The sequence below is a fragment of the Cavia porcellus genome, unplaced genomic scaffold (genome assembly GCF_034190915.1).
Source record: "Cavia porcellus strain 051 isolate PalLab524CR breed Dunkin Hartley unplaced genomic scaffold, mCavPor4.1 scaffold_28, whole genome shotgun sequence".
Classification (NCBI taxonomy): Eukaryota; Metazoa; Chordata; class Mammalia; order Rodentia; family Caviidae; genus Cavia; species Cavia porcellus.
In genome coordinates, this window is record NW_026947511.1 from 45709483 (window position 1) to 45765860 (window position 56378).

At 57.6% G+C, this 56378-nt stretch overlaps 4 protein-coding genes across 12 annotated transcripts; 1 reads left to right on the forward strand and 3 right to left on the reverse strand.

Moving 5' to 3' along the window:
- The first annotated feature begins 2133 nt into the window (after positions 1 to 2133).
- On the forward strand, positions 2134 to 29563 carry LOC100731215 (tubby-related protein 1). 3 transcript variants are annotated; one of them, XM_013156841.3, is made up of 27 exons: positions 2134 to 2229; positions 2344 to 2395; positions 2724 to 2793; positions 2868 to 3038; positions 3685 to 3831; positions 4694 to 4786; positions 4860 to 4976; positions 5413 to 5522; positions 7938 to 8108; positions 8185 to 8297; positions 9031 to 9142; positions 9217 to 9315; positions 11014 to 11185; positions 12570 to 12956; positions 21553 to 21804; positions 23139 to 23203; positions 24819 to 24881; positions 25049 to 25111; positions 25546 to 25557; positions 26784 to 26924; positions 27004 to 27053; positions 27294 to 27355; positions 27743 to 27888; positions 27971 to 28144; positions 28225 to 28365; positions 28452 to 28604; positions 28680 to 29563. In XM_013156841.3, the coding sequence occupies exons 1-27, from the start codon at positions 2183 to 2185 to the stop codon at positions 28791 to 28793; spliced, it is 3297 nt and encodes a 1098-aa protein (XP_013012295.2). In that variant the 5' UTR covers positions 2134 to 2182; the 3' UTR covers positions 28794 to 29563. The 3 variants fall into 3 exon arrangements, with proteins under 3 accessions (XP_013012295.2, XP_013012296.2, XP_063095072.1); XM_013156842.3 differs by lacking the exon at positions 25049 to 25111; XM_063239002.1 differs by lacking the exons at positions 21553 to 21804; positions 23139 to 23203; positions 24819 to 24881; ... (8 more) ...; positions 28452 to 28604; positions 28680 to 29563 and having other exon boundaries at positions 12487 to 12766.
- A 1006-nt stretch (positions 29564 to 30569) lies between these two features.
- On the reverse strand, positions 30570 to 33169 carry Rpl10a (ribosomal protein L10a). Of its 3 annotated transcripts, none has more exons than XM_003473899.5 (6): positions 33057 to 33169; positions 32731 to 32805; positions 32572 to 32652; positions 32144 to 32292; positions 30878 to 31050; positions 30570 to 30773 (listed from the first exon to the last, which is right to left on the reverse strand). In XM_003473899.5, exons 1-6 carry the CDS (start codon positions 33059 to 33061, stop codon positions 30603 to 30605), a joined length of 654 nt encoding a protein of 217 aa, XP_003473947.1. In that variant the 5' UTR covers positions 33062 to 33169; the 3' UTR covers positions 30570 to 30602. The 3 variants fall into 3 exon arrangements, with proteins under 3 accessions (XP_003473947.1, XP_005005477.1, XP_023422482.1); XM_005005420.4 differs by having other exon boundaries at positions 32731 to 32802; positions 33057 to 33118; XM_023566714.2 differs by lacking the exons at positions 32572 to 32652; positions 32731 to 32805; positions 33057 to 33169 and adding an exon at positions 32379 to 32565.
- A 1426-nt stretch (positions 33170 to 34595) lies between these two features.
- Positions 34596 to 43309, reverse strand: Fance (FA complementation group E). Of its 3 annotated transcripts, none has more exons than XM_003473693.5 (10): positions 43002 to 43309; positions 41565 to 42165; positions 40897 to 40941; positions 40607 to 40675; positions 40182 to 40316; positions 39303 to 39426; positions 39045 to 39123; positions 38691 to 38757; positions 37451 to 37576; positions 34596 to 34934 (listed from the first exon to the last, which is right to left on the reverse strand). In XM_003473693.5, exons 1-10 carry the CDS (start codon positions 43247 to 43249, stop codon positions 34833 to 34835), a joined length of 1596 nt encoding a protein of 531 aa, XP_003473741.2. In that variant the 5' UTR covers positions 43250 to 43309; the 3' UTR covers positions 34596 to 34832. The 3 variants fall into 3 exon arrangements, 2 of the variants coding, with proteins under 2 accessions (XP_003473741.2, XP_063095073.1); XM_063239003.1 differs by lacking the exon at positions 43002 to 43309 and adding an exon at positions 42925 to 42941; XR_010044113.1 differs by lacking the exon at positions 38691 to 38757 and having other exon boundaries at positions 34861 to 34934.
- A 1693-nt stretch (positions 43310 to 45002) lies between these two features.
- LOC134473716 (probable E3 ubiquitin-protein ligase makorin-1) lies at positions 45003 to 52648 on the reverse strand. Of its 3 annotated transcripts, none has more exons than XM_063239006.1 (8): positions 52498 to 52648; positions 49779 to 49886; positions 49451 to 49680; positions 47967 to 48064; positions 47646 to 47836; positions 47491 to 47545; positions 45570 to 45690; positions 45003 to 45483 (listed from the first exon to the last, which is right to left on the reverse strand). In XM_063239006.1, exons 1-7 carry the CDS (start codon positions 52566 to 52568, stop codon positions 45607 to 45609), a joined length of 837 nt encoding a protein of 278 aa, XP_063095076.1. In that variant the 5' UTR covers positions 52569 to 52648; the 3' UTR covers positions 45003 to 45483; positions 45570 to 45606. The 3 variants fall into 3 exon arrangements, with proteins under 3 accessions (XP_063095076.1, XP_063095075.1, XP_063095074.1); XM_063239005.1 differs by having other exon boundaries at positions 45005 to 45483; positions 47435 to 47545; positions 52498 to 52643; XM_063239004.1 differs by having other exon boundaries at positions 45006 to 45690; positions 47435 to 47545; positions 52498 to 52641.
- Between the last annotated feature and the right edge of the window lie 3730 nt (positions 52649 to 56378).

Consider the following 56378-nt stretch of genomic DNA (forward strand, 5'->3'; position numbering starts at 1 on the left):
CAGATCTCCGCGCCCAGCCCCGAGACCACCCGACCCCAGCCTGCACTTCACACGGCCTGTGTCAGCCCCTTCTTCTCCTGGCTGCACTCTGATCCCTTCTACACCTGTCAAGAGCTCAGCCCACGCTAATTCACAAAGGATTAAAGCAAACCCTTGCCTCCAGGTACTCGAGATGCAACCTCGCTGTCCTCGGAAGTCACTAGAGATATTTGAAGTTTTAAAAATTAAAATTGGAGCCAGGTGTGGTGGAGCACGGCCATAATCCCAGCCTGGGGGAGACTGAGGCAGGAGGATCACTGCAAATTCTGAGCTACAAAGTGATTGTAAAGTGAGACCCTGTCTCAAAAAGACAAAAAATAGGGACCAGAGACTTAGCTCAGTGGCACAAGCGCCTGCCTGGCAAAGTGCGAGGTCGTGAGTTCAATCCCCAGTACCAAGGGGGAAAAAAGATAATAAAAAAATAAGTAGATAGAATAAAATAAGATCGGAACTGCGGGTGGTGGTGCACGGCTGTACTCCCAACATTTGGGAGGCTGAGGCAGGAGGACTGTGAGTTCAAGGCCAGCCTGGGCTGCACAGTAAGGTCATCTCAAAAAATAAAAAACAACAATGGGAAGACAGAAAACATTAAAGTTGTTTTTCATGTGTTTTCAGAAGTGACATACTTAAAATTACATATTAAAATTAGAAGGTAAAATACTTGAAATAAATGCTCAAAACTCAATCAAATGTAGGCTGAGGGTGTAGGACCTGCTAAGCATCCCAACACTGCAAAGAAAAAACTCTAATGTAAATGCTTTTCTGAAATTTGAATTTTTGTTGTGCTGGCGTCACCATGCTCAGCTGTTATTAATATTCTTGGGGAAAAAAACCAAAAATATTTGCAAGCTGACCTCCAATGCCCGACTAGTTGCTGATATCAAGGATTATAAGGTAGGAGTCACATCTACCAGGAGGCTGAGACAGGAGGATCTCTTCAGCCCAAGACCATTCTGGGCAATTTATTGAGATGCAATCTCAAAATCAACAACAACAACAAAAAACAAATGACTACTACCGTGCTGCCCACAGCAAGGGAAGACCTGCACACCCAGAAATGTAACCGGCCCATGAGTTACTACCATAAGGTGTCGCTGGGGTGCTGTGTGCGCTGTTCAACACCGTGCCAATGTGTGACAGTTCTGCCCAGGGCCTGCTGCCCCAAACCCCATGACAGGAGTCTCAGGGGCGCCCGAACCGCAGGTGTGAAGGCTGAGTCCTGCCCACACTTGTGTACCTCTGTGATGGCTTACACACTCAGCACGGTAAGACACGGACGATAACTACAAAGGAAAGAGTTATAAAACACGACAGAGCAACAGCTACGTGAAGCCAGGTGTGGTGGCCCACGCCTGTGATCCTGCTACTCTGGGAGGCTGAGGCAGGAGGATCACCAGTTAAAGCCAAGCCTGGGCAACTTAATGACATAGCTGACCCTAAATAAATGAAAAAGTCCGGGAGCCGCAGCTCAGTGTGAAGGCCCTGGGTTCCTTCCCCAGTACTGGGGGTGGGGGAGACAAACATAGTTCTATGAATGTGGCCTCTCTCAAAAGCCTTGTGCTGCTCTCACAGAGAGGACTCGGCGGCCACATGAGGAGCCGGTGGGGACGCTTGCCGCTGTGACTCAGTGTGAGGTCCCCGTGTAAGGATCAGACTTAGCTCTCCCTCCCTCTCTCTCTCTCTCTCTCTCTCAATCCTTAAGTTGTGCAGACCAGGCTCCCACTTTGGATCCTCCTGCCTCAGCCTCCTGGAGTGCTGGGATTACAGGCCTGCGAGCCCTGGCACGGTGGGCTTAGTTCTTCTGCTGCTGCCTTTTAATAATTAGAAATTAAGATGATCACATGACCCAAATCAGTATTTTCCCACTGACCACAGCCAAGTTGCAAGGGGCACCTCCAACCCAAAACTCCTGGGCTGGGGGACCCCTGGCACCACCGTCCTGTGGGCTGCCAGGGTCTGGGAAGGTGGCGCCCCCAGACTGGCCTCCTGGCCCCTTGGGAGGGGGTCGCGGCGGGAGCCCCTCCCCCAGGGCCGCCGCCCAGCCCGGCTGAGCTGGGACGAGGCTGAGCCCAGATTAGCTGTGGGCCGCGAGGCGCAGGCGCCGCGGGGCTGCCGCGGGGCTGGACGGGGCAGAGGCAGCGCCATGCCGCTGCAGGACGAGACCCTGCGGGAGGTGTGGGCCTCCGACAGGTCGGTACCCACGCCTGTCCCCACCCCGCGCGCCCGCCTCGCGACCCCGCATCCCGGGGAGGGCTGGGGCGGGCCGGGGCGGCTGGACAGCCTGGTCCCTGTGCTCCCCCGCAGCGGGCATGAGGAGGGCGGACCCAGCCCGGAGACCCAGCGGCGCCCCAAACCGGTAGGGCCCCGGCTGCGAGCGGGTCGGAGAGGTCCCGAAGCGGGCGGGAGGCTGAGACAGGCGGGCCTCCCTCAGTGCCCGCGCGCCTGCAGTTCAAGCGCGGAGGTGTTTTCGGGGGTGCAGGAAAGGATGTTTCTAGGCGTGGGGTCCGGCGTGGGGGGTGGCTTTGCAGCTCAGAAGTGAGCACGGTGCGGGAAGGGGTCCTCCTGCCTCAGCCCTCCGGATAATCCGCTGCTATTTCTAGTGGCTCAAGGGATTAGAGGGTGCCGGGCAGCACTTGGACCCCCCTTTACTCTTCCCCTCCCGACCCTCGTTCCCCGCCCCCCAGAAGCTGAGGAAGAAGACGGAGACACCCGGGTCCCCAGACCCCGCGGGACCCAAGCCCCGCAAACCTGGAGGTGGGCAGGGGGGCGGGGTGGGCGGGGGGCTGGGGTGCCGGGCCTGAGCGCTCTGAACCCCGAGTCTCGCGCAGCTCGGAGAGCACGGCCGCGAGGGGACCCCAATCCGGACCCGGACCCGGACCCAGACCCGGACCCGGACCCCGGACCCGCCGTCTACGCCAGGTTCCTCAGGGACCCCAAGGCCAAGAAGCGCGACCCCCGCGATACCTTCTTGGTGGCCCGGGCCCCAGACGCCGAGGACGGTGAGAGCGAGCAGGGTGGGGGGGACCCCGAAAGGGAGCGCAGACCACCTGGTTCCCAGGTCGCTGCCCTGGTTCTTTTTCCCGTTTTACAGATGGGGAAACTGAGGCCCAGAGAGACTGAGGGTTTTGCCTTAAGCTACAGTTAGGAGTCCGAAGTAGCACACGCGGCTCTGCTCTGGTCGGGAACAGAGAGGGTCTAGGACAAGGAGACCGCAGGGGCCGCTGGAAGCGGGGAGTAGGGGAGCCCGGGAGCCTCTGGGCTGCAAGGAACAAAGGGGCGTGGCCTAAGGGTTGTGGGCGTGGCCCTGAGAGGGTGGAGCCTTATATGGGAGGAGGCTGGTTGGTGAGCATAGTTAGGGGCGGGGCCTAAATAAAGGGCGTGACTGATAGTGTGGCGTGGTGGGGCCTAATGGGCGGGACCTTGGAGGGTGGGTCCTACGAACGGGGCGGGGCCTGAGGGGGAGGGGCCTGAGGGGGAGGGGCCTGAGGGTGGGGCCCCCTAAAGTCCCGCACTGTAGGAGGGTCCGAGACCTCGCGGTCTCCGGCTTTTTTGACCTTCCAAGAGGACGAGTTTCTGCCCCTGCGGACCCCTGGGCTCCCAGAGAAGGGTCCGCGACCCCCTACTAGAAGGAGGTTGTGCTTGCAGAGGAGGAGGAGGAAGGTGGCGACCAAGAGGAAGAGGAAGAAGATGAAGAAAAGAAACAGAAAAGTCCCAAGCCTGCCAGAAAGCCCCCGAAGGACAAGGCTTCCGGGGACAAGAGGGACAGGAGGACCAAGGCCCAGGCCCCTCGGGGTGGGTGCTGAGCCGGAGGAGCACGGCCTGCAGTGGGTGGCCCAGGGCTGGGGTCGCAGACACGAGGGCCTAGCACGTGACTCTTGACCCGACCTGCCCCGAGGGCGCTTCCTTGGGGCTCCCACCCCGCGGTCCTCACGGCTCACCCCCTACCCCACCGCCAGGCCAGCCCGGCCCCAGGTGCTCTGGGAGCCCACGGAAGGCCGAGGACTTTTGTGATTTTTGGATTTAACTCGATGTGAAATCCTGTTACAATTTTTATAAAGATGTCAAATGACTCAATAAAGGCTTCGGCTTTCCGGCAGGGGCCAGGAGTCAGCCTGTGTCCCCACACCTAGAACCTGGGGTCCTGGAAGGAGAGAGCAGGGGTGGCCAGGGAGGCTTCCTGGGGCAGGGTGGTCTGGCAGGATCTGGAGGCTCAGGGAGAAGGCCGGATGGGCGTGCTCACCCCCTCATTCATCTGCTAATTGCTTCCTAGGCTCCTTCCTTGGCTGGCACTCTTAGGGGCAGCATTCTAAAGACTAAACCCTGGGCCTTCACACTGAGTACATCCCGAATCCTTGTTTTTTTTTTTTTTTTTTTTTTTTTGAGGCAGAGTCTAAATTGCTAACTCACCCAGGCTGACCTTGAAATCCACACCCTCCTGCCTCAGCCTCCCAGAGCGCTGGGATTAAAGACATGTGGCATCGCTCCTGGCTTGTCCACTATTTTTTTGGATTCACAAGGAAGAAACACAAGGGAGAGGCAGGCTGGGAGCCCCGTCAGGCCTTTGGCCTCACTGAGGACCAGAGTTAAGGCCAGGGGGACAGAAATCCCTATTGGACCCCGTCAGCCCTTTCTTTGTCCCTGACTCCATTTCCAGGGGACCTGGGAAGCCCCAAGCCTCCCCAGAAGCCTCTTCGCACTAAGAAGGAAGCTGGAGACGGGGCGAGGGTGAAAAAGACCAAAAAGAAAGGTGAGGACACCCCAGAAGGACAGGGGCTGCAGCTGCGGTGGGGGATGTGAACCTTTTGTACCCACCCGTGCAGGGCCTGGGGAGGCTGACAAGAATCCAGCGGGGAGCCCAGCAGGAGAGAAGAGCCCAGCTGCCCTGTTCCTGGTCAGGGAGGGCAGCCCTGCTACGAAGGCTGTGAAGAAGAAAGGAGGTGACAGGGCCTCGAGTGCCCACCGTTGGGGGAGCCCTCGGGTGGGAGCTGAGAACCTTTGTAATGGGTGGCTTGCCGGGGAGGCTGAGGCAGAAGGGTCACTGTGCGTCTGAGGCCATTCCGGGCTACATAGTGAGCTCAAAACCATCCTGCACTACATAATGAGACTGTCTCAAAGAAGAAGGCAGGAGCCAGGGATACAGCTCAGTAGCACAAGCACCTGCCTGGCAAGGGCGAGGTCCTGTGTTTGATTCCCCCCGGTATGGGAAAAAAAAAAGGAATGTGGGGTCCTCCTGACAGCTGGGTGCCCCAGGCAGATGTCTTGGTCTTTCAGAGACTCTGACCACACGGGGTGACCCTCCCACATTGCAGGTTGGGTCCCAGCGAGTCTCAGCCAGACAGCTGAGAAGCCGAGGACCTCTTCCTCTCCATGCAGGCCCACCGAGCGGAACGGAGGAGAGAACAGAGGAGGAGCAGGAGGAGGGGGCGGCTGTGGCGGCCAAGAACAGCAATCAGAAGGGCAAAACAAAAGGAAAAGGCAAAAAGGTCCGAGGTCCAGACTAGGGGACTGGGGATTGGGGCTCGGGTTGGGGCTGGGGTCACTTTGTGCCAGAGTCTGGTTCCCTGTGCTATGATTCAAGGACAGAGGGTGCCAGGGGTCACCAGGCTAGGACCTGCCCAGCCTGGACCCTCTGTCCTCTGGTGCCACCACCCTGCATCCTGTCAGCTCTAATGGGAGACGTCCCCATGGACCCCCCACTAAGAGAGACACATGGCATAGGCAAGGGGTGCCGCTGTCCTCAGTTTTGGGGACACCAAGGGACAGAATCAGCTGGCTGTATTTCTGTACGGCTCTCTGAGGTTCACCCAGGTCCTCTCAGCCTCCCAGCTATTAGACAGAGCGTGACCCCCTGGCCACTCCAGCCGCCGGTTCCCATCCACACCCGGCCGTGCTGGATGAGCAGAGGAGGCTGCTGAGAATTTGGAACACTGCCCCTGCCCTAGGCAGGACTTGGGCACCAACACACATGAGCAGGCATCAGCAAGACAGGTGTCCATCAGTGAGGACCCTGTGAGCGCAGGCCCTGCCTTAGCTCTGCCGCCATCAGTCTGCACGGGAGCGATCAGGCCTTGGATGGACTCCCACCCACCAAGCCCACCGCCCTCAATGTGTAAACCCGGAGGCCGCTGGAGGGCCACCGGGCCCTCCTTGCAGTGGGTCCTTGAAACTCACCACTGTGGAAGTGTTTGCATAGGCTCTGGCTTGCTGCACGGCACATTCCAGGCATAGTCCCGTGTTGCCCAAGTTTCTTCTGGGGCGGGCTGCTGTGGAGACGGGATGGCCCTTGCCCCTAGGTAAGGCCTGTGGCTGCACCTCACCTCCCTCATGGTGCAATCAGCCCTCAGCAAAGCACTGCACTCCAGGGCTCCTCAGTGCGCCCCGAGAGCTTTTAACCCCCCAGTGCCCACACCAGGCTGCCCACCCCCCCCCCTCCTCCAGGGACAGAACCTAAAGATAAAGCCCAGGCCCGTGAGAATAGGAGGGGCCAATGCCAGGGCCTTATGGGATTCTCGTGCTTGCTGCTAATAAATCCTCCCAAAGCCCAGGGTCTGCAAACTGCACTCAGTTTCCTAGTGGGAACTCAGGAGCAGCCATTGGGATGGGTCCGGCCAGGTCCTCAGTGGGGCTGGTCACCTAAAGTTGCCTGGAAATGTGCCACCCCCTTTCACTGCTGTCCGGACTGCCGGCAGGAGCCTCTGTGGCTCCTGAGGACCCTTGGTCGTGGTGGCTGCCAACTTCTCTCGGAAGCCAGCAGAGAGGCTGAGCGGGAGCCACAGAAGCTTGGATGGCCCACTCTGGGAAATTAAGGCAGCTCCCGCCATCTGACGGCCTAGTGTGCACCCCTGTGTGGAGTGCAGCAGTGCATCCAACAGCCCCAGCTCACCCCAAAACCATGAGCTTCCTGGGGGGGGAGTTTTCCTAAGGGCCTGAGGCAGACGGGACCAGGCAGGACTCAAACCCCAGCCCAATGCTTGCTGCCTATACAAACCCCAGAAGTCACTTAAGACTCTGACTTGTTATCTGTACAGTGGAACAGCTGTCCCCGAGGGTTTGTGTGAGGGCTAAGAGCTAATATTTAGAAAGCACTCAGAACACACTGGTGGAGTTTATATGAATATTTTTATTTTTTGAGACAAGGTCTCACCATGTAGTTCAGGTTGGCCTTGAACTCATCATAAAGCCCAGGATGACCTTGAATTGATGGGTCCCTCCTGCCTCAGCCTTCCCTGAGATCACGGACATGTGCCACCAATTCTCAGCACACAGGAGCCTTTTTAAGTATGTAAATTAAATCAGGACCCGGAACCGGGGATTTTGCTCAGAGGCACAAGTGCCTGCCTGGCAAGCACAAGGTCATGAGTTTGATCCCCAGTACCAAAAAACAAAACAAAAATCTTCCCGGAGACGCTTCTGTGGGCCCTAAGTGTGCCTGGGCACTCACCCCACTGGGAGATGTGCCCCCTCAAACTGTGTCACAAGGCTGGTGTGTTGATGTGTTGTGGGAAAGTAAAGACACAAACATGCAACAAACCTGATGGACCAGCCGGGGTGGCGCTGGGATTTGAACCCAGAGCCTGAGCTCTTGGTCACAAGGAAAACAAACATAACGAATCAGCAACACCCCAGATCCCCAGGGTAGGGCCTGCTGGGGTCAGAGGTGGCCCGCCCTGCGGGACCAGGGCCACTCAGCTGCTCTACCAGTCTCACAGAAAGTGGTGAGTGCAGGGGCTGGAAATAGAGCTTAGCAACGTGAATGCCTGCCTGGCAAGCACAAGGTCCTGAGTTCAATTCCTGGCACCAAAAAAGGAAAAAGAATGCCCCGGTGGCCCAAGCTGTGTGCAACCTGGGCCCCCGCCGAGGTGGAGGGCGGGCCTGGGCTGACGCCCCTGTACCCCCAGAAGGAGGAGAGACCCACGTCCCCGCCCGTGGAGGTGGACGACCCCCGCGAGTTTGTGCTGCGCCCCGCACCGCAGGGCCGGACGGTGCGCTGCCGCCTCACGCGGGACAAGAAGGGCATGGACCGGGGCATGTACCCCTCCTATTTCCTGCACCTGGACACCGAGCGCAAGGTGGGCAGGGCGCCGGCGGGGCCCTCCCCTGGCCCGGTGGGGGGACCTCCCTGACGCCCCTTCGGCCCCTCTCCAGGTCTTTCTGCTGGCCGGCCGCAAGCGCAAACGCAGCAAGACGGCCAATTACCTCATCTCCAGCGACCCCACCAACCTGTCCCGCGGCGGGGACGACTTCATCGGAAAGCTGAGGTGGGGCGGGCCGTCCTCCACATCTTCCGGTGGGGGACGGCGCTTTCCGGGGATCCCACACACGTCCAGTCTCACCCAGGCCACCGGGTGGTTGGCGGCGGGGCCTGCTCTTATTTTTGAGACAGGTTCTCACTTTGTAACCTAGGCTGCCCTTGAACTCACAGCGATCCTCCTGCCTCAGCCTTCTCCCACGGGCTGGTTAACAGGAACTTACCAGCACGCCCAACACTGATTTAATTAACAACACTCACACAGGGCCAATGGCTGCACCGATGTGTCTATAAACCTAAGCCACTTCCAAACATTAATCCATTTAATCCCTTTTACCAACCTAATGTGCAAATTTTGCATATGGAAAGTTGAGGTCCAGCGAGTTTGAGGAACTTGCCTAAGGTCACACAGCTAGGGAGAGACAGAACTGAGATCTGAATGCGACCCAGTGTCCTTGTAGCCTAAACTTTCAGAGAAGATTCTCAGGTGCTGCTTGTAGTAGCGCACGCCTGTAATCCCAGCACTCAGGAGGCTGAGTCAGGAGGATCCCAACACTCAGAGGCTGAGGCCAGAGGATCACTTCAAGTTGGAGGCCAGCCTGAACTATACAGTGAGACCCTGCCTCAAAAAAATAAAATAAAATATATAAAATTGCAAAGACCTTTCCAGAGGGGAAGGCAGGACGGGGGACAGGAAGGCCGCAGGCCTATGCAAGGGTGCCCTAGCCCTGCCCGCCCCGCAGGTCCAACCTCCTGGGGAACCGCTTCACCGTCTTTGATGCCGGCCAGAACCCGCAGCGCGGGGCGGGCGGCGACGTGAGCAGCCTGCGCCAGGAGCTGGCCGCCGTGATCTATGTGAGGACCCAGGCCCCGCCGCCCAGCCCCCCTCCCCGCTCCGCTGCCCGCGGCCTCACCGCGTCTCCCCCCAGGAAACCAACGTGCTGGGCTTCCGAGGGCCCCGGCGCATGACGGTCATCATCCCGGGCATGAACTCCGACAATGAGAGGGTCCCCATCCGGCCGCGAAATGTGAGCCCTACCCCCACCTCGTCCAGGGGATCAGAGGGTGGGGACTCAGTTTACCCAGGGCCGAGCCCCCTAAGCAGATCCCTTCTGGCAGCTGGAAGGACGGATTCAGGGGCTCCCTGCAAGCCGGCAGCAGGGGGCTTACAGTTGGCAAGGGGTCAGCTTGCCCACCCACCGCGGACACGAGCCCCAGACAGGACCCAGCACGTGGGGGAGGCACCCGGGCCCAAAAGTTCCCCCCATGCAGCCTGAGAGGACCAGACAGCAGCTGTGAGAAATCAGCGAGTCTGCGCAGGCGGGCGCGGAAGAAGGGGCGTTATGGGAAAGGGACAGGAAGGGGACAAGTGTGCGTTTCAGTATGAAAGCTGCGGGGGCCTGCAGGGATCTGGGGGCAGCACCGGGGAGGGAGCCAGTGCAAAGGCCCTGAGGCCGGGAGTGCCTGCTGGACGCAGCCCGCGTGGCTGGGAGGAGGCATGAGGTCAGAGGTGAGGGCGAGGGTCAGACAGAGTCCGTACAACTGGTTTTTGCGCTACAGAAATGGAAAGCCAAAGCAGGGTTCTGCATGGAGAAGCCACTTCCTTTTTCAAGCAAAGGTTGCTTTGTGGGGGACCAGAGACAGGGGTGGGACACGGAGTGAGCGCGATGCTGTCCCAGGCATTGGACATGGGTGAGCTCAGGACTTCGGGGACGAATGATGGGCACGTCCCGTAGGCACAGGAGACTGATGTCACTTTACTCATTTACGATGAAAAGTAATACCGCCGTCAGCTGATGGCACACGCGTCCCTGCTGGAAAGTCACGCCCGCATCAGAGGCCCCAGCAGCCACCGGGCTGCCGCCCCGGGAGGCTCTCGATAGGGGGCTGCTCTGCTCGGCCTGCGGGTCCCACAGCGCCCCTCTCTCTGCCTGGAGGAAACACATCCGATTTGGTTCACCGTCCCTTTTTTTTTTTTTTGGTCTTTTGAGACAGGGTCTTGCTGCATAGCCCAGGCTGGCCTTGAACTTGTAGCGATCCCCCTGCCTCAGCTTCCAGAGTGCTGGGATGACAGGCATGTGCCACCATGCCTGGCCTGTACTGTCATTTCTTTGATACAAGCTCTTGGCCAGGCACTGCAATCCAAACTCGACATAGGTGCTGTTTACCAAGTACGCAGTCCCCGGCAGGCACAGCTCTAAATAACATCTCATGTGCTATTAATTGAGCACCATGGGAGGGAAACTGAGGCACTGTTCCTGCACATGGTGGAGGGCTCGGGGAGCAGGCACCATGGGAGGTTGGGGCTGTGCTGTCTGCATCAGACTTGGGGTCAGGAAGGCTTCCTGGAGGAGGGGACCTTGAGTGACAGACTCCAAGTCACAGACACAAACACATGAGAGGAAGAAAGCACACGAGCACATTTTCACCACACTGCCCGCTCCTTACGCCTCTCCGGCCGCCTTCCCCCAGTCTGTCCCCCTCCCCTGAGCTCTCCTTCCATCCCTGGCAGGCTCTGGAAGGTCTGGGTCATCCCTGTCATTGGAGGTGGCTGGTGGCTGAGCCTAAGACCCCTCAAGCACATCAGCACGAGGAATGACTGAGCCAGGTGCCCTGGTTCTCAGGGGTCGCACTGCCCGGGCCACACAGGGCTCCCCTTCCTGGTCAGCACCACGCTCAAGGTCCCAGCCCCTTCTAACCATCTCCCCCCTCCCCGGGGACCCCAGGCCAGTGACGGGCTGCTAGTGCGCTGGCAGAACAAGACCCTGGAGAGCCTCATCGAGCTGCACAACAAGCCGCCCATCTGGAATGAGGACAGTGGCTCCTATACACTCAACTTTCAGGGCCGCGTCACCCAGGCCTCGGTCAAGAACTTCCAGATCGTTCACGCCGATGACCGTGAGTTTCTGAGAACCCCGGCCCCAGATATGCCAAGCAGGTGTCTCCAAGGTGCTGGCGTCCACTGGGCCCAGAGGCAGAGCTGAGGCATTCTGGGTAAAAGCTGTTGCAGGCAGGGTTTCACTGCTAGAGCTAGAAAACCAGAGCGCAAGGAAGTCCCTTCGTGGTCAAAGAGGCTGCCGAGGCCCAGGAAGGCACCCTTTGTACAGTCTCCCAGCTCCTTCAGAAATTGATGCTGCTCCTCAAAACTTATTTCCCCCGTTGGTCTCCATACTTTCTGTGTGCCAGGCACCATTTGGGGGGGAATTTACAGATAATGACTCCTTAAATCCTTCCAGTAACCCTATGACCATGGTGCTGTCCTTATCTGTAGTTGGCAGATGAGAAAATGGGTGGCAGGAGAGGTGCAGAAACTTGCTCAGGGTCACACAGCCACTAAGAGACAGCTCCGGGGTCAGACCCTCCAGAGTCTGGCTCCAGTGCCCACGCTTCTCACCGCTTCAGAGCGGGGAACATTAGCCAAGCATTTCTGAGTCCATTTCTTCTCTTAAGTGAGGCCAAAAGCCTACCCTGGAGGAAGACAAGATGTACCTGGAACGCAATTAAGTGAAAAGGTCCCAGTTCCAAGCCCTGGGGAGAGGCTCCCAGTAGGATGAGAAAGTTTGGGGTGGAAAGGTATCTCCCAGAGGACTGTGGCTGTGTGGGGTAGGGCCGCACAGATCAACACCCCCCCCCCCAATGTTCCAGGGATGTGCCCCAGTGTCACCTGTCCCCTGGGCTTGGGACCGCTAGCTCTCCGGATCACATTTCTGGTGGAGCCACCAGGCTAGAGTTGGGGGGTATTTTTAGCAACTTCCCGTCCCTATGGATGCAGGGGGAGGTGTGGGGATTGGGGCAGGAGATCGGGATCAGAATGGGAAGGGGCTTCTGGGGCCACCAGCTAAGGAAGGGTACCAGGGCATTCGTGAACGGACTGAGTCTGGGGTCCACCGTGGAGCCCTGTGAGGCAGCAAACAATGGGCCAGAAGGGAACCGGGCGGGCATTTCGAAGCGAGGGTTCCAGGGTTGGGGAGTTCGATAGGGTCCTGCACGACCTCAGTAAGTGCCTGCTGGAGCAGGCTCCGGGCAGTGGCCGATAAGGCAGTCCCCTGCCCTTGGGGCTCACAGCGACAGGCAGTGAAGTACGGGTGGGGCCGGCCTGGCCCACAGGAACAGGGACTTCCCCCGTGGTGCGGACATTGGCTGCCTGGACGGTGGTCCAAGGAGGCCTCGGGCCGCCCCCACTCATCTTGTGTCCGCAGCCGACTACATAGTGCTGCAGTTCGGCCGCGTGGCGGAGGACGCCTTCACCCTCGACTACCGGTACCCGCTGTGCGCCCTGCAGGCCTTCGCCATCGCCCTCTCCAGTTTCGACGGGAAGCTGGCCTGCGAGTGACCCGCGGCGCCCGGCGCCCCCAGAGTCGGCCAGCACGAGGGGAAGGACTGAGAAGAGGCGGCGGGGCCCCTGCATTGCCGCGGGCCCACCCCTCCCTGCCGCTTGGTGACCTCCTTGCGCTGGGCAGCCTGGCACAGGCCGAGGCGGGAGGAGCTCCGACGCCGGGCGCGATGGAGACGGACAGCATCTGGAGCTGGAGCCGCACATCTGGCCGTGGAGCCCGCCCGCGCGGCCTCGCCCCCTCCTCCCCGCGCCCCAGTCACTTCCTGTCCGGGAGCGGTAGTCAGTGTTGCTTTAACCCCCTGTGGGACCGCGCGGGGACTCGGAGGAGGCGGGGTAGGTGGCGGGAACGCGCGCAGGTACCCACACCCCAATAAAGCCGCGTCCGGGCAGCGCAGCGGTGGTTCCGGTGAGGCGCGCAAAGCAGGGGACCGAAGGGTCCCCGGGGCAGAGCCGCGGTCCCGGGGCCGGAGCGGGGGTCCCCAAGCAGGGGGACGACGAGGGGAATTCCCAAGGAGGGGGGCCTCGGAGCGCGCTGAGACCTCCGGCCGCGCCCCCTTCCCCCGTCGCGGGTGGGTCCTACCGAAACTCGGCGTGCGCGGGGTCGCGACACCCCCCGCGGGGCCCTCAGGAGCCAGGCCGAGGGAGGGCCCGGAGGTCCAGGAAGAGGCAGAAAGGGAGAAATTCGAGAAACGAGCCGCTCGGGGAGAACCAGACAAACCGGGTTCGGGCAGGGCGCGCGCAGCCACCAGAGCGGGGCCGGCGTGGGGCCCCGGCGCGGGGGGCGGGCACGGGGCGGGGCGGGGGGCTCCGCCTCGGCGGCTCGGGACCAGGCTCGGGGTGGGGAGCCCCGAGGCCCGTGCGCCCAGGCCCCGCCGAGCGCCTCGTGACGCGGCACCCACGGGCCCCGGCACCGACGACAGTCCCGCCTCCCCAGGACGGGAGCTCCGCCCTCGCCCCGCCCCGGGCCGGAGCCCCAACTTCCAGCGAGGGACAGGCGAGGGGACAGAGCCGGTGCTCAGCACAGCTTGCAAGCGCCGAGGCGCGGGAGACCCGGGCGCCCCCCCCCAGGTCCCCGGGTACTGCGGGTGGCAGCGCGCGCGCCCGCGGGGGTGGCCGCCAGCCCCGCCCCCGGCCAGGCCCCGCCCCCGCAAGGCCCCGCCCCGCCCCGCCAGGCCCCGGCCCCCACCCCCAGCCGCGGCTCTCAACACAAACTTTCCGTCCCGCTCGCTCCCTCCTCCGCGCCCGCGCTCCGGCTACGGCTCCGCCCGGCTCATTCCGCGCATTCCCGCCGGCCCCCTCCCCACGACCTCCCTTCCCGGCCCCCTCCGGCTCCTTCGGCCCCCGCGGAGCGGCCTGGCCGGAGCGCCCCCCCGAGCTCGGACCAGGTAAGCCGGGCAACCGCCGGGAGGAGGCCTCGCCGCGGAGAGGCGGTAGTTGGTTGGCTCGGGATCGCGGGGACACTCGAGGGGGGCTGGGTCCTCGAGCCGTTGTCCAGCCCCGAGCCGGAGCCCCGGATCTGGGTGCCGGGAAGTTTAGCGAAGGGGGAGAAACCTCTCCGGGAAGCCCCGCCCACCCCTCGGCGCCGGGACCAGTCGGGCCGGCGGCCGGGAGCCGTGACCGGGTCCCCAGCGCGCCGCCGTGCAGCCCGGGCCCTGCCGCGGAGACTCGCATCCGGGGCGCCCGGTCCCCAGCCCTGCCGCCCTTTGGACTCCGGAGCCCGCGGGCCGGCTCAGCGCAGGCCTTGGCCCTGCCTCCCGCGCACGGCTGCTCCTTTGCGGCCCGGGCCGCGGGCTGCCAGTGGACGGCGTCGGGGCGCGGAGCTGCCACCCGTCGTGCGCCCGGATCCCCTGCAGCCCTGCGCCGCGTCGGGAAGGATCCGAGTCCCAGCCCAAGCCCTGTGCGCCGGGCTCCCAAGGCACTGAATTTGGGGCCGCTTCTTTTGTACTCTGAGGGTCTGAGGGTGCCTGGCTCTACACCCCTTCCCACCGCGGTCGCCGTGTTGTCTCTGATGCCCTTTATTCCTCCTTGGGAAGGGAGGGCTGGGCGCTGGCCTGAGTCTGTTTTCCAGCCCAACCAGGCCTTAAGGCGGTGTCATTGAGACCCCTCTCTGTCACCTTTCCTGGGAGAGGCCCTGTCCAGGCCCGAGACGCCTCAGGCAAGGGGGAATGAGGCCTTGGGGGAGACTTGCCTCCCTCCCTATCTTTACTCCTCCAGGTAGGGGCAGAACCAGGTCAGGCCTGGACTTGCAGCCCACAGAGGATGCGGGTGAGGCTGGACACAGCTCAGAGGGGCCGGTGGCCGTGGGGGCCCTGTGTATCGCCTCTCTTGGGGCCTAGTTCTGTATGTGTTGTCCCACCACGGTGCTGAGGGCTTAGCCAACTCCTTGGCCAGGATGCTGGGCACAGCCTGGGGGGCCAGGAGGGAAAACAGAACTCCCAATGGGCTGCTGGGCCGGAGAGGACTGCAGCTCCCTCCAGCAGCCCCTTCCAAGGAGTCTCCCATGGGGACTCACTCTGTGTGGGCTTTTGGGCTCCTGCTGGCATGTGGATCTGGGTGACCAGCTGCATCTATGTGGTGGGGACTTGAGGACCCCTGAGTGCCACTCAGAGAGGGGGCCCCTAGCCAGTGGGAGGCTTAGGCTCTTGGGCATCCCCCACCCCCAAGGAGGGCACCATAACTGATGCTTATGAGTGCAACGCGGCCTGAGAAATGGCTGAGCAGAATGGTCAGTGACTGGAGAGAGCTTTGAGTGTGTGCTGTCTGCGCACATGTGTGTGTGTGTGTGTGTGTGTGTGTGTGTGTCTATGTGTGAGCCAGGCACCTACCCGCACTCTTGGTTTTGCACATCTTAGTGCTTGCTGCAAGTTGGGGGAAAACACTAATCCAGGGGCGGAGGGCTGTGCAGTGGAGGATGAGGAATCAGGCTCTGATCCCCAGTGGACTGCCCTCCCCAACTGTGTGGAATTGAGGGGCCTCGATTTCTTGCAAATTAACAGCCTCTCAGGTGCAGGTGTCTTTCCCCAAGCCTTCCTGGGACCTGGGTCTGTGGTCTTCTTGTCCAAAACCTGAACCTACAGGGCTCAGGCATTGGGGACCTGGAAAGAGGGAAAGACAAATTGGGGGGGGGGGGAGGGACAGGGGAACATGCCTTTGAAAAGAGGTAGTGGTGGTGCCCAGCAGGGCTGGATGGAATAGGATGGGACTGGCCAAGGCCATTTGGTGGCCACCCATTTACCCCATTCCTAGAATGCCCTGAGTGCCCACGGAGCACAGCATGGAACCTGCTGGCACTACACACTTCTTGCTCGGGTCTGTCCAGGTGCAGGGAGGTGATGCCAGGTGGCAGGGGGCAGGGAGCCCTTGCCTTGGGAGGTCGTATTCCCACACCAGGTGGCCTTGAGGATCCAGGTTTCCATAGACCGCTGGGCAGCCCTAGGGCCAAGGCAGCAGCCTCTCTGATTAGAGCTGGAGGTCAGTGGGTCACATCTGGCCCTGTCTCCAAGGTCTTTCCCTCCCCGTGTGCCAGCAGAGAGGGTGTTGGTGGAGGGGAGAGGACACTGCCTGTGCCCTTGAGGGACCTGCACATTCTGGGAGTTTCACCACCACCATCCCCCACCCCCCCAGGTCCCCAAAGCCTCACTCTTGGGGTTTCCTAGAGTGCCGATTGTTTCCTGTGCTCCCTGCCAGGCCCAGAGAACAGGAAGTGGAGGGAAGCCGGCAGGCAGCCGTGTGTGACCATGGGTGATGACACCGGGTGTGTGTGAGAAGCTGGAGCCGGACAGTGCGTGCGGGGACAGTGTGGGGCAGGGGCACCTGATATGGGTGACCGCAGACGAGGCTGGACACAGGCTTGAGGTGCCAACTGTGACTGCCTGGTGTGTAGATTCAGAAGAGGACCCTCGGGAGTCTTCCACATGCAGTCTTCTGGGCGTATTGTGACAATTTGGTGACATGCCTGGTGACATTCTGTGCGTGAGCATCGTGCTGGCCGTATCTGTGAAGCCAGCTCCTGCCGGAGCCCCCGTGCACCTGCTGATGCCACTGTTTGGGGTGAAGGGCACTGCAAGTGTATGACGCTGTGTGGCACACGGTGCATGGCGTGACCACTCCTGGTGTGTGTTGTGAAACAGTTTGTGAGGTGGCCTCAGGTCTGACTTGTGTATGACATCAGGTACGAGTAAAACCACAGGGCCCGTGGCGGGGCGTGGCAGGGAAGCGAGTGTAAATGCTGTGTGGCACCGACACTGAGCCCAAAGAGGCCGCCCTGAGTGTGCGGCTGTGTGCACGCGTGCAAGAAGCTGCAGATGTGACCAAGACTGCTCTGTGGGTGATCTCAGTATCCACATGTGTGGGTGACATCCTGGGGATCATGCAGGATGGGGTGTGGGACACTGCGAGATAAGTGTCAGGGCTGGGACCCAGCATGGGGCATCTGTGTGGACCCCGATCACGAGAAAGCTGGTGTTAAAAACTCAGCATGTGTCCCCCGCCTTGTACGGAAGACCATGTTAAGTAGCAAGTTTTAGATTATGTATATTTTCCATAATACAGTTAAGAACACCAAAAAAAAAAACACATCCCAGGGAGGAAGCCACGTGTGATGGTGGCACACTCCTGGGACCCCAAGCATTCAGAAAGCTGAGTCAGGGGGATCCGAAGTGTGAGGCCAGCCTGAGTTACACTTCATGTAGGGAGTTCAAGGCTTGCTGGCTGTAGAGAAGACCCTGTGTCCAAACAAACAAAGGGATGAATAAATAAAATGTTTTTTAAAAAAAAGCCAGGGAAGAGAGAGGTGCAGGTAACTGAACGTGCAGGACCGTGGCTGTGACCTCGTGGGAGTCAGGACTGGGCACAGGAGGAGCGCGGAGGAAACCTGTTTGTAGAGGACACTGTGACCCTTGTGACAGCCCCCTGGGGGTGACCCAGGGAACCTGTGGGGGCCAGAAACTGAGCCCATCAACATGTTAACCTTGTTCACTAAGAACTGAGGGCCCCCAGCCATTCCCTCATTGGACGGACACAGGGGATTCTCTCCCCGGGAGTGGACTCGAGGCGCTGACCACAGGACAGTACTGGAGAGAGGCCCTGACCCCTCCTATGCTGTTCCGGGAGGGGCTGCCTGGGGTGAGGCTTTGGGTGGGGGGAGTCCTCCCCCATTGCCCCCAGAGAAAGCACTCACCCCAGTGGTAGGCGGAGGAGGGGCAGAGTGTGATGCCCAAATTGGAAGCACATTAAGGAGGACAGGAGAGGGAGGCGCCCCCCCACACACTAGTGGGCTCTGCAAATTGCTTCCTCCTGTAGAAATCTCCATCCTCCTCTGAGAAGATCCTCCCTTCCCAGCCTGGCAGGGTGTGGCCACTTGGCAGGGTCCCCCAGGGTCCTTGGGCTGGAGGTGGGGGAGACAGACACTGTCCCCACCCCCTCGCAGGGCCCAGACTGGGCCGACAGGGGTGGGAGCCTCTGGCAGCTGGAGAACAGCTGGCCGTGGTGGGGCGGGGTGAGGAAGGCTAAGGGGGCTGGGAAGCCGCAGGCCCCTCTTTCTCCACCCTTCACCCCAGGCTCAGTGCACTAGGGGCAGGGCTGGGGATTCCCAGGAACTAGTCTGCCTGTCTCCCCGCCACCTCGAGTGGTCCCTGCACCGGTGGGTGGCAGCTGCCTGCTGGACCCAGTGGGGCCCCAGTTCAGCTTTGGCTCCGGATGGGGCAGGGGAGGTGTCCACTTGACAATGCACCCTTTGCCATCTGTGCCCTCCACCAGGGCAGTGGCCCAGGGGGAGCCCACACTTCAGCCTGATGACCTGCAGACCCTTCAAAGAAGAGGAGCCAGGAGACCTGAGGGTCTGGAGTCCCCCGGCCTCTGCAGCAGCCCAACTCCGGCCTCCATCCCTGGAGCCGTCCAGCCAGTTCTTCCAGCAGAGCTGGCCACAGGGTGGGGAGTGGGCAGCAAGCACCCCTTATCTCCCTGGGGCTCAGCGGTCGCTGGCGGTGGTGGCGGTGGCGCCTGCTCTCCCAGCCTACTTAGTCCCCCTGCCCCATCCTTGCCACCACTCTGGAGCACTTCTGACCCAGGGCTGAGGGCTGAGGAAAGGACTCAGGTGTGGCAGGTCCCAGACGGATGGGCCAGGTGTGTGGCTCTGCCTCCTCGGGTCTCTCTGTCCCTGTCCCTGGGTCTCCTCCTCCTGGTCCTGCTACTCTGCTGCCTGTCTTTGTTGTCCCCTGTACCCCACTGCGGTCTCTGCCTCCTAGGTCCCTGCCTTTTTGCATCTGGAACGTGTCTGCCTGCCCACCGTCCTCCTGAGCCTCCAGCTCCCGGGCTGTGTCCTCCTCGCAGCTCCTCTGCGAGCTTTGTCTGTGCCTTGTGCTCCCCGCTCAGCTCCTCTGTCCTGCCTGGGACTCCTCCTGTCTGGCCGGCTCCATTCCCTGTCCCGCTGCCCTTCCCCTCCTGTTCCTCTTGGCCTCTGTCCCTTGGCCCCTCAGGGTGGCTCAGCACAGGGAGGTGGATGCCCTCCAAGCCCCCCCCCCCCCCCGACCCAGTCAACCACCGCAGCCTCTGTTGTTACCCCGCCTGGCCCAGAGGTTGGGGGGTGGCAGGTCAACTTGCGTGCTGTCCCCACCCAGGTGGTCACTCTGGGAGACCAGCAGTACCTCCGCCCCTCCTGACTGCTGCTGTCAGATGAGGCCCCATGGTCAGGGGCAGCTGCCATCACCACGTGGGAGCCAGGCTTGGGGACAAATGCAGGGCTGAGGGGCAGGGCTGTTTTGGGGGTACCATCAGTGGGCTCTCCTGTGGGCACCTATGTGCCCAAGGGGATTCCTGGAAAGCCTGTCGTGTGGGTTGCGGGAGCCAGCGCCAAGGCAGGGTCTCCACTGGCCGATGGGACGCGTCCTCGGGGAGGGGGCTCCCCTCCCCCGCCGCCGCCCCTCCCCCTCCCCAGCTGCCCTCCGCCGGCCGCCCCGCCCCCGTCTGTCCCGGCTCCGCTCGGCTCTGTTCGCCATATTTGGCCACAGGGCTCCGGCGGGGGGCGGGGCGGGGCTGACATCACCCGGCAGGGGGGCCGGGCTGCCGGGGGCACAGTGTTTGGAGGTTGGGGCTCCTGGGGGACCCCGGCCCGGCCCTGATGCTCAGGGGGCGGCCGGGAGAGAGGCGGGCAGGGCGGGTTGAGGGTGGTTCCCTGACAGCCCGCTGCAGGCGCTGCGCTGATGCCTCGGCGAGGCTGTGCCAAGCGCTGGCCTGGGGAGCGGGCTCTGCGCCCCGGCCCTGGCAGGCAGGCGGGCAGGGGAGGAAACCGTGCGGACCTTGACTGTCAGCAGGCCAGCGCAGGGTCCCGGGCTGAGCCCTGCGGAGCCTCCTTCCTTAGCCCGCTTCGGCCTCCTGGGTTTACAGACTGAAGCCAGAGACCCGGGTTCAGGACCAGTCCTAGAGCTACTTGCTATGTGTTCTCTGGCAGGTTTAATGTCTTCTGTTTCTTCATGCCCTCATCTGTGAGGTAGAACTAACAATAGCATTCGTGGGTTTAGTGGGAAATTTTTTCTTTTCTTTCTTTTTGTTTTTTGTTTTTTGTTTCCTTTGAGACAGACTTTTGCTCTGTACTTTAGGCTGGCCTTGAATTTGTTTTGTAGCCAAGGCTAGCTTCAGACTCCGGGCAATCCTCCTGCCTCAGCCTCTGCAGTGCTGGTATTTCAGGTGTGTGAGTGATCCCACCCGGCCATGGCGGGTTAGATGAATATGTGTAAAATCCTAGAACCTTCCTGGCATTTATTTGGAGTTATTAGTAACAGCCTTGTACCTGACCTCTGGGACTTTGATGCCCTCCCCACCCTGCTCCATTGCTGGCTCTCCCTTAGAGGTCTCCCAGATAAACTGGAGGCTCCTGAGGAGAAGCCTCCCCCACCATTCAGAAGACCTGGGCTCAGGCTCCTCTCCCTAGCTCCTCACCAGTCCCGCTGTCCACCTAGGCCTTGCATTTCCTGCTGCGGGGGTGAGGGTGGGGGCTAGTGTGGGGGTGTCCCTGGGTGTGGTCTAAACTGCTGGGGCAGAGCCTGGCTCTGTGCAGCGTGGGCCATGCCAGGGAGCTGTGGGTAGTTTACCTATGGGTGCTGTGAGGCTGCAGAGATGCGGGACCAGAAATGGGTGCCAGCCACTGCCCGGGGGATTGAGCACAGCGATTGCTGGGTTATTTCTAGGGGAGGGGAAGCCGTCCTGGGCAGGGCTGCATGGGTACCAGGATGTGGAGGAAGGGTCTGGTCTTGTGCTCCTTTCTCCGCTCGTCCTGGAAGTGCCATGTGACCCATGAGCCTCAGTTTCCCTCATCTGAATGGTGGGCATCTTTGTCTGGGTGCCTTCTCTGCCTTCCTGCGGTGAGGGCCAAATGAGCCGGGTGCTTTCCGACGTATGCTGTGTAGACGCGTGGCCTTGCATCCTCACTGGTGTTCTCTCTCTCTCTTTTTTTTTTTTTTTTTGTCTTTTTCCTTTTTATTGGTACCGGGGATTGAACTCACGACCGCCTGCTTGCAAGGCAGGTGCTTATGCTGCTGAGCTAAATCCCCAGCCCCTCACTGCTGTTCTTGATCCCTGTGGCTTCTGTGCTTCCCATGTCATGCGCCAGGCACTGTGGGGCTTCACTCTCACAACCCTAGCAGGCTCCGAACTCATGTTACCAGCACAGGGGCTCAGAGAGGTTCAGTGGCTCATCCAGGCTCACACAGCTCTGGTTTTCTGTATCCCACCCTGGGGTCACCTTGGCAGTGGGGAATGAGGACCAGAGAGGCAGAGGTGGAGGGCCAAGGATGTAGCTCAGTGGTACAGAGCCTGTCTGGCAAGCACAAGGTCTTGAGTTCGATTCCCGATACAAAAAAAAAACAAAAAACCATTATTCAGTGGTGGGTGGTGGGGGACCCTGGGCTGACTTCTTGCATCTATCTGTCCACAGGCTCAGGCTGCCCTGTGGGCTCAGGCCCAGAGCCCAGAGCAACCAGCACAATAGCGTCCAACAGCTGGAGCACCAGCGGCAGCCCCGGGGAGGCCCGGGAGGATGGGCCCGAGGGCCTGGACAAGGGGCTGGACAATGACGCGGAGGGCGTGTGGAGCCCGGACATCGAGCAGAGCTTCCAGGAGGCCCTGGCCATCTACCCGCCCTGTGGCCGCCGCAAGATCATCCTGTCGGACGAGGGCAAGATGTACGGTGCGTGAGGCGGACGTCCTTCCTCCTCTGCTCTGGCCCAACCAGTTGGGTGACGTCCTGGCCTCCGGCCAGCACGGGCGAGTCCAGGCGTGCGAGGCCGGGTCGGGGCCACCTCACAAACAAGCTGGGCGGCCCGCACCTCTCACCCTGCCTGCCCCAGCCTGGGCCTGGAGGTTTCGGGGTGACTCAGTGGGCCCAGGAAACTGGGTCAGCGCTGTGCGCTGCAGGCCAGGCCTGAAGGGTCTCTGCCCCCAGGACTGTGGGAAGGATTCCCAGTAAGGCCTGAGGTGTGGTCCCCCCAGCATGTTCTCCTGCAGGGCAGGGCTGGGAAGTCACTTTGGGCCTGCCTGCAGTCAGCAGAACATTGCAGGGACATGGGGACTTATCCTCCTGTCCCCCAGGCTCCTCCCTAGCTCCCATTTCCCTGACACTGTGCCAGGGTGCCCACCCCCAGAAGGGACAGTCCTCTCTTGTCCAGTGTGGAAAAGGCGCTCCCGAGCTGCATGTGGGCATAACTGACCTCTGGACTTGGCACATGCCAGCCCCAGCCCTGGCCCTCCATGACAGCCTGTGGCCAGGCCCTGATAGGGACTGCCGTGCCCATGTGTCATCTGTCCTCAGCACCCGGCCCCCTCCTCCACAGGGCAGGGACCACTGTCCCCCTGGTGCCTCCCACATGGCTGGGGCAGCCCCACTGGGTATTTTTAGACAGGGCGGTGAGGGGGCAGGAAGGGAGGGACAGTGGGCCCCAGCTCTGTCACCAGAGAGGCATCTGGAGAATGTGGCTCTTCTCAGGAGGCTGAGGGGTTGGGGGGACTTGAAGGTGCAGACATACACCCATACACCTAGCTATGTGTCCCTAAACCTCCAGTGGGCCTGGTCCCCCAGATGGGCCATGGTGGTGGGTAGGAGCCACTCGTACTATGTGGCAGCCAGGGCCACAGGATGGCAGGCACAAGGACACACTCAGTAACCGACTGCAGGGTAGGAGACAATTGGAGGCCATGTGCCTCTGTCTCCCTCCTTTGGGTCCATCCTTCCATCTGTCCATCCATTTGTCCATCCGTCCTCCTTCACCACTGAAGGGAAAGGACTCACCCAGAGTACTTACAGACCTACATGTGGACACACGCTAGACGTCCCTGTTCCTTCTGGGTGGCTTAGGAAGAGAGCACTGCAGGGGACAGGGTGCCCATCCTCCAGCCACCCTGTCTTCCCCTCTGCAGCACCCCCAAGGCGCTACGGGCAGTGGGGGACAGCACAGGGAGCCGGGTTGCACCAGGCGGGGCTGGGTCTTGGGCCTCTGCTGTTCCTAATGCTCCCACCTGCTTTAGGTCGGAATGAGCTCATCGCCCGCTACATCAAACTGAGGACCGGGAAGACTCGGACGAGGAAACAGGTAGGGAGCCAGTCTGTGCGCATCGTGCTGCCCCTCCTCTCCAGCAGCCTTTGCGGCCGAGACTCGCAGGCCCACCAGGTGGCTGCAGTCCTACCCTGAGCCACTACTCCCAGGAAGGGAGACCAAGAGTGCAGCAGGGCCAAGTGGCTGAGATGAGGTGTGTGCAGGGTCCTGCCAAGCAGCCAAGAAATAGCCCAGACTGGGCATGGTGCCACACTCCTGTAAGCCCAGCACTCTGGAGGCTGAGGCACGAGGGTTACAAATTCAATCTCCGCTTGGGCAGCTTATTGACTTAGTGAGACCTCGTCTCAAAATAAAAAAGGGCTGTGATGTAGCCCTGGGTTCAATCTAAGTCCAAAAATAATACCTCTAGTGCTTCCATGTTGACAAACAGCTAAATATTGACAGAAAGCTGCCTGTGACTTTTAGCTGTCCCAGAGCTAGCCAGTTGGAGATGGTGCCCCGTCCAAGGGTCTAAAAAAAGTCCTGGGAGGATAGCTTGATGGTGACGTAGATGAGGCCCAGGTTCAAATCCCAGCTCCAACATCTGGCAGTGTGACCTTAGATAAATTGGGTAACCTCTCTGTTTCAGTTTCATCATCTGTAAGTCAGAGATAATATTTGAACCTACTATTTAAAATTGCTGGAAAGGTCAAATAAACTGGGCGTGGTGGTGCACGCCTATAATTCCAGCACCCTGGAGGTGAGGCAGAAGGAGGGCCAAGAGTTTGAAGCCAGCCTGGGCTGCATAGTGAGATGTTATCTCAAAAAACAAACAAACAAACAAACAAAAACAAACAAATGAGTCTATAAAGCCATATATGGAGAGTCAAGTAGAACCTGGCTCCCAGGCATCAGTCATCAGTAGATGTGCTTGTCATGAGTCCCTGCCTGTCTCCTAAGCAAGTGGCTTCTGGGCTCCCAGCATAATTTACATCATAACTGTCAGGCTGTGATGAAAAAAAAACTGAAAACCATCTTTGGGGATAAACCCAGCTTGCACAGGAAGCCCACAGCTATGGCTGATCACCAGGCTGCTGCTTCTGGTCTGGGCTCAAGGTCAAAGGTCAGCCGTGCCTGATTGGCTTGGGATGCAGGGAGAAGGCTGCTGGGAAAGAAGGCTGCTGCGTTCTCCTAGGCGCGCATGCGTCAGAGGCGCGCCCGCAGTGCAGTATTGGAGGAAGCAGCTGGGGGGCGGGGCGTAGAAAGATGGGGCATCCTTAGTGTGGAAGCCCAGTAGAAAAGGGTGTCTCCTTGGAGGATACCAGTGATAAGTGTCACCCCTGTGTCACCCCTTCTTGGACTCGCCGTTCCTCTGTGCCAGGGTGCAGGTTCCAGCAGAACCAGGGCTGGATTTGAGCTCTCACTGTGCCTCCCGGGCCAGGCGCCCTTGGGAAGTGAGTTAACTACACACGCAGCTGTACGTGGTGGCTTCGGAAGCCACCGTGGGCTCTTAATCCATCCACGGCCAAGGAGAGGGCAGAAATGACAGTGCCAAAGGGGCTGCGCCAGGAGCCCCAGAGCTGTCCCGTTTCCGTTGGTCCCCCAGAGATGGGGCTGGAGTGCCCGCTCACTGTGTGTTTTCCTCTCCGGTGGGGCGCGGGGCGGCCCCTAGGTGTCCAGCCACATACAGGTTCTAGCTCGGAAGAAGGTGCGCGAGTACCAGGTTGGCATCAAGGTACGTTGGGCGCCTGCCGGGGCCTCGGGCTCCTCCCCGGCGCCCCCACTGCGCTCCGCACGGCTCGGGCCTCTGCCTCAGCTCCTCTCTAGCCAGCCCTCTGCACCTCTTCTGGCTGGGCCTGTCCTCTCGTCCTGTTCTTTCTGTTTCTCTCTCTCTCTCTCCAGGTGTCTAGCCACTTGCAGGTTCTAGCCAGGCGGAAATCTCGGGAGATTCAGTCCAAGCTGAAGGTAGGGGCGCCCTGCGCCCGGCCTGGTCTCAGGTACAGATGCCAGCAGGGAGCACCAGGTTCCCGGAGCCACCGTGGGGAGACAGGACCGTCCGGGGCACTGCACCTCCTTCTCTCCACTTTCCTTTGCCTCCTTCCAGCTGCTTGCCGCTTGCTGCTTGCATGGGGACTCAAGGACAGGAGGAGGCAGGGGATGTCACCGGCCAGGGCTGTGGAGGTGGCCACCCTGGTCCCGGGCCGTCCGCTCTGTGGTTGAGGACCCGAGCTGGAATCCCACAGTGCCCATGTGCCACCCCCACACAGCTGCCCTGGGCCAGGGCACCCCACTGGCAGGCATGCCTGGGCAGGGTCCCAAGTGTTGAAGTGGGTGGGCAAGGGCGGTCCCCGACTGCGGAGCCCCCATCTCTTCTAATCTGTCCTCCTCTTCCTCCACAGGCTATGAACCTGGTAAGTAGCATGGCAGTGTCCTTCTGGGATGGGTGGCACCAGAAGGTTCTCACACAGGCAGAGTGGCTCAGCATGGACCTGGGTTCCATCTCCGGTGCCCACACAGAGACACACACACACACACAAATACACATACACAATTTGCAAGCAGCGTTTGTTTTGTTTTATTTGTTTGTTTGTCTTTCTCCTTTTTATCGGTACTGGGGATCAAACTCACGACTGCCTGCTTGCAAGGCAGGCACTTATGCCGCTGAGCTAAATCCCCAGCCCTGTTTTGGGTTTTTTGGAGACAGTGGTTCAGGCTGGCCTCAGACTCACAGCCATCCTCCTGCCTCAGCCTCCTGGTTGGAATTACAGGTGTGCACCCCACACTCAGCTGAAAGCAGCATTTGTGAAAAATGAGATACAGTCATTTCCCCAGCATTCCTGTGGATCCACACCTGGGCTTCTTTGTATAAAGTGATACATTTGCATGGATCCCATACACACGTCCTCTGGATGCTTTAAATCCTGTCATCTTACTTACAATGCCCAACACAGTGTCCGCAGTTGGGACTTCTGGGTGTGTTTTGATCTGGAGTCTCACTGTGTTGCCCAGGCTGATCCCAGACTGCTGGGCTCAAGCAGCCCTCCTGCCTCAGCCTCCCCAGTACTTGGGACTAGATGTGTGACTCAAGGCTTCTGGTTTGGGAGGTGCATTCTGCACTGCAGCCCGTATCAAAAATGCAATGACAGGCTAGGCATCTACATACAGGGGAAATGCACGGGTGGGTACAGTTGGCCTTTGTCTAGATCCAGCCAAACTCAGAACAAAAATATTTGAAAAATATTGTATCTGAATTGAACACTGATTGATCATTTTTCCTGTCATCCCCTACGTGAGCTCATATAAAAATGATGTGTATCAGGCATGGTGACACACACATCTAGTCCCAGGTACTGGGGAGGCTGAGGCAGGAGGGCTGCTTGAGACCATCAGTTGGGAACCAGCCTGGGCAACACTTTACACAAGGGACACGCACACCTGGCGCGCTGGTGGCCAGGGATCCTGGGAGCAGTCCCCTAGATGCCAGGACAGCTATAAGGGTCAGTGAAGCTAGTTGCTTTTACTGTGGGTCCTGCTGGGGCGAGGACAGAGGCTGGACCTGGGGACAGAGGCTCCAAGCCCCCCTGCAAAGCTGGGTCCCCAAGTCCTTGGGGCTCTCACCTGGCCCTCTCGTCCCCAGGACCAGGTCTCCAAGGACAAAGCCCTCCAGAGCATGGCGTCCATGTCCTCGGCACAGATCGTGTCCGCCAGCGTCCTGCAAAACAAGTTCAGCCCGCCCTCACCGCTGCCGCAGGCCGTCTTCTCCGCCGCATCCTCCAGGGTAGGGCCCGGCCAGCGAGGGCAGTAGGGCGGGCAGGGTGCAGTAGGGGTCCTGAGCGCCTGGTTTTGTCCCTCTGCAGTTCTGGAGCAGTACCCCCCTCCTGGGACAGCAGCCTGGACCCTCTCAGGAGTGAGTACTGGGTTCCCCATCCTCCTGTGATCCCTCCACCCACAGCAGGCCAGTCCCTGGTCACTCACATCCCCGGCCACCCTGCCCTCAGTGTCTCGTGTCTCAGGGCCAATCGGAAATGTGGGGGTGCTGTGCACTGCAGCCAGGCCCCCTCGGAGTCAGAACATGTGAGGTGCATGGGGGTTGCAGGTGACTCCTGTGGGCCTGGGCCCCTAACACCTGTACTGTGCTCACCCGCAGCATCAAGCCCTTCGCACAGCCAGCCTACCCTGTCCAGCCACCCCTGCCACCGACACTCAACAGTAGGTGTCCCCCGTGCTAGGGGATGGGGGTGGCCAGGGGTGAGGGCTCAGCGTGGCTTGAGCTGTGGTACTTGTGTGGATGGAAAACTCCCTTGGAGACAGATACCAGCATCCTAGCGGGTCTCCGCTCTCTCTGGGTGGTAGGATCCCGGGTAATTGTTATTTCCCCTTTTCTGTGTTTGCTGAATGCACATTTGAACATTCATGCTGTTGTGTATACCTGGTTCTCCGTCTTGGTTGTGCAGGTTGTACACTGCACAGATAGACCCCTTTAGGCAAGTCAGAATCCAAAGCATACCCCTGCTCCAAGGTGGCCCCCTTGTCAAGGCAGCTCCAAGGCCGAGGGCAGGCTGGGCCACTTTGTGTGGGACCATCTTTCCCTCCCAGGTTATGAGCCCCTGGCCCCGCTCCCCCCAGCCGCCACTGCCACCTCCTCCTCCGTGCCAGCGTGGCAGGACCGCACCATCGCCTCCTCACGCCTGCGGCTCCTCGAGTACTCAGCCTTCATGGAGGTGCAGCGAGACCCCGACACGGTAACATGCTGGGTCGCGGGCCAGTACTCGGGGCCCTAGGCAGCCGTGCCCCTCGGCCCTGACCCGCCTGGCCTCCCCACAGTACAGCAAACACCTGTTCGTGCACATCGGCCAGACCAACCCCGCCTTCTCCGATCCGCCGCTGGAGGCTGTGGACGTGCGGCAGATCTACGACAAGTTCCCGGAGAAGAAGGGGGGGCTGAAGGAGCTCTATGAGAAGGGGCCCCCCAACGCCTTCTTCCTCGTCAAGTTCTGGGTGAGCCCTCGCCCCTCGCAGTGCCCTACATGGGCGCCCCCTGCCGCCCAGGCCAGCACCGACACCCCCTGCCCCCCCAGGCTGACCTCAACAGCACCGTGCAGGAGGGGCCCGGGGCCTTCTACGGGGTCAGCTCCCAGTACAGCTCTGCGGACAGCATGACCATTAGCGTCTCCACCAAGGTGTGCTCCTTCGGCAAGCAGGTGGTGGAGAAGGTGGAGGTGAGTGGGGGCGCGGGCAGGGGGCAGGCGGGGTGGGCATGCGGGCACGGCCAGCCGGTGACCCCCGCTCGCTCCGGCCGCCGCAGACGGAGTACGCGCGGCTGGAGAACGGCCGCTTCGTGTACCGCATCCACCGCTCACCCATGTGCGAGTACATGATCAACTTCATCCACAAGCTGAAGCACCTGCCCGAGAAGTACATGATGAACAGCGTGCTGGAGAACTTCACCATCCTGCAGGTGCGCACACTCGGGGGCGGGGGCGGGGGCGGGGGCGGGGGTACCGGCCAGGGCTGACCCTCCCTGCCCCATCAGGTGGTCACGAACCGGGACTCCCAGGAGACCCTGCTGGTCATCGCGTTCGTCTTCGAAGTCTCCACCAGCGAGCATGGCGCCCAGCACCACGTCTACAAGCTTGTTAAAGACTAGGGTGCCAGCCATGCACCCCGAGGACACAGGACAGACCTGCCCCGCACTTGCCTGGCCCACCAGGGGCCTGGGCTGAGGATGCGCTGCCCCTACCCGCCGCTGTTCTGCGCTTTAGCTGTGGGAGCAGAGGGGCCCAGTGGCAGGCGCTGCCCGGCCAGCATCTGGCCCCGCGCAGCAACCTCCGAGGTGGGGGTGTAAGACCCGCTGAGGCGCCAGCACTGATCCCCGGCCATGGGTAGTGTGGTGGCAGGGAGGCGGCGAGGAGGCCGAGGCAGGCAGCTTGCCGAGGACCAGAAGGGCTGAGCCCGGCCCCTTGCACAGCCAGTGAGGGTTGAGTTGAGCCGAGGCAGGGCCACCCAGGGCCCAGGTTACACTACCTCCAGGGCAGGAGTGGCCTTGCAGCTGTACCGGACGCCCACCGAGGCCTGGCTGAGTGCCCTCCAGAGCCGGCCCCACACGGAAAGGGCCCAGAGCCCCTGCTGCACCTTCCCGGCTCCAGGCCCTGGGGCCTGGGCCAGCCTGTCCCCAGCGCCTCTGGGGACCTTATGAAGTATTGCGCCCCTTCCGCCACCTGCCCGCTTCCTGCACTGGCTGCCTTTGGCTGGGGCCACTGCCACACCCCACCTAGGTTTTTTAACATGTTACATACTTTTTGTGTTACTTTCTAAGTCCACTGTGATGGGTCATACTGTAAATGGGGCTTGGGGCAGGGACCAAGACCTGCTCCGTGCACAAGACAGAGATTAAAATTATTTGTGGGTTAAGTGTGAGACCTGAGTGCAAAGCTCCCCTGTCCGCAGGCAGGGCCAAAGACTGCCACCAGGTGGGACCTGGACAGCACCCACCTGCCCCGGGAGGTTTGGGCAGGTGAGAGTGGCCCGCACGCTGGGAATCACAGCCAGCCCCCGCCCAGCAGGCCACTGGCCTTCTGCCTTGTTTCACAGCGGACTACAGACTGTCACTTTAGCCGGAAGGGCAGAGGTGCCTTTCATCCCAATGGGACCCCCCCCCCAAGCCTACAGGCAGCAAAAGCTGGCTCTACCCCACAGCAGGGCACCACAGCTAACCCTGTCCACCCTCCTGCCCCTATACCCCTACCCTGGGGACAGAGCCTGGGTGTAGGCAGCACCTGGAGGAGTGGATCACAGGCAGATCAAGGCTCTGGGAGCCCAGATTTAAGCTTGATCACAGCAGATTGGTAAAGACCAGCTTTATACGTGTCAGCCTTTCTGCCCGAGCTGGCCCAACATCGTGGCACCTCTGGTCCCTGCTAGTGGGGAGGCCGAGGCAGGACTGCTTTTGAGTCCTCTGGGGCCAACCCAGTCATACTAGGCCACACACCCACTAGAGGGTTGTCAAAGGAGGGGAAGGGAAATAGCAACCTTAGGCATGTGAACAGGTGGTGGCACCTCAGTTCACAATCTGGGTTGCAAACCAAACCTTCAGGTCAACATTGAACTTGACCACTGAATCACGTTCAGTCCCCATCCAACTGGGTTTGTGATTAGAATTGTGGGATCACCGCTGGAGGCCACAAACCAGTGCCTTCCCTGTGCAGCTCCGCCACTCAGAGCGGGGCTCACAGGTGCCATGGTCCTCAGTGTCCTCAAGACACTGTCTAGAGCCCTGCTGTCACACTCTGTCCAAAAAGTTCAGAGGGGAACTGTGTGACTCAGCCAGAGGCTGCCCTGTAGCTTCGGTCCGCGAGTGCCTGTCACCAACAAGATGAAAACCACTCAGTTAACTGCTGCCAACCCCAATTCCAGACACAGGGCAGAAGGGTGGAAACACCATTTATTAGGAGGTGCCCTAATACAGGCGCTGGGGCTTGCCCATGGTGCTCTTGATGTACAGAGCCCGGACATTCTGCCAGTTCTTCTTAAGCAAAGACACCAAGAAGTTAACAGCCAGGTGGATGTTGTACACAAGCTCGTCGTCTGTCATCTTCACGTGGCCAACAGCCACCGCCAGACACAGGACCTGGGCAGAGGGAACAGGGGCGTGTCAGGGAGGGGAGTGGGTCCCACCTCCGCAGTGAACAGTGCCCATCCCTGTGAAGCAGGGCTACCGCCCCCCAGCCCTACCTTCTTCATCTGGAACTTGATCGTGGACTTCACCTCGTCCACCTTGGCCACCATGTTTTCGTTGTGTGTCAGCAGGGAAGGGAACTTGCCGGCCTTATTGAGGCCAGGTCCCAGAATTCGTGGGATCTGCTTGATCAGAGACTCTGAGGCCAGAAAGGCATCGTACTTCTTGGCTGCAAGTAAGCAACACTGCCCAGTGAGGACCTGGCCCTTTCTCCCGGTCCAGGGACTGGGTCTTTTTGTTTTGTACTAGGGACTAACCCTAGGGAGAACGAGCTGCACCCCGTCTCTTTCCACTGAGACAAGGTACTGCTGCACTGCCCAGCGCTGGCCTTGAAACTTGCTATTTTCCTGCCCCAACCACCTAAGCAGCTGGGATTTACAGGATGGTCATTTTAAGCAATCCCTTCCACACCGCAGCGCGGTTTCTAGCTCTTCCTCTGGACTCCATGTCCTGAAACCTGGCCTCCTCCTAAGAGGCTGGTGACCCACAACCTATGCTAGAGATTGAGGCATGCTCTGAGCTCAGGTCCCACCTCTCCATCCCCAGCCGGGGCCTCGGCCACGGCCACAGGAAACCTTCCCTTCTGATGGCTGACACCACTACCTTGGCACAGGCCAAAACCAGGCTGGGAACTCAAAGTCCACTCCAGCACCAGGCAAGAGGACCTAAACTCACCCCGCCTGTCTTCTACTGGTAATGGCACCTGTTTAAAGCCTGTATTTGGCCTCCCCCCTTATGAAAGAACTCCCAAGAAAATCTTAAAAGGTAGCCCTTCACTTACTTTCTGTGGTACTAGTGGCCCCAGGGCTTGTTCATGGAGTTAAATACTGCCCTAAAAACCCAAGTTTCATTAAACTAAAACCATTTAAGCTAACTTACCCCCACAGCAGTCTTTGCCCACTCTATCGGGTTTTTTTTTTCTATATAAAAACATGGTCTCCTCATGTGACCCAGGCTGATCCCAGAGGCTGCAATCCTCCTGCTTCAGCCTCCCAAGTGCGAAGATGACAATCATGCACCACGAAAGCCAGCTGCCACTTGTTTTACAAATCCAAGTGGCGCACACGTGTATCTACCCCCAGCACTGTGGGAGGCTGAAAAAGGGACGATCACAAGTTGAAGCCAACCTAACCTGAGCGGTTCAGTGAGACCAAACTCATAAAAGGGGAAACAGCCGCTCGGCGCGAAAGCCCTGGGGGCCCAATCCTCAGCAGCAAAACCCCGAAGGGCCGCTCTGCCCCGCGCGCGCCCGCCGCACCCACCCAGCTTCTTGACCAGCTTCTTGTTCTTGTTGAGCTTCTTCAGCGCCTCGATGTCCATGTGGGGGATGTCCACGGCCTTGGCCTCGTCGCAGTGCTGCTGGTCCCCCAGGACGCACACAGAGAACTTGGGGCGCGGGGTGGACTTGAGCCTGCATTGCAGAGCCGGGGTCAGGCGGGGCCGCGCGGCGGCGGGCGGGCGGGGCGGGCCGGGCCGGAACCGGGCGCCGAGCCTTACCGGGCGTCGTCCCCACGCCAGCCTGGCTTCTCAGGCTGGGCGGCGGGCTCGGCCGAGGCCTCCCCACGCCTCCCCTCTTGTTTCAAGACCCAGGGTGGGGGTCCGTGCGGCCGGGGGTCGCGCTGCGCGGCCCGGGTCAGGGCGCAAGGGGCGCGGGGCACTGAGGGCGGCGCGGGGGCGGCGCGGTGCCAACCTGACGGTGCCCGAGAAGCGCTTGTCCTTCTGAGGGTCATAGTTCTTCAGGCTGATCTGCAGCTCCACGGTCTCCAAAAACCTTCGGGAACGGACGGCGTCACCGCGCCGCCGGCGCCCGCCTCCCCTCCCCGACCCCCGTCCCGGGCGCCCCGCTTACTTCCGGCGCTTGCGCTGGTTCCCGTGCAGGACCTCGCGCACCGCCTCGTACAGCGTGTCGCGGGAGACTTTGCTGCTGCAGAAGAGCGAGCGCGTCGGAGCCGGCCGGCGGCCGCGGCCTCCTTCCCCGACCCCCTGCTGACCCGAGCCCTTCTTCCCCGCTCCGCGTGACCTCCGAGCACCGTGTAAGGAGACAGGCCCAGAACACGGCGGGAAACGGCCTGCAGGGACCCACCCAGTGCAAGAAATAGCCTGCCGGCGCCAAAGCTCCCGGCAGGTCCCCTAGAACCGCAGATGGGCGCGGATAGCCCCCTACAGACAAGTTACCTCATGATTCCTCGCGCTGTGATAACCGGAAAAGAAGTTAGAAACCTCGCGCATGCGCAGAAATAATGGTCCTGCTCTCGCGACAAATTTACTGCTTCCGCGGACTACGACGGGAAAATGGGCCGGGCTCTCCGCCGTAAGAGGTACTACCGGGTACGGCCACTGGAGGGCGCTCCTGCGATGCGTTGCGAAACCCTTGGTACGAGTGGAACTCCTGTCCAGGACACCTTCCCAGGTGCCCAGCTGCTGCCCGCTTGGCTCTTAGCTAAAGGCCGGAGTCTGAGGCCGAATGTGGAGTCCTCATATCGTGCTGGACCCCTTATTTAACCTCGTGACCTCCGTCTTGCACAATAATCGGGCGAACTGTTTTTTTTCATTCCTGAGTTTGGTGCCATCAGGTCAGAGAGCCTGAGGCAGGTACTTCCGGTGCACCATCCGGGTGCGAGACATTGGGAGTTTTGGGTCGGCATGCTTACCAGTCACAAGAACAGCCCGGGGAAATTACTGCTTATGCTCTTGACCTTTGCAGCACTGGAAAAGCATTAATGGCTAGGATTAGGCTCAGCATCTGATGCCTGCCCTTTGGCCACAGCTGGGAGAAAGTGCCCACCAATATGCTGTCCCGTGTGTCCTGTATAAACCGCCCCTTCATCAGCCTCCCGGAAAGATGGACTTCAGACCACAGTCTCTATCCATCTTCCTGGTCAAAGCTTCACTAAAGTCACCTTCTTGCCCCAGTAGCTTGTCTCTTGCCTTCACTGGCCTTGGGGGAGCAGGTGGACGAGGGTGCAGTGCTATGGCCAGGGCTGGCGCTCAGGATCACATGTAAGTACACAGCCTGGGCACAGCCCTGTGAAGGCTGTGGCAGCGGGTGACTGTGGTACATTTGCCCTTTAAATCTCTGCCCATCTCTTCCTGCGCTCTGCCTCGACCTCTGTGCTCAAAACTAGGCTTTGGGGCCAGGACTTAGCTCAGTGGCTTAAGAGCTTGACTGCTAAGCACAAGGTGGTGAGTTCGATCCATAGTACCAAAAAATAAACAAATAAATAAAACCAAGCTTTATCCTTCAGCCTGATCTCCCTCCCTGGCCATCTTGCTGTAACAAACTCAGGGATCCCCAGGAAGTGCCCCTGAAGTTCTGCCCCTACACCTGCGTGGGGGAGGGGAGGGAGCGTGCTATAGTGAACTTGTGGCCTCACGGGGTGTGGTGGGGGCACTGCACGCCCATTTCTGCCCAATGGGTCCCATCCTCTTCTCAGCTCACGGTCCCCCAGGAGAGCCCCTCGGTCCCTTCCGTGCCACTCACCTAACCCTTCCTCAATGCCAGACTCCGTTCAAGCTTTAAGCCCCCACTTTGATCCCCTCCATTGGTGGCTGAGCACCTCACCTATGCGGGCCTACTGTGGGTGGCGCCACAAAATGTGAATGAATTTCAGAATCAACACTCTGCAAACTTCCCTCCCTGGGAAGAAAGCACCTCATCACCAAGCGGAGGGTGGGGAAGGGGCAACACACCCCGGTCAACAGCAAGGCAGACGCTGCTTCTAACAGGAGTCACTGAGCTTCCTGCTGTTTATTAAATCCCACAAGTAAACTATTCAGGAAGTCCGCATCCTGCAGCCTGAGCCTCCAAGCCTCTGGTCCACGGAGGAGGCTGACCCCGAGGACTCCTGGCTGTGCTTTCACCCTGAGGCAAAGGGGCAAGGAAAAGACGGCCAGGGCAGAAATGTCCTTCAGAAGCTGGTGACGCTGCTGCTCCAGGAGGGTGACCGGTGGTCAGCGGCCCAGGCGTCTCAGGGCAGCCTGCAGGGACTTCCGCAGGAAGGTGGTGTTGGGCTCTAGGGCCACAGCCAGCGCCAGCTTTTGAGTCTCGGTGATCTGGGGACAAGGGAGCATCTGTCAGGATCCGGTACATGTCATTCTCCAGACCTCTACCCTCAGGCTGTGCTGAAGGACGGAGAGGAAGCCAGGACTCAGGGACCAGGCAGGGAGAAGCGGGCCCTGAATGTGCGTCAGATGCATGGCTGTTTCTATGTCTCTGGGTCTACAGCAGATTTCATGACATTGACAAATGACCCTGTGCCTGTGACCCTCAAGAAAAAGATAAAACACCAGCAAAGGGTACTGGTGCCAGCTCTTATAATCCCAGCCCTGACTCAGGAGGCTGAGGCAGGAGGATCATGAGTTCAAGGCCAACCTGGGCTACATAATGAGTTTGAACTATATTGCTGTGACCCTGAAGGAGAGAAGATGGGAGGTGAGGGGAAAAGAGAAGGGAAGCAAGGAAAGGAAAAGAAAAAGAAAGAAAGTACAGCACCAACAGTCAAGGACATATGACCCTCAAGAGAAAATGAGAGAAAGCTGCAGCCCATGACCTACAGGGCCCTCCGTAAAATGCTGCTGGTCTGAGACCTTGAACAGGTTCCTTTAACCTGAGTCTTAATTCATCATCTATAAAACGGAGCTGCCAGCCACGATGGTGTGCACCTGTAGTCCCAGCTACTAGGGAGGCCGAGGCAGGAGGATCTTGTTGTCCAGGAGTTTAGGACCAGCCCTGAGCAACATGGCAAGACCCCATCTCAGGAAAGAAAACGACAGACAGAACCTTGTGGACGGCTCTCCTTGAATGCAGAGCTATTACTTCCCCATTAGCTAACCCGGGCCCTGTCTCCGTGTTCTGACACGTACAGAGCTGGCCATGCTCTCTCCTTCCCCCTTCAGTTGGCCCTGAGCAAGGCAAGGCCGGCCGGCTGAGGTACTGCCATGTCATCCTTGAGGCCACCTGATGGTTTCCTGTTTCCTCACGTCCTGTTCCCCATAAATGACTGAGCACAGAGAGATGGCAGAGCCACATAGCTCCAGGAATGCCAGCTGGGTTCCAGCCTCCATTTAAGAAGCTATGACTTCCCAGGACACAAAAGTTTACATATCAAAAACTAAAACAACAGACTCCTAAAACATTCAAATGCTACCCTAATTGGGTTGCGCAGACTGTGTATTTTCTCCCCGCATATACCAGAAGTGCTTTCTCCCCACCTGGCCAGCTCAGCTCATGTCCCTCATGTAATGCCTGCCATCCTCACTGTCACCCATCCTCAACCACTCCCTTCTTCACAAGATAATAAATTCTGGGGGAGGCCTTAGATCAGAGCCTTTGTTCTGTGTATCCTCACCTGGACCAGACTCAGGACCCCTTGGCTGCCTGTAACTGTGAATATATTTAGTGTCTTTACGCTCGCTGTGGGTTGCACTGGAGGTGATAAATTAAAATTAATTCACCGGGATTCCAACAACATATCAGTGGGATTAAAAATATACCTTTCCGGGGTTGGGGATTTAGCTCTTTAGGAAAAAGACAAAAAAAAAAAAAAAAAAAAAAAAAAAACTTTGCAGACTACATGAGGTGGGCAGGAAAAGGGATTACAATATTGGTATGACACTATTTTTTTTTTTGTCTTTTTTTTTTTATCGGTACCGGGGATCGAACTCACGACTGCCTGCTTGCAAGGCAGGCGCTTATGCCGCTGAGCTAAATCCCCAGCCACTGTATGACACTATTTTAAGGGATTACAAGACACAATATTTGATTATAATAAGAAATAAGAGAACAAGAGAGAGGGACTTCTGAAACCTTGAGCCAAAACCAACCTCTCCTTAAGTTGCACATGTCTGGTATTAGGTTTCAGTGACAAAGTGACTAAGATAGAAATAATTGTGTAACTGCATAAATTTCTCACCCAATCAAAAATTAAATGCATATACACATCAAAAAAGCCTGCCACGAGAGAGCTGATGGCAGTGTCACGCCCACGCCCATAGAGTCCTAGCCAGTTCATACACATCAAGGGCTCAGAGCTGTGCCCAGCAGGGCAAGGCGAGAACTGTTTGCTCTCCAACCTCACGTTCACTCTCCAACCCCATCCTGTCCCCGCCACTCCCATGTCATCAGGCCCCAACCATGGCGTGTCTCGGAGCACACTGCCCACGCACACCCCTGGCCCCGCAGGCCCTTCCTGCCTCCACCCCAGAGCAGCCGCCCCAGGCCACAGCTGCAGCAGGGCTCAGCTGCCCTGTGCTCTCCGCTGACTACCCCACACTGTACCCGATGACCATGTGTGTCCCCCTCATGAGCCCGGGCTGGGGAACGGTCATTCAAGGTGAGGGACCACATCATGGTCACTATCGCTCCCCTGGTGCTCCGCACGCACCAGACTGAGGGAGATGCTGAACCCCGAGGCAGACCCAACCCCCACACCCACATTCTGCGCGTGAACATGTATTTTCCTTGGCAAACACTGCAGGGTTTTATCTTTCGCAAATAATCTGTATCCTGTCTGGCAGGCCCAAAGCAGCCTTGCCAGTGGGACCCATCCAGTGACCCTGTTGACACTCACACTGGCCTGGTACTTGGTCATCACGGTCAGCATGAGTTTGGCATAGGCCATGGAGGTGGTGGCTGCCAGCCCTGCTTTACAGAGTTTCTCCATGAGCACAGCGAACTTCTCAGGAGTCATCTCCACCTGCATGTATTGGGCGACAGAAGAAGGGCCCAGCTCTTTATTCAGCCAGCCCTGGGTTCAGTTCCCAGCACCCCCATTTCCTAGCTGGGTAAGCCCAGCAGGAAGCTTATCCAAGAGTTCTCTCAGTGTGGCTCTGGAATGTCCCCAAAAGTCCAGGTGCTGAAGGCTTGGTTCCCAGGTGGCAGGTGGGGGGTCTTGTGGGAGGGAGTTAGGTTATTAGCAGCATGACCTTGAGGGTGCTGCTGGGCGCAGCACCCACTCTGCATACTGGCTACCAATCCCCAGTACCAAATGGGTGGATGGATGGATGGATGGGTGGGTGGATGGATGGATGGATGGATGGATGGACAGGTGAAATAGATAAGATGGATAGATGGATAGATGGAGCGATAGGCAGATAGGTAGATAGGTAGGTAGGTAGATAGATAGCTAGAAAGATAGACTGACAAGACAGATAGATTATATTTTGGTTTGGATCTGCAGTGTTCCCCCAAAGCCTCACATCCTCAGAAAAGCGACTGGATCATGGAGGTGTCACACTCATCAGATCAATCCCCCGTGAGTTCAGAGCTGAAGGTGCCAGTGGGAGCTGGACCCTGGGTCACAGTGGGTGTGACCTGGAAGGGTCTGTCTCCCTCCCTGACTCTTCCCTTCTCTCTCTGCTGCTTGGCTGCAATGACAGGAGCACCTTTCCTCCTCCGAGGTCCTTCCTTCATGCTGTCCTTGCCTGGGAGTCACCAGCCACACGTGGACTGAGACTTCTGAAACCTTGAGCCAAAACCAACCTCTCCTTAAGTTGCACATGTCTGGTATTAGGTTTCGGTGATAAAGTGACTACGATAGAAATAATTGTGTAACTGCATAATTTTCTCACCCAATCAAAAATTAAATGCATATACACATCAAAAAAGCCTGCCACGAGGCCCACAGCTAGGAACAGGCAGACCTGGACAGACCGTGTGGTCAGCTTTTTGTTCCCAGCCTTGTAAGCTGTAGGGTCTCCCACTGTCGCAGGTGCTCTGCTGGAGGGCAGCTGTCCCACCTGCCCTTTCATCAGCCAAAGACTTGCATCCCCCAGAGCCTCTGCCCTTCTATCTCCAAGGAAGTTGATCACCTGTTGTTCCAGGAGCACCTGCAATACCAAGAACGTCTCCTCCGTCCAGGACAGCTCCAGGATCTGCCTGCAAAGCAGCGGCCTGGTGAGCACAGCCCAGCCTTTCTCGAGCTCTGGCACCGAGCTGCTTCTCCTCACAGGCCAGCCCTGCAGTCCACAGGGCTGGGAAGCTGGGAAGACTGTAGCGCTGGGCCGGCAAGGTTCGAGGCACAAGGCAGGTGAGTGTGCAGGCCCAGGGACAAGGCCCCCTGGAGGCACAGGTCAAGGTCTAGCTGGATCCCATGGCAGCAGTGGCAGGAGGAGCCTGGCCTCGGGGAGAAGATGGACTTGCAAGGCACAGAGCCGCACACTCACCCCAGCATGAGGGCACGAGCATCTGGCTCCAGGGACTCGTCCTTCATCAGGTGACACAGCAGCTCTGTTTGTGCTGGGCCTGGCAAAGCACAGGGAGGAGACATCAGGAGGAGGAGAAGGCCCGGCTGAATCAAGGGCATCATCAGGGCCGTAGCAGGCACCGTTACTGAACACCCAGCTCTGCCAGGGCTGGGCTGGGTGTGGGTACAGGAGCTGGGAAGGGGGCAGAGGCTGGTGCTCAGGGCTGGTTCCAGTTACCTGTGCCCGCAGCCTGGAGCACAGGGCCAAGTAGGGTGCTGCAGACGGGGTAAGGGTGACCGGCACAGAAGGAGGTCAGCGCGGCTCTGAGCAGCCGGGAGGCTGAGGAGGTCAGACCGAGGATCTGCAGTGACGATCAAACAGAAACTCAGTCCTCTTCTCTTCAATACTATCTTTTTTAGTATTTGGGGGTTGTACCTCACCATTTCCATTTTTATATTTATTTTTAAATTATTATTGTGTGTGTGTGTGTGCACGCATGAGGTATGGGGGATTCAACCCCAGACCTTTACAGTGAGCTACATCCCCAGCCTTTTTTTTTTGGTGCCAGGGATCGAACTCATGACCTCACGCTTGCCAGGCAAGTGCTTATGCCACTGAGCTAAATACTCAGCCCTCCCCAGCCCTTTTATAAATTTTTTTTAAATTTTGAGACAAGGTTTCATTAAATTTGCTGAATTCCTCAGACTGGTTTCAAACTTGCAATCCTCTTGCCTCAGCCTGAGTGCAGGGATTACAGGGGTGCATCACTGTACCCAGCCTTCAATAAAGTTATCAGACATATCTCTCAGATGTTGATATACTTTATGATAGAGAAGCCAGTTCTTTTACTGAGGACTCATGTGAACCCACCCTGAGGAAGAGCTCCCAACCCCAGCTCCCAAATCCTCAAAAGTCTGTCAACTTCTGGAAAGTTCTGGGGCAAAAAAAGAACCACATGGGTAGCTGACCAGGGACAGAGTTCTAGTTGACCCCAGGCTTCTCCGTTGGGCCCCAGGCTTCTCAGATTGCCTGCAGGGCCAGGATGCTGTCACCCCAGCACCCCCTCCCATGGGTTCAGACCCGCCCAGCTGTCCCCAGCACTCCCAGAGCACCTACGCGTCCCAGAAAGAGGCTCCTGGCCAGCACGGTAGCATTGCAAATGCTGAGACTTGGGGACAGGGCCAGCAGCCAGGTGCAGAGCCGCAGGAGGCCGGCATCCGAGAGCTGCAGCTGGGCACAGAGCCGTTCCACCTGCCAGAGGAGGGGAAGACACAAAGGCTCCGTCTGGCTCTGCGAGGCTGGCACCAGCCAAGTGGCCAGAGGGGCAGAGCAAGAGTGCTCCAGGGCAAGATAAGGTGATAAGAACTGCCCTGCTCACCTGGCAGGACACTGGGCTCAGAACCACTGAGTGACCCCTACTCCAGAGACAGAGAAGATCAAATGCTCTCTGGAATTCTCACAGGAAGCAGAGAAACACAAACAGGCAAAGGTGGGGAAGGGGACATTACACCCTCAGGGCCAGACAGGCTTCCTGCTCTTACCTGGCAGGGACTGCACTCGTGGAGAAGCTGCAGCTCAGCTGGGGGGGTGTCCTCCAGCCCCTCCAATCCCTGTGGAGGCAAAGCCCTGACAGGCCTGGTAGACATCCTGGTAACAAGTCCCAGAGGCCACCCCTTCCACTGGCAGTGAGTGGCTGAGATCCTAAAAGGCACTGGCAGGACAGGGCCACACCTAGGATTGGCTGCGCCCCTGCAGCCTTGCCTCCCCCACCAGCCTGTGCGCTGACAGAAAGTGGATCAAGGGCTACTGTGTGCACGCCAGGGCCACTCACCTCCCCAAAGGTCTTCAGCAGCTGCTGCAGCCTGGGCACCTGGTCCTGTGGGAGACAGGCAGGTCACTGCCAAGTCCCTGCCCCACAGAGCATTCCTGAACCCCTTCCCAGTGCTGCTAGCAGTACAACACGGTCAAAAATCACTCAAGAAGCCAGGTGTGGTGGCACAGACCTATAATCTCAGCACTTGAGAGGCTGAGGCTGGGGAAACATTGCAAGTTTGAGACCAGCCTGGGCTACAAAGTGAGCTCAAGGCCAGCCTGAACTGCATAGTGAGAGACCCTGTCTCAGATAAAAAAAAAAAAAAAAGACTCAAAAGTGCCAAGAACATGGACCCCACCTTGCAAAAGGGGTAAGGTTCCCATTAGACAGGGCTTCTGTGCACTGACCCCCTGAGGAGGCAGATTTGCCCTGGGCAGAGAGTGGGGGCTAGGTACTGGGGGATAGGCCTCCCCTCATGCACGCCCTTCCACAGCCCACATTCTAGATCATCAGGACAAAGTTTCTACCTCCCACAGCCCCCTTCCTGATCCTCTCCTCACGCCTTCCCACCCTCAGTCCACGGACCACAGGGTTATCCCACTCAGGAAAGCCCCCCGCCAGCTCGCCCCACGGATAACACCTCAGTACTAAATGATGGGTCCAAATCAGGCCTCCCCACACTGGACCTGGAGGGCTTTGGGCAGTTCCACAGTCGCTGCTGGGCCCTGCACCTCCCTGGGACTCTGGAGAGTACCACGGGGCGCGGCTCCCTCGCTGGGGCCAGGTTGGCTCCTCCTGGGTGATGCTCCTCTATCCTCCAGGGCTTCTGTTGGCTCCTCATTAGCATCTTCCTCTTCGCTTTCCCCTACTCGGAACCTTTTGGGGGCCCTTTCCCCATCAGGACTGGCAGTTGCTCCCTCTGGCTCCTTCCTGTGTTTCCCTCGTTGCTGGGACTCCCTGTCCTCCTCTTCTCCTTCAGGGTCTGGAGCCTGGGGCGGTTTCAGCCCCCTGCCTCCCTGGCCCAGCTGCTTACAAAGGCTTTGGAGCTGTGCCTGGCATCCTTTGGACAGCACAGAGGCTCTCTCCATGGAGATACCGGGCCCAAGGTCTCTTTGCAACAATTTCCCTAGGGCCTGGAGCCAGGCATCAGGGGCAGACCTGAAGTCCCGCTGGGTGATCTGCAGCATGGCCAGGAGCTGGCTTTGAGGCAGTGATGGCCAGACAGCCATCAGCAGGGACAGCAGGTTCTTCTGGCAGAACTGGGGCAGGCACAGCAGCAGTGGCCTCCTGGGTGACAGAGGGAGAGAAAGCAGTCAGAGCATCCCGCTAAAGGGAGCTATGGATGAGGCCAAGCGGATGGAGAAAGGATAGCCTGAGAGCCACTGACAAGCGTTCACTGAACATCCTTTATCACCTGTCCTGCTATTTGAACTGCTTTTATTTCATAAAAAAAAAAATTCAACGTTGGAACCTACTCTCTAATAGGTCCACATTTATGTTATAAAAAAAAGTCCATTTCCAGCTGGTGACATCTCTGCAATCCCAGCACTCAGAAGGCTGAGGCAGGAGGACCGCGGCAAGTTTGAGACCAGCCTGGGCTATAAAGTGATCTCAAGGCCAGCCTGAATGAACTGCACAACGAGACCCTGTCTCAAAAAGGAAAAAAAAAAAAAAAAAAAGGCCACGAATTTAGCTCAGTGACAAAGCAACTACATGACAAATTCAAGGTCCTCAGTTCAATTCCCAGTAGCAAAATAAGTCTATTTCCATATTTCAGGCAAAAATAATGTTCCAGGATGCTGTATGTAATTTCAACACTTTATATGAGTATACTTAACAGCAACAGTACGTGCAATTTTGTTTTGAGACAGAGTCTCACTGTGTAGTTCAGCATGCCCTTGAATGCAGTATGGAGTTCAGGCTGGCATGGAACTGGCGGTGATCCTCCTCCCTCAGCCTCCAGATTACAGATGTGCTCGGCTACGCTCCAGGTTTTTAGAGGTAGAAGTATTAGATCAAAGTCAAAGTTGATTTAACTCCACTTACAATTACGCCCACAGCGGGCCCCTCTTCCCCTCGCCCTGGGGAAGACTTAACCTCTCCAGGCTCCGACGGGGACTTACAGCTCCAGGCGGCCGCCAGGGCACGGCAGCACCGGTTCCTCCTGGCACAGCGCCCCCAGAAGGCCGCCCCAGCAGAGGGGCTCCCCGTCGCGGCGGCCTAGCGCTCGCAGCACCCCGAGGCCCCGCCGTGCCCCGTCAGGCCCGGCCTGCAGCGCCTGCAGTAGCAAGCGGGCGGGGGCCTCGAGGGGTGCCCATGGCGACGGTTCTGCGCCCTCAGCCCCAGGAGGAGCCGCCTGCGGTGTAGCCATGCCGCAGTACCCTTCCTGCGCCCGAGGGATTCGTGTTCCCGCGCGGACAGTAAAGGAAGGAGGGGGTGGGACCAGAGGAGGAGAGGTGCGCCACACTCCGGAAGGGGCGGGGTCTATCAGAAAACACCCAATCAGAGAGCTGGTGGGGGACTAGGGGCGGGGCCGGAACGAAAAATTGGTTCGTGAGTGCAGTCGGACCTCAGAGACTAGACTTTGTGGGCGGGGCTGGGGCGGGGCTGACTGAGGGGCGGGGCTTAGGGAGGGGCGGGTGCGCTGCTGCTGACTGCAAGCTTCTTCCTGAGCGCTCTCCCAAACTGTGGGGCAGGGCAGATGTCAGGGTCTTGTGAGCTTAGGACTCCAGGCTGTGTTTAATTTTAGCTATCACCCTTGTCGCTTGCAGATTATGGGCTTTGCTATGAGACTCCCATTAACCACACAGGCCAAAAACTGCTAACAGTTGGAAATATTTGATCCTGAGGACGGGGTCGCGGCGAAGCCCACTAACATCCTTGTGGTCATAGCCCTTGCTCCCGCGCAGGGCAACAGCGTCATTCTCACGGCTCACAGGAGTGGCCCTGCCTCCCTGAGCCGGGGTTTAAGGCGGACTAGAGGAGGCCAGCTGGAGGCTCCCTGCAGAGCAGGAAGAAGGGAGAGGGTGTTGACAGTCAAGTGGGAACTCAGGCACAGGGAAGCAAGGGCAGATCATCGCCCTCCTGTTGCCCACTAGGCAAGGAGAAATAAAGCTAAATAAGCGAGCGGGCAGGATGTTGACTGTGAGAAGCGCGTTCCAGGGCACGTACATTGGGGAGATACTGTACTTTTAAACGGGTGATCAGGCAAGGGGAACCGAGGGGAGGAGGTCAGCGAGCCTGACAGGAGTCTATAGGAGACCTTCTGAGACAGAGCGAGAAGCCAAGCCAAGCTGCAGGGGGCAGCAGCGTGGCTGGAGCTCCAGCACTTGCTGCAGATGAGCGCAGACAGGTCTCAGCGCACCTAGGCTTTCACTCAGCACAGCGCGGAAGCCTGCGGAGTATTCTGAGCTTCATCTGATTTCTACTGAAGTCGAATGTTATTTCATTTTTTTTTCTAGAATAATTCTAATGGAACTCTTGGGAAAGACTCAGGAATATTTCTTAGTGTCTTAGATTCTTCCAGGCGCTGTCTATTCCAGTTGGGCAGTTCTAACTTCAAAGGGGAGGTTGACCATATGGCGAAGGCAGGGGCTGGCAAGCAGCAGGTGGGGCTGTGTATGCCATAGAGAGGGTGGCACTGTCCTGCCAACCTCAAGTACAGCCTCCCTCTCTATCACTAGGCTGCAGCTGCCACAGTCTGGTTTCTAGCTATCTGCAAGGAGATAGGCAGAGAGAATTCTCAATCTGGGGAGGGAGGGTGTCTTGAGACCCTTCCCCAGACTTCTTGAGGCCCTTACTGTTTTTGCTGGTGTTTGTGATGTTACTTGCTGGACACTGATCACACAAATATGTAATCCAATACTCTGGGAGGCTGAGGCAGGAGGATCACCAGATCAATTAGACAACTTAGTGACTTAGTGAAACTGTTGTGTCAAAATAAAAATTAAAGAAGGACTGGGATGTAGCTCAGCATAAAGGCTCTGGGTTTAAAAGGTGTTTGTTCCTTCCACTGTCATCCTCTTACAAGTGTCCAGCAATGCTTTGCAGACAGCACGTGACCATAATGGAAGCAAGAGACAGTAAGCAGTGGCAACCTTGCTCTGATGCAGGGAGGGTAGGAGCTGACCACTCTGCAGAACTCACAGTCATGCATTAGGTGCATTTTATTGATTTCCTTTCCAAGTCCTACAAAAGAGCAAAGCTAAAAACCCAGGCCCTGATGAGCATCAAGAGCCTCCTTCATCCTGGGAGCCCTCTCGCCTCACATCCCCAGCTGTAAGTAGAGGACCTGCTCCTTTCCCACCACCAAACCACAAGGGGAAGGCCTGCCACCTACACCCTGTCCCTTGCCCATGCAGAAGGCCACGCTAGTAGGAACTGCTAAGATCCAGCAGGAGCTGGAGACCCAGAGGGGCAGAGCCAGGGTACAGCCTGGGAAAGACAACTCTGAGCCCAGCACCTGTGAGGGGAGAGAAGGACCAGCTTCAGCCGCAGGGGCCCAGCGACAGGGAACAGGGCTCACCCCAGGGGCTGGGATGGGGGCTGGACACAGAACTGTGGAGCCACATTGGGTCTAGCGACCATCTATCCCCTCCATGGCACCTACAACAGAGGTTTGCAGTCATCAGGGGCTTGCATTATAGACCCCTACGTCTGAGTCCCAAATCACTGGCCTGAACCAGCCGCACCATCTCAGGCCAGAGAGAAGCTGAGGCCAGCGCTGACTCAGGGAGCTGGTGCAGGTAGATGCATCGGGATCCAAAGGGGCAGTAGCCATTCCCCTGCATGAAGAACCGGCACTGGATCTGGCTAGTTACAGGAGAGAGAGAAAGACCATCACCTTGAGTTCTTGTTCCAGGAACAAGGGGCCCTCAAAGCTGACCCCTGAGGTTGGGCCGGTTGTATAGGACAGGAAAGCATCCATCTAAGCCAGCACAACTGGGTCATCCTGTGGCTGACACTGGTTCCACCAGATTCCAGCAGATGGCAGTGAAGTGACTTACAGCTGCCTTTCTCTAATTCTTGAGACCAGCAGGGGCCCCAGGAACCTCCTTTCCTTCAAAAAAGTTTTAGTAAGAATACCAAAGGAGGGGTGACCATAGATCAGCCTTGGATGTGTCTCAGCAATCAAATTAAAACCTGGGCATGCATGGTGGTGCATGCCTGTAATCCTAGCATTTGGGAAGCTGAGGCAGGAGGATCACTGGGCATTCGAGGTCAGCCTGGCTCCATAGTGAATTCAAGGCCAGCCTGAACTATATAGCAAGACTCCCCGTCTCAAAAAGAATAAAAACAAGACAAGAAAACAAGTTAGAATAGTACTGGGCTGCAAGGTAGACTTCAGATGAGTCTTACTCTGAAAGGCCAGGTTCAGGAGAAAGTTGCAAAGAGTTGCAGATTATTTATTTTTTGAGACACAGTCTCGTTATGTAGCTCACACTGGCTCCAACTCATGATCCTCCTGCCTCAGCCTCCTGAGTGCTGTGATTATAGGTTTGTGCTACCTTGCCTGGATGAGACTGATTTTTCCTGGCACCGAAAGAACCAATCAAGAAGTGGGCAGAGCACAGGCTGGTACCCTTTACCTAGCCTTCTTCCTCTCTGCTGACCAAGAATGCAGCTGAACCCTTCTTGCTTCTTGAGACCCAGCATGGACCCAGGGCAGGAGTCCAGAAATCCCTGCAAACAACCATCCCTTCTCTTTCTACCATCAGATCAAATCCAGGGCCAGGACCACCTCGACATGGACAGCTCCATGCAAATCCCTCCCAGCCTCTGGTCTTTAGCCACCCCCCCCCCATAATGGCATAAACAGCTGTGCAAGAAACAATAATCTTCTGTTGTCACTTGGTCATCCAGTTCTGGCCTCCCTGTCCAACCACTTCTTCATAGAAGCAGCTTTGAACCCTAAGTCAAGCCTCCATCCCCCTCTCCTCCCCACACCCAATTCAGACTGCCACCTGCTCTCCTTTGCTTAGTAACTGCCCTAACAAGGGCTCTAGACTCCTCTGTCTGCAGGACAAGGGTGACTGTCTTCCAGTAAGGGGTGAGACCTGTTTCCTGACCCCACCCTGAATCCCGACACACTGCATATGTCAGCTGTCACAATCCCTGGGGAGAGTCAGGCCTGGTGGCCCATGTCTGTCATCCTAGTACTATGGGAGGTTGAGACAGGTAGATGGCAAGTTAGAGCCCAGCCTGAGGAATTTAAAACTTTGTAAGATCCTGTCTCAAAATAGAAGATAAAAAGGGCTCGGAATGTAGCTCAGTGCGAAGGTCCTGGGTTCAATTCCCAGGACTGGAGAAAGGAAGGAAGGCAGTCATGGAGGGAGGGGGAACTGGATGCAGAGCCAAGCAGGTCTGGCCTGGTCCCCAGAGGACCCAGCACCGAGGGGCCTCAGGGTGTGATCTGAGCTGGGTTAGGAAAGACCCAGCCCTGCCCTTCCTGAGAGACTCCCACCAGTAGGTCACACCCGCTGCCATCTCTGTCTGAGCAGACTGAGGAGCCCAGGCTGGCAGTCCAACGCCTGCCCACCTCCTCCACCAGCCTCACCGGGTCCGAGCCGTGAAGTCCCGGATGAGCCGCTCCTTCTGGGGTCCGGCACTCACCCAGACCTTGCAGGGGATGATGTAGCTGGAGTAGATTCGGCACTGGGGGCAGGCCCTGCATGGGGGTGGGCAGGGTAAAGGTGGGGACGGTCACAATTCCACAGGCCAGCCTGCCCTGTGACCCACACCTCTCAGGCGTCCCCAGAGACACTGACTTGATGACAGTTGGCGGCAGGCTGAGGGTCTGGCGCCAGGTACGCAGGCAGCCCAGGCAGTAGGGGTGGCTGCAGTTGGGCAGGATGCCGAAGACCCTCTCAGGCTCAGGCTTGTCCCATACTCTGTCCCTGCAGATGCCGCACACCACGTCCCGGCTGTCCTGCTGGCCCTGAGGGTCCCCCACCAAGTCCTGCAGCCACAAAAAGTATCAGACACCCTCCCGCCACTGTCCCGAACCCAGCCCAGCCCTGTGGGCTCTCTCCACAGGCCACTCTCCCCTGAGCCCTCATGTGCCGCCCTCTGCCATCCAAGCCTGCTACCTCTGCCAGGTCCAGTCTCTGCAAGGTGTTCGAGAGCTCCTGGACAAGGTGCAAGCCAGGCTGAGGCTCCTGGGCGTGGCTGGGGTCCCTGGCAGCAGCTGTGAGGGAAATAGATTGACCACCCGTTCACATGCCATGGGTAGCACAACGCTCAGGATCTGCAGCCTCTCACGTGGGCATCCAGACCTGCGTTGTCCAATACAGTCACCACCACCTGGATGTGGCTTTTATTTTTTTCTTCAGTACTGGACACCGAATGCAGGGCTTTTGCCCTGAACTACATTCCCAGCTCCTGCCTGCTGTTTTGGGTGTTTTTGAGACATGGTTTCAAAACATGAAGTTCAGGTTGACCTTGAGCTCACTTTGTAGCCCAGGCTGGTCTTGAACTTGCAATGATCCTCCTGCTCAGCCTCCCCAGTGCTGGGATTACAGACAAACACCACCATAGCTAGCCTCTCAGCCCTTTTTTAATGTTTTATTTTGAGACAGGGTCTCACCAAGTTGCTAAAATTGCTCAGGCTGAGTGCAAACTCGGGATCATCTTGCCTCAGCCTTCCTGAAAGTTCAGATCACCGGTGTGTGCTACCATACCCAATGTGAGTATGGTTACTGAATGACCAGAATGGGTACCAATTGACAGGTCACCTGAATGAAAAACCTATGTAGGATTCTGAAACTCAGCACAATAAAAGACCAAAATACTTTGTTAGTGACATTTTATACTGGTGGCAAGTGAGAATGATAACATTGACAATATTGGGTATATGACTTTTGATACATTGGGATAAATAAAGTACTAAAATTAATTTCAAAACAGTTGAAATCAATTTCTTTAAAAAGTCGCCTTTTCCTTTTTAAAAATGTGGCTACTAGAAAATTTTAAATTGCATAAAAACCAAATTGGGCATGGTGATATACCGTGTAATCCCAGCACTCGGGAAGCTGAGGCAGGAGGACTTCCATGAGTTCAGCATCAGGCAGGGGGACATAGTGAGACCTTTGTTCAGTAAGTGTGTCACACATGTGAAGACATCACACCCTTGAAGTGACCCTGTGACAGGAGTACTACTGTCCATGTCCTCTTCTTTTTCATTTTAATTGTTCATATTTTATAGATGACAGCGTCCTTTTATTTTTTTATCGGTACCGGGGATCAAACTCACAACCACACGCTTGCAAGGCAGGCGCTTATTCCGTTGAGCTAAATCCCCAGCCCTGACAGCGCCCTTTTATAGATGGGGGCAGAGCCACGGAGAGGTTAGGTGGCTCTCGCGAGATAAACACGGCTCCTGTTTGAAGTCAGGTACCTTGGCCCCACGGGCACTGTGTGATTTTCCTTCTAAAACACAAGAGAGCAACAGAGAGAGAGCAAACAGTGCTTGCGCTGAGACCTTGAGGAGTGGGAGGAGTGGAAAGGAAAATCAGAGGCCCTGCTCTCCATGTCCATCTGCCAGTGTCCACCAGCTGCTCCCAAAGAGACTCACATGCTGCAGACAGGGACCTCCGGGAGCTGCCAGGAGCCTCATGCAGGCCCAGTGCGCTGGCCAACTGGGCCCTGGTCCAGCCCCAGGCCCAGCTCACAGGCGCGGAGGGCAGGAAGCTGGGTTCCGAGGCCCTGCGGGTCAGTCCTAGCCAGGGCCCCTGCACGGGGACAAGCGGTGCTGAATAGCGGCGACCCCACTCCAGGGGGCGGGAGAGCAACAGGTGCTGATAGCTGCCGGGGACAGAAGAGGAGGGAGATGGATGATGCCCGCCCCACCCCCACCCTGGTGCATCCCCTGTGCCCTCCCAGCCCCGGAGGAGGGGCCCTACCTGCATCTGTCTCCATGGAAACAGAAGCCGAGCTGGAAGTACCGGCAGACCCTGTCAGGCGCGAAGAGGCCGCTAGGCCCTGAGTGAGGGGTCCCGAAGCCCAAGTTCCTAAGAGATGGGAGTCAAGCCCACCCCATTTCAGCGTCTGCTTTCCCCACCCCCACCTCTTTTTAAATTTGTTTTATTTGGAAACAGGGTATTTCTAAGTTGCCCAGGCTGGGCTCAAACTTTCCATCATCCTGCCTCAGCCTCCCAGAGGACTGGAGTTACAGGAGTGGCCCCTGATATGTTTCCTCCAACGCAGAGTCTGAGGGGTCCGAGTAGGAACTCCAGGGCCTGGCTTCTGAGCACAGACCTGCAAGGTCAGAGGGCCCCCCACAAAGTCCAGAGGAAACTCTGCTGGGGGCTAGAAATGCTGTTCCAGTGAGGTGGGACAAATTGTTTAACCTTCCTGTGCTTCGGCTTCCTTCCCAGTAAAAACAGGACAGCATCCAGCTGAAGTGAGACCCTGGATGGGAGGCTCTGGGTGTGGAGCAGGCCACACCAGATGTGTGCTGTGTCATCCTCATCAGTACCGGGTCACCACCACTGTTCACGGGGTGGGAAGTGAAACTTGGGAAGAGCTGGACATAGAGGTGCACACTTGTAATCTCAGCACTCTGGGAGGCTGAAGCAGGAGGAGCAAAAATTCACCCCCTCCAGGCGATTTAGTGACTTAGTGAGACCCACATTTCGGTATAAAATTTTTAGCTGGGCATGGTGGCTCATGTCTAATCCCAGCTCTCAGGAGGCTGAGGCAGGAGGATCGTTGCGAGTTCGAGACCAGCCTGGGTTACAAAGTGAGCGCAAGGCCAGCCTGAACTGCATAGCGAGACCCTGTCTCAAAAAGACAAAAAAAAATTTTTTTTTTAAGGCTCAGGGTGAAGCCCCTGACTTCAATTCCTGCAAAAATAGAGTGGGAGGAGACTAAAGTGGGATAACATTAATTGAGAATCTTGTGTTAAGCACCAGGCCTGGGTCAGGGGCCAGAGCCCGGCACATGGCAGAGGACCCTATGCCCCTCTGTCACGCCCTGCCTTGCCCAGGGGCTGTGGTAAGCGTGGAGTGGCTGCGTGGAGAGCAGGGACAGAGGTTGGGGCCTCGTGAGAGCAGAAGGAGAGAGGGTGGCCCTCAGGAGCTCACAGGAGGCGGGAGCTGAGAACACAGATGAAGGGTGGCAAGGCGCCAGCCCCAGGTGCCACTCCTCAGGCCTGTCCTGAACACTAAGTACCCCAAAGAAACAATACTTAGGGGCCTATTTTGGGGGGCACTTTAGATTGGACCCAGGGCCTTTGCATGGAGCTACATTGCCAATCTCTTTTTTTTTTTTTTTTTTTTTAATTTTGAGACAGAGACTTGCTAAGTTGCTAAAGTGCCCAGGCTGGACTTGATTTGTGGGGGCTTGATACTGCCATCCTCCTGCCTCAGCCTCTCACAGTGCTGGGATTACAGGTGTGTACTATCAAGACCAGCATGGGTGACATTTTAAAACATCAAGATTAATACAAACAAAAACAAAAACAAAAACAAACCCAAAAAACTATGGTGAACAAAATATCAAACTTTTAAATAAAGACTCCCACCCCGCAGGACCCCTCATTTTCCTGCCCTGGTTCAGACCCTGCAGCAAGAGCACAAATAACCAACACAGGTGCAGGCGGAGACAGGGCTTCCTGGGACTAAACAGGGCGCTGAGATGCCAGCACAGGTGCCCTCCATCCACCCAGTGATGGTCTCATTAACTACCACCACCTGGCTGGGGCTGGACTACTGGATTCTGGGAATTTCTCAGGCCAAGGTCTGACACCGAAGGTGGAGGGGCAGAGGTCAGAGGTCAGAGGTCAAAGGTGGTTTGGGAGGTGGCAGGCAGGAGTGGACAGAAGGGGCTAGCCCAGCTTGGGCTCTGAATCCAATTTGCAAGTAAGAGGAAGAACTGGGTGGGACCTGGAAAAGGCTCCTGAACTTTACAATCAGAGCCCCAAACAGCCAAGACTGACCCCGCCTTGACCCTGTGTGGGAAGTAACAATTGAAGACCTTCCAGTAAACATCCTTTTTTCTGGGGTGCGTGCGGAGGGGAACCTCTGTTACTAACTGGCTGCCTCTCTTCCCAGCCCAGACAAGCCACTTCACACTGAGCTCCCCAGCTCTATGATATGGATATCCACACTTTACCCTAACTTCAGCTCTTCTGGGAAATGGATCACCTCCGGATTTTGCTAAAGTAATTGGTGCCAAGGTCCAGATGTCTGAGGGAAGGCTCAGGGAGCTGGGGAGCCCGGTACAGAGCTGGCATAGACAGAGGAGCGACTCTCTGCTCCACCTGAAATGTTTCCGTGCTAACACTGGCGAGAACCTGGCTGCAAAGCTAAGTGCTGGGGCTACCTGGGGGACCAGGAGACAAGATCCCGCCCTCATGGAGCTATCTGGGGTCTTTAGGTGGCGTAACCCTTGTGAGATGCAAGAGAAGGGAAGCAGGGAACAGCTGGCAGCCTCGGGGTGCACTTTGCAGTCTTTTCTAAACCATGAGGGCACAGGGCATTTCTAGGGCCTTCTGACATTGCAGTGGGGAGCAAAGACACACTCCTCCCCAGATGCACCCCAAATCTTTGGGCTTTTTGAGGCCAGACAGAACCCCAAGGGCCTCTCCCCTCCCCTGTTGCTCTGAGTGGAGACCCCTACCTGCGTAGCTGCTGGGGAGGAGGGCCGCGCTCCCCACCGTGGCTGTTACCATCTGCCCCTGTGGGATTCATCCCAGCTGCAGCCGCTGGAGAGCAGGTGGGCGCCTGGCTCCTTTATCCACCCTCCGCAGCAGAGCCAGGCTCAATCTGGGAAAAGAGGAGGCTGGGCGGCCAGGCAGCTGGGAGGCTGGGGGCTCTGGGTACAGATCGGAAGAATTTAAGGGTCTGGGAGGGAAGAGTGAGCTGGGACCCAGGAGATCCAGAGTCCCATGCTGTCTGAAGAGCTGTGGCTCCCCACACCCCAGTCCTGCAGGACTCCTGACTGCAAAGCTGAGGCTGGGGACGGTGTGAGTCGGGGGGGAGGAGGGGACAGATGAGAGCCCGCTGGAGCCCTGGCATGACCATGTCACAGCGCCTGGATCTGGGCTTGCCAAGGAAACCACCTTGCTATTCTAGTCACAGGCATTAGACTCTGTTGACGCCCCAGCAGAGCCCCCCTGGGAAGCGACCTATCGAGAAGCAGCTTGCTCCAGTTTCTGCAGTGAGGACACCCCAAGTTGGATGGCAGCAGGTCAGCCTATTAGATTGAGCCTGTGTGCATGCATTCAAAATGGGCGGGTCACTTGGCAAAGGAGTGGCCCTAAGGTCTGAGTCCTCAGGTAGATTCTGGGCGTCCCTCCCTTACACCCTGAGGCCTGACTGGCACTCCAGGAACTCCACCAATAAACACAGTCACCAGAGAGCTGTGGGCTGACGGCCAGCTTGGGCTCAGGGTAGACAGATTCTCAATGTCCTCCATCAGTGGCCAAGAACAGCATGGTCCCAGGAGATGGGTCCAGCTGGAGTGTTAGTCCTGGGCTGTCCCCTTCCCTGGCAGGAGGAGGCTGGACTGTCCAGGGGCACAGCACACTTGCTCCTGGCCAATGAGTCTCCGCACTGCTGGGAGGGGAGGCCCAGTGGGCAGCTCCAGGCTCTCCGGAGCCCTTTCCAGGTAAACAACAAGAAGCCTGCTTATTTGATGGAGTTGTCTGAGGAGATGAGCTCATGGCCCAGGCTCGCTGGCAGCTCAGCATGAGGGACTGGGCCTGGGACAGTGTCCTCCCCTACCCCATGTGTGTCTGTGGTGATGGCCCAGTTAGGAAGGACCAGGAAATTTAAGAGTCCATCCATGCAGTTGTTTTTTTTTTTCCCTTTGTGGAACTGGGATTGAATTCAGCACCTCTCACGAGCTACATCCCTTGCCCATTTTTATTTTTGTATTTTGAGAGTGGGTCTTAAGTCACTAAATTGTTGGAGCACTGCAGAAAATGTGATCTTCCTGCCTCAGCTTCCCACAGTGCTGGGATTAAAAGCAGCACCAGACCTCAGTTTTCCTCCCCTTTTCTGATACAAGGTCTTGCCATGTTGCCCAGCCTGTCCTTGAACTCATAATCCTCCTGCCTCAGCCTCCCAAGCATCTGGCACAATAGTGTCCAGATTTTCTTTCTTTTTGGTACTGAGGATCGAACTCATGACCTTGAGCTTGTCAGGCAAGTGCTTATGCTGCTCAGCTAAATCCCCAGCCCCAGATTTTATTTCTAACACCTCTCATTTTTTTCATTACTTCAAAGCCTGGACTCTCTCCCCACGAGACTGTGTGGTCCTGCGGAGGACCTAAGTAGGGATTAACAATTTCCTGTCTCAGCTGAAACACTTGACTGGGAAAGCAATACTCATAAACATTTTTGTTATATATTTTACTTCTGCTGGATCAAATTGTTCCAAAGTTTTGATTCACTTTACATATACATTTATATAAAAATGTACATATCTTTGGACTGGGGATTTAGCTCAGTGGCATAAGTGCCTGCCTTGCAAGCACACAGTCATGAGTTCAATCCCTGGTACCGATTAAAAAAAAAAAAGGTTGCACAAAAATGTATGTATCTTTTAGAGGTACTAAGGGTCGAACCCAGGGTTTGGTGCGGGCAAGCACTGTACAAATGACCTCATCCCTTTTTGTATTTCTGATACAGGGTTTCTAAGTTGCCCAGATTGTCCTTGAACTCCTGTCTCATAGGCCTGTAGCTAGCACTACAGGTTTAGGACACCATGCCGGATTTACAGTTTGTTTTGTTTTGTTTTGTTTTGTTTTTTGTCTTTTTCGTTTTTATTGGTACCAGAGATTGAACCCATGACTGCATGCTTGCAAAGCAGGCACTTATGCCGCTGAGCTAAATCCCCAGCCCCCCAGATTTACATTTTAAAATAATAAAACATTTATTTCCTATGCAGTGTTAATTAATTATTTGAAGTTCTGAGGTCTCGTTGCACAGGCTTGGTTTTCTCTGTTTCTTTCTCCTGTGGGGCTGGGATGGAACCCAGGCAAGCACTTTACACTGAGCTCCATCCCCAGGCCGGGACTTCATATCAGCAATTTGTGGGACTCCTGCACTGCCTGTACCTGTGGTCCAGAAAGGTTCTGTGCCCACGTCTGCAAGGCTTCCCGGGGAGATTAACCAGCCCTGGAGGAAAAAATCCTGGTTTTTTTTTTTTTTTTTTTTTTGTCTTTTTCGTTTTTATCGGTACCGGGGATTGAATTCACGACTGCCTGCTTGCAAGGCAGGTGCTTATGCCGCTGAGCTAAATCCCCAGCCCCCTAAAATCCTTTTTTAAAAAAATAAAATTTAAAAAATATTTCAGTGTTGTTTGAGAATTATTACAAAGCATGCAGTATCTTCTAATTTTCTTAAGGTTGTTTTCTGTTTTAGTCTAAATGTTGCGTTCACTTATCCTGGGCATCTTTAAGAAGAGATCAGGGATGAAAGACTTTGGTCCTGAGGCTGGGGGAACAGGCTCCCCTCCCTGGCCACGCCCTGCTCTCCTGGCGGCACCTGGAAAAGGCAGGTGATCCCGCTTCCTTGTCGGGTTGTGCTGTCCATGAGAGGGAAGTGGGGAGAACACAGGATAGAAGTGGCCTTAATGTAGAGTCAAGCGACATGATGCTACCTATGTCTCCGCAGCACGGGAAGCCAGGTTGACAACAGACCGGTTGCACCCCCAGAGGGGCAGGTGCTCGGTGCATTCACTCAGCCATCTTACCTCTCCGGGCCTGTAACAGCTGAGACCCAGGTTCTGATTATTCTTCCTCCCACTTGATGGGAAGGATTGGGAGGTGAGAGAATTAAACAGGCAGGGCTGGGGAAGTGGTTCAGTGAGAAGAGTGCTGAGCTCTCCCAAGGCCCTGGGTTCGATTCCTTCCACTACCGAAACAAGAAACAGGTAAAGTGGAGGAGTCCAAACCAGCAGGGCTACCAATTTCAGGGACACCTCAGGACTTCTGGTCCCACTGTGTCAACTTCATTGGACCAAGAACCGCCCAGCAGATCAGTAAAACACGCTCCTGGATGTGTCTGGATGGTCACGGAGCTGTGACTTCGGATACTATCTACGATCTCTCACCACTTCTTCCCTGGCACTGTTCCCTGCTGTGTCCTGGCCACCGTGAACTGAGCAGCCCGCCCTATGACACCGTTGTCATGTTGTCCTGCTGTGGGGCCAGCCCGCCAAGAACTGATCTCATGAAACCGAATTAACCGTTTCTTCCTCCATGTTGTGGGTGTCAGGTGGTGCATCTCAGTGCCAGAAAGCTGACCGTTCCAAGCATTCCATCTCTTCCTTTCTCTTCCGTTTCCTGGGGCCAGCACTTGCCTGGCTGAGACAAACCCATAGGCCTGACGGAGTTCAGAATGCTCTGCTAGCTGTCAGCACAGAGACTGAACAGGGAGGCCAATGCCCTCCGTGCTCATCAGCACCTTCCACTGTGAGCCTCTGGCAGCCCCTCACCTGGGGCTGCTGGTGGGACTTGGTGTTGGTTTTGACACCTACCCTTTCCCATGCTCC

Bases quoted from the DNA above. Each gene is read 5' to 3' on its own strand.
- LOC100731215 (XM_013156841.3), top strand. From the start codon at position 2,183: ATGCCGCTGCAGGACGAGACCCTGCGGGAGGTGTGGGCCTCCGACAG. The intron at 4,977-5,412 runs GTGACAGGGCCT...CTCTCCATGCAG, and splicing joins GGCTGTGAAGAAGAAAGGAG to GCCCACCGAGCGGAACGGAG. The intron at 8,298-9,030 runs GTGGGGCGGGCC...CCCGCCCCGCAG, and splicing joins GACTTCATCGGAAAGCTGAG to GTCCAACCTCCTGGGGAACC.
- Rpl10a (XM_003473899.5), bottom strand. The intron at 31,051-32,143 runs GTGGGTGCGGCG...GCTTACTTGCAG, and splicing joins GAAGCTGGTCAAGAAGCTGG to CCAAGAAGTACGATGCCTTT. The intron at 30,774-30,877 runs GTAGGGCTGGGG...CCCTCTGCCCAG, and splicing joins TCAAGTTCCAGATGAAGAAG to GTCCTGTGTCTGGCGGTGGC.
- Fance (XM_003473693.5), bottom strand. From the start codon at position 43,249: ATGGCTACACCGCAGGCGGCTCCTCCTGGGGCTGAGGGCGCAGAACCG. The intron at 40,317-40,606 runs GTAAGAGCAGGA...CTCCTCTGGCAG, and splicing joins ACGAGTGCAGTCCCTGCCAG to GTGGAACGGCTCTGTGCCCA. The intron at 39,427-40,181 runs GTAGGTGCTCTG...TCGTCACTGCAG, and splicing joins GGAGCCTCTTTCTGGGACGC to ATCCTCGGTCTGACCTCCTC.
- LOC134473716 (XM_063239004.1), bottom strand. From the start codon at position 52,568: ATGAATCCCACAGGGGCAGATGGTAACAGCCACGGTGGGGAGCGCGGC. The intron at 47,837-47,966 runs GTAGCAGGCTTG...TTGTGGCTGCAG, and splicing joins AGAGACTGGACCTGGCAGAG to GACTTGGTGGGGGACCCTCA. The intron at 45,691-47,434 runs GTGAGGCTGGTG...TCCTGTAACTAG, and splicing joins GACTTCACGGCTCGGACCCG to CCAGATCCAGTGCCGGTTCT.